Source organism: Oncorhynchus masou, chromosome 23 (genome assembly GCF_036934945.1).
Source record: "Oncorhynchus masou masou isolate Uvic2021 chromosome 23, UVic_Omas_1.1, whole genome shotgun sequence".
Lineage (NCBI taxonomy): Eukaryota > Metazoa > Chordata > Actinopteri > Salmoniformes > Salmonidae > Oncorhynchus > Oncorhynchus masou.
The window spans coordinates 53,421,174-53,485,410 of record NC_088234.1 but is presented as its reverse complement, the minus strand read 5'-3'; the positions used below and the strand labels follow the sequence as shown (position 1 = coordinate 53,485,410).

Sequence of the window (64,237 nt, the reverse complement as noted above, 5' to 3'; positions counted from 1 at the left end):
ATCTCAGAAGACCTAAGATGAAGAATTGTTGACTTGCATAAAGCTGAAAAAGGTTACAAAAGTATGTCTAAAAGCCTTGATGTTCATTAAAAAATATATATATATATTTCACCTTTATTTAATCAGGTAGACTAGTTGAGAACAAGTTCTCATTTGCAACTCCGACCTGGCCAAGATAAAGCATAGCAATTCGACACAAACAACAACACAGAGTTACACATGAAATAAACAAAACATAGTCAATAATACAGTAGAACAAAAGAAAACAAAAAGTCTATATACAGTGAGTGCAAATGAGGTAAGATAAGGGAGTTAAGGCAATAAATAGGCCATGGTGGCGAAGTAATTACAATATAGCAATTAAACACTGGAATGGTAGATGTGCAGAAGATGAATGTGCAAGTGGAGATACTGGGGTGCAAAGGAGCAAGATAAATAAATAAATACTGTATGGGGATGAGGTAGGTAGATAGATGGGCTGTTTACAGATGGGCTATGTACAGTGATCTGAGAGCTGCTCTGACAGCTGGTGCTTAAAGCTAGTGAGGGAGATATGAGTCTCCAGCATCAGAGATTTTTGCAGTTCGTTCCAGTCATTGAAGGAAAGACGACCAAATGAGGAATTGGCTTTGGGGGTGACCAATGAGATATACCTGCTGGAGCGTGTGCTACAAGTGGGTGCTGCTATGGTGACCAGTGAGCTGAGATAAGGCGGGGCTTTACCTAGCAGAGACTTGTAGATAACCTGTAGCCAGTGGGGATGGCGACGAGTATGAAGCGAGGGCCAACCAACGAGAGCGTACAGGTCGCAATGGTGGGTAGTGTATGGGGCTTTGGTGACAAAATTGATGATACCGTGATAGACTGCATCCAGTTTGCTGAGTAGAGTGTTGGAGGCTATTTTATAGATGACATCACCAAAGTCAAGGATCGGTAGGATGGTCAGTTTTACGAGGGTATGTTTGGCAGCATGAGTGAAGGATGCTTTGTTGTGATATCGGAAGCCAATTCTAGATTTCATTTTGGACTGGAGATGATTAATGTGAGTCTGGAAGGAGAGTTTACAGTCAAACCAGACACCTAGGTATTTGTAGTTGTCCACGTATTCTAAGTCAGAGCCGTCCAGAGTAGTGATGCAGGTGCGGGCAGTGATCTGTTGAATAGCATGCATTTAGTTTTACTTGCATTTAAGAGCAGTTGGAGACCACGCAAGGAGAGTTGTATGGCATTGAAGCTCGTCTGGAGGTTAGTTAACACAGTGTCCAAAGAGGGGCCAGAAGTATACAGAATGGTGTCGTATGCGTAGAGGTGTATCAGAATCACCAGCAGCAAGAGCAACATCATTGATGTATACAGAGAAGAGAGTCGGCCCGAAGATTGAACCCTGTGGCACCCCCATAGAGACTGCCAGAGGTCCGGACAACAAGCCCTCCGATTTGACACACTGAACTCTATCAGAGAAGTAGGTGGTAAACCAGGCAAGGCAATCATTTGAAAAACCAAGCCTGTCGAGTCTGCCAATAAGAATGTGGGGATTGACAAAGCCTTGGCCATGTCGATGAATACGGCTGCACAGTAATGTCTCTTATCGATGGCGGTTATGATGTCGTTTAGGACCTTGAGCGTGGCTGAGGTGCACCCATGACCAGCTCTGAAACCAGATTGCATAGCGGAGAAGGTACGGTGGGATTCGAAATGGTCGGTAATCTGTTTGTTAACTTGGCTTTCGAAGACCTTAGAAAGACAGGGTAGGACAAATATAGGTCTGTAGCAGTTTGAGTCTAGAGTGTCACCCCCTTTGAAGAGGGGGATGACCACGGCAGCTTTCCAATCTTTGGGAATCTCAGACGATACGAAAGAGAGGTTGAACAGGCTAGTAATAGGGGTTGCAACAATTTTGGCAGATCATTTTAGAAAGAGAGGGTCCAGATTGTCTAGCCCGGCTGATTTGTAGTGGTCCAGATTTTGCAGCTCTTTCACAACATCAGCTATCTGGATTTGGGTAGAGGAGAAATGGTGGGGGCTTTAGTGGGTTGCTGTAGAGTGTGCCAGGCAGTTAACCGGGGTAGGGGTAGCCAGGTGGAAAGCATGGCCAGCCATAGAGAAATGCTTATTGAAATTCTCAATTATAGTGGATTTATCGGTGGTGACAATGTTTCCTAGCCTCAGAGCAGTGGGCAGCTGGGATGAGGTGCTCTTATTCTCCATGGATTTACAGTGTCCCAGAACCTTTTTGAGTTCGTACTACAGGATATAAATTTCTGTTTGAAAAAGCTAGCCTTAGCTTTCCTAACTGCCTGTGTATATTTGTTCCTAACTTCCCTGAAAAGTTGCATATCACGGGGGCTATTCGATGGTAATGCAGAACGCCACAGGATGTTTTTGTGCTGGTCAAGGGCAGACAGGTCTGGAGTGAACCAAGGACTATATCTATTCCTAGTTCAATGATTTTGAATGGGGCATGCTTATTTAAGATGGTGAGGAAGGCACTTTTAAAGAATAGCCAGGCATCATCTACAGACGGGATGAGGTCAATGTTATTCCAGGATACCCTGGCCAGGTCGATTAGTTTTAGGGAGCGTTTGACAGTGTTGAGGGGTGGTCGTTTGGTCGAAGACCCATTACGGATGCAGGCAATGAGGCAGTGATCGCTGAGATCTTGATTGAAAACAGCAGAGGTGTATTTGGAGGGCGAGTTAGTTAGGATGACATCTATGAGAGTGCCCGTGTTTACGGATTTGGAGTTGTACCTGGTAGGTTCATTGATAATTTGTGTGAGATTGAGGGCATCAAACTTGGATTGTAGGATGGCCGGGGTGTTAACCTCTTACACCTATGGTGGCGCTATTTCATTTTTGGAAGAAAAACGTTCCCGTTTTAAACAAGATATTTTGTCACAAAAAGATGCTCGACTATGCATATAATTGCTACTGTTCGAAAGAAAACACTCTGACGTGTCCAGAAATACAAATATCTTCTCTGTGCGTGCCCTTTAACGTGAGCTTCAGGCAAAACCAAGATGACTTGGCATCCAGGAAATGACAAGGATTTTTGAGGCTCTGTCTTTCATGATCTCCTTATATGGCTGTGAACGCAAGAGGAATGAGTCTGCCCTTTCTGTCGTTTCCCCAAGGTGTCTGCAGCATTGTGACGTATTTGTAGGCAGATCATTGGAAGATTGACCATAAGAGACCACATTTACCACGTGTCCGCCCGGTGTCCTGCGCCGAAATTGGTGCGCAAAAGTCACCTGCCAGTATTTTTCCATGGGGCACAGAGAGAGAAGCAAGCTTCCACGAACTGCATGTCAATGAAGAGATATGTGAAAAAACACCTTGAGGATTGATTCCAAACAACGTTTGCCATGTTTCGGTCGATATTATGTAGTTAATCCGGAAAAAGTTTCACGTTGTAGGTGACTGCATTTTCGGTTCGTTTCGGTAGCCAGGCGCAATGTAGAAAACGGAACGATTTCTCCTACACACAGACGCTTTCAGGAAACTGCGCATCTGGTATGTGGCTGGGAGTCTCCTCATTGAAAACATCAGAAGCTCTTCAAAGGTAAATGATTTTATTTATTTGGTTATCTGGCTTTTGTGAAAATGTTGCGTGCTACATTCTACACAAAATGCTATGCTAGCTTAGCATACTCTTACACAAATTAGTCAATTTCTATGGTTCAAAAGCATATTTTGAAAATCTGAGATGACAGTGTTGTTAAGAAAAGGCTAAGCTTGAGAGCAAACGCATTATTTTAATTTTATTTGCGATTTTCAGAAATCGTTAACGTTGCGTTATGCTAATGAGCCTGAGGCTTAGTCACAATCCCGGATCCGGGATGGGGAGTTTCAAGAGGTTATTAAGCATGTCCCAGTTTAGGTCACCTCGTAGCACGAGCTCAGACGATAGATGGGTGGCAATCAATTCACATATGGTATCGAGGGCACAGCTGGGACCAGAGGGAGGTCTATAGCAAGCGGCAACAGTGAGAGACTTGCTTTTGGAAAGGTGAATTTTTCGAAGTAGAAGCTTGAATCGTTTGGGTACAGACTTGGATAGTAATACAGAACTCTGCAGGCTATATTTGCAGTAGATTGCAACACCATCCCCTTCGGCAGTTCTATCTTGGCGGAAAATGTTTTAGTTAGCGATGGAGATTTCAGGGTTTTTGGTGGTTTTCCTAAGCCAGGATTCAGACACGGCTAAGACATCCGGGTTGGCAGAGTGTGCTAAAGCAGTGAGTAAAACAAACTTAGGGAGTAGGCTTCTAATGTTAACATGCATGAAACCAAGGCTTTTACAGTTACAGAAGTCAACAAATGAGAGCACCTGGGGAGTGGGAGTGGAGCTAGGCACGACAGGACCTGGATTAACCTCTACATCACCAGAGGAACAGAGGAGAAGTAGGATAAGGGTACGGCTAAATGCTATACGAACTGGCCGTCTAGCACGTTCGGAACAGAGAGTAAAAGGAGCAGGTTTCCGGGCACGATAGCATAGATTCAAGGCATAGTGTACAGACAAAGGTATGGTAGGATGTGAGTACATTGGAGGTAAACCTAGGCATTGAGTAATGATGAGAGAGAGTCTCTAGAGACACCATGGTAGGAGGTGGGACAACATGGTCGGTTAAGGCATATTGAGCAGGGCTAGAGGCTCTACAGTGAAATAAGACAGTAATCACTAACCAGTACAGTAATGTACGAGGCATATTGATATTGGAGAGAGGCATGCGTATCCAAGTGAACATATGGGTCTAGTGAGTGGTTGGGCTGACTGGGAACACGGCGATTCAGACAGTTAGCAGGCCGATGCTAACACGCTAACAGTTAGTAGGCCGGGGCTGGCAAGCTAGCAGTTAGCAGATCGGGTTAGCAAGCAAGCAGTTAGCAGGGGCTAGCAGTTAGCAGACCGGGGAAGGCAAGCTAGCAGTTAGCAGACCGGGGTTAGCAAGTTAGCCTTTGGGGGACGCCGCGATGGGGGTAAGTCTGTTTTTGCCTCTTAGTGCGGTGACGTCGATAGACCAGTCGTGGAATTAGTGGGGTTCCAAGTAGCTCTAGGTAGCTAGCAGGTTAGCAGAATGGGCCTTCAGTGGGCGTCGCGCCTAAGGGGCCTGTTGGAATCCTTGGCCAGATTATGTCGGTATTCCAGTCATAGAGGATCGGCGGGGTTCTGTGCCCCGTACCGGCAGTAGAAGGTGTCCGGATATTGTAGCCCAGGAGTGGGCTTCGGTGGTAGCACAGGAGCCCTGTCCGGGCTAGCTTCAGGCTAATTTGTGCTTGCTCTGGGATAGCCAGGAGTAATCACCCGGGATTGAGGTTAGCTAGTTGCGAAGATCCAGATGAAAATGTTCAGAGTTTGCGGTAGGAATCCGAGGATATGGAGAGAAATAGGTCAGTTATGCTCTGGTTTGAGTCACGTTGTTCGAACTGGCGAGAGCTTTCTGAGCTAAAGGTTAGCTGATGACTGCTAGCAATGTTTTGCTAACTGATAGCTGGTAGGTAGTTAGCTGGCTAGCTTCAGTTGAGGGATTCCAGATCCGAAGTAAATAGAAATACTTTAGAAAAAAGCAGATCCACGCCACATTGGGTGAGGCGGGTTGCAGAAGAGTATTTACAAGTTGAGGTTTAGGAAAATATTTTTAAAAGATATGTGAAGAAAAAGATGTAAAAAGATGTATAAGAGACACGACCGGACAAAAGACAAAGACATCTGACTGCTACGCCATCTAAGACAAATTGTCTATAAATGGAGAAAGTTCAGCACTGTTGCTACTCTCCCTAGACTGCAAGAGCCCAATGCAGAATGCTCAATGAGGTTAAGAAGAATCCTAGAGTGTCAGCTAAAGACTTATAGAAATCTCTGGAACATGCTAACATCCAAGTCTAACATCTAAGTCTAAGTCTAAGATACATAAAACACTAAACAAGAATGGTGTTCATGGGAGGACACCATGGAAGAAGCCACTGCTGTCCAAAAAAACACTGCTGCACTTCTGAAGTTCGCAAATGAGCAACTGGATGTTCCACAGCACAGATTAAACTAAAGTTGAGTTTGGAAGGAACACACAACACTATGTATGGAGAAAAAAAGGCATAGCACACCAACATCAAAACCTCCTCCCAACTGTAAAGTATGGTGGAGGGAGCATCATGGTTTGGAGCTGCGTTGCTGCCTCAGGTCCTGGACAGCTTGCTATCATTGACGGAAAAATGAATTCCCAAGTTTATCAAGACATTTTGCACGAGAATGTCAGGCTATCTGTCCACCAATTGAAGCTCAACAGAAAATGGGTGATGCAACAGGACAACGACCCAAAACACAGAAGTAAATCAACAACAGACTGGCTAAAACGGAAGAAAATACACCTTCTGGAGTGGCCCAGTCAGAGTCCTGACCTCAACCCAATTGAGATGCTGTGGCATGACCTCCAGAGCAGTTCACACCAGACATCCCAAGAACATTGCTGAACTGAAACAGTTTTGTAAAGACGAATGGTCGAAAATTCCTCCTGACCATTGTGCAGGTCTGGTCCACAACTACAGAAAACGTTTGGTTGAGTTTATTGCTGCTAAAGGAGGGTCAACCAGTTATTAAATCCAAGGGTTCACATATATTTTCCACCCTACACTGTGAAATTTACACAGTGTGCTCAATAAAGACATGAAAATGTATAATTGCTTGTGTGTTATTGGTGTAATCAGACTGTGTTTGTCTATTTTGACAAAATTTTGATTTTGAAGATCAGGTCAAATTTTATGACCAATTTATGCAGAAATCCAGGTAATTCCAAAGGGTTTGCATGCTTTTTCTTGCCACTGTACTGTCTGCCGACTGACTGTTCTCAAAACTGGTACACAAAATGAAATATTGTGTAAGTGTTCTAAGATATTGTATTTTACGAGTAAGATATTTTAAGAGTAAGATATTTCCTATCTGACCTTATTGGAACATATTGTCTATATATGACTATGTTATTACATACCGTGGTGATCATCTGATCCGAGATGCTATTTATGTCTGTAGTGAGGCATTATGCAGTTGTGCCTATTGTCTGAACACAATGGTTGTTCTTTGCCCTGAGGTCACAGCAGACGGTCACTCCACCAGGCCAGTGTGTCACCTGTTCCTTAAAGCATACCACCACAGACTCCTCCTCCCGTTAACACTCAGACAAAGCGGGGGTTGTTGATCAGAAAAGTTTCAAAAGTTTGTCACCTACCTTTTCTGAATTACATTCTGAATGATTTAATCCTCCATGTTTGCCTGTCACTTATTGTGTGGTTCACTAGAGGATACAAATATGCGTTTTATATAAATTCCAAATTAAACTGGATTACAAAAGCTTATTTGACTACTTTAAGAATAATTTAAGCTACTGCTTAATGCAGGGAGATCTCACTCCCAATTATAGTCAATCTGTCACCTCCTGAGATGAGGGTGGTGGTATGATCCGGTCTCACACCCCTTACAGGAACACCTGTTGGATTGTAAATCACCTCTTTGTCTCCACGGCCCCTCTCCTTGGATTACCATGGCAACCTCTATTTAGGCACTACAGCAATAGACCGAATAATATAGAAAGGGCTTCACAAGCAATTATCAATCAGGAAAATGCATAGTTTTTTTGGGGTGATACCGTTTTCTAGCACACTTCTGTGTCTGCTTGAAAATGAAAGCCTTAAAACCTGTGGTATTGTATGTGTGGCTATTGCCAGGGGTATTCTACCTGGAGCCTGTTGATAGGAGGATGCAACATTATAGAATGTGTTATGTAGAACCAATATGATTGACTGTAAAGTATCTACAAATAAGAGGCAGCTTTATTCATGACATTTCCATCTGCAATATTCTGACATCTAACATCACGGAATACACCCCTGGTTGGTGTTCCCATTTGGGTTTGAAGATGGTCTCATACAGCCAGATATACACTTGAGGGGACAAAACATTAATAAGAATACGTTCCTAATATTGAGTTGCACCCCCTTCTGCCCTCAGAACAGCCTCAATTCGTCGGGGCATGGACTCTACAAGGTGTTGAAAGTGTTCCACAGGGATGCTGGCCCATGTTGACTCCAATGCTTTCCACAGTTGTGTCAAGTTCGCTGGATGTCCTTTAGTGGACCATTCTTGATACACACAGGAAACTGTTAAGCATCAAAAACCCAGCAGCATTGCAGTTCTTGACATAAACTGGTGCACCTGGCACCTACTATCATATCCTGTTCAAAGGCACTTCAAACTTTTATTTCCCATTCACCCTCTGAATGGCGCACATACACAATCATGTGTCAATTGTCTCAAGGCTTAAAAATCCTTCTTTAACTCATCTCTTCTCCTTATCTACACTGATTGAAGTGGATTTAACAAGTGACATCAATAAGGGATCATAGCTTTCACCTGGTCAGTCTGTCATGGAAAGATGTAATGTTTTCTACACTCAGTGTATGGCAATGTTTGTGGCATGATTTAATGACGTAAAAATGCAAAAATATATAAACAATGGACCATGGTTTAATAAAACAATCACGTAAACACACACTGTTTTTATTATATGTTGTGAAATGTAATTTTCTAAAGAATGTAATGAAATTCTATGAAGCTGCTATACAGAGCAAAAGTTATATTACAAAAGCTCAGTCCATACAAAAGCAATTCAAACAAAGAAACAAGGACAATATAAGCATTAGTAATGCAGGTTACAAACTGGGAATGTGAACACGATATACAGGGTTTATGCATCTAAACTTGTAATACTTCAACAGACCATAAACTGACAAGCATCAAAACATACAAAATAAAATGTCAGACCGTTGCAAATTGATCAACCTTCATTTCAGTATTGCATTTAAAAACAGCTTCACAAAACACAGTAGGAAAACCATGTTTCTCCTTTTGGATTGAAGCAAATCATTCACATTGGTTACTGGGATAAATCCAATCCTCGATTTATACCATCTCTGGATGTTTTACTTTGTCTTTAGGTTTAACTCAGGTCCAGAGAATAGCTTTTTTTATAACATATTGCTATTAAGGCCACACACATCTATTTAAATATTTGTGAAAAGTAGACTCACTCTTGTTAAAATACTATAGTGACCTTAGTTTAACACCTGGTGACCTAATCAGGAGATTTTAGCCTCTTGGGGAGACAAAAAGAGGTACAATTCAGCCATAATCAGAGAGGAAGTTGTATATCTCTACTGGAAGCTTTACAACATTGTTATTTTGCTATAATCTTGCATTTCTTCCAACAATATCAGATTTCTCAACAACAAAAATATATATATGTTAAGAGGGGCACTTGTTAAACATTTTATTACATTTGTATGGCCTAATCAACTTTCAAATGATCTATCAAGATACTGTCTCAACTAATCTTTCACATACACAGCACATACATATAACATTTCCATAGCCTTATATAGGCCTAGCTATCTCATATCATTACACTTGTAATTTTGCTTTCAGTCATATGATATCCATGTGTACATATCGGTGAATGTGGTAAAACGGATTCAGCAACATTGAGCTCATAGAGATTGTATTAATCATCATACTATCAGTCCATTTAATCACAATAACGAATAAGCAGCAACCACTAAAACAATATCACTGGCATAAATAAAAGTTGAAAAGTTTCTGCCTGGCTAAAACGGTCTTCTCTGTCTTGCATTGTTAAAAGTAGTATGTGTAACAAATGGATTATTGAGAACACAAATACGTACTGTAGTGTATATCAAAATGTTAACCGAATAATCATAAACACAACTACAACCCATACTTTATCCTACTCATAAAAATCTACTAAAACAGCATTATTATGTATAGGTGCAGATACAAACCAACCACACTTCTTATACATTCAGGGACCAGGATAAAACACTCACTTGACACTGCCTCATGACATTTACATGTCTTACCTTCAACTATGGGCTACTGTACATTCAAGGATGAGCCGACTGGAAAAAGGACCTGAACACAATAAACATAGCAGGCTAAATGTGGTATTTCAGTGAGTTTTTTTGATTTTAAAGAATGAGTTTCTGTAGCTATATACTATTATGTGTTTTGATTACACAATGGCGAATTGGCTATTGTACATACTGAGAACAATAAAGCTGATACACTACACGCTCATCACCATGCCTACTATTCATGTGTGGAGTCCTCAGAGGAAGTAATTGAGTAATAAGAAGATTGTAATAACAGGCTTATTGTCACAGTTGCTCCCTTCCAAAAGCTGGAGATCTATTAAGATCTTAGTGACTCATACATTCCCTCTCTAAGGAACACACCTCATCCTATGATCTCATCTCATACCAAACAAGCTGACCTGGCTTTCTTCAGGTTCTCTCCATCTAGGCCTCAGCCTTCTCCTTCTTCTTATTCATTTTTAGGAAGGAGGGAGTGCGAAACTTTTTCTTCTTCTTTGGGGACTTGGTTTGGCTCTCAGGGGTCTTGTCTCCCCCTGATTTCTCTGTTATGGAGATTTCAACCGTTTCTGTGGTGCTGACGCTGATCTTGGATACCTTGATATTCAGTTTCTCCTCCAGTTCTTCCATATAGTCTTTCCCATTGGGTATGATCTCTGTTAACAGGAAGAAACCAAGTCAGCGAGGAAAGGTTGGTGAACGAAGCACTTAAACACTTTAAAAAAAAGATTGCTCCTTTACAGGAAGAATGAAGATGACAATTTTGTCTGTATAGCAACCTTTCCAAAGCTCTATGTATTAGAACCAATTCAATGTTAAAGAGAAGGAATGCCCTGATTTAGGAATTCAGCATCTCACTGAAACTTTATTTCACACAATGGTCTTGTTCCTTTCTAATGAAATAGCCTATACCTTTGACTGGAGACATGAGTGGAGACAGGGACAGTGAGATGGTGGACTCGTCAAAAGTTGTCATCTCATCTGCATCTGTGACATCATCAGCATCTGCAAGTTCAAAGTTCAAGGGTTATCAATAGGGCCTGGAGTTTTATCCTGACCTTGTGACCTGGCCAGGTAAAAGGTTGGGCCCTAGTCCTCACTACTGTAGATAACAGAGGTGGGAATAAAATTATCTTCATCATGACAGAGTTGATATTTATAATGAGATAGGGGAGAATCATACCATCCTGACCCAGCTGCCTTTGCTCCAAAACACTCTTATACTCTTCTAGCATTTTCTCTGTCAGCTCACTGAAGGGGTTGGGAGGAAGAGAGCGTGTCTGCTCCTCATCCTCAATGATAAAGGCCTGAGGGGAGAGAGGTACATACAAATGGGGTTCAACTTTTAACTGCTAGACATACTGCTTAGTGACCAATGAGCTCCACAAATTCAGTTGAACCTAAAACCATTGGTAAGGCCAATACATACCTGTGATCTCCAACCCAACGAAGACCCACATTAGTCTTCTGATCATGACAACTATGAAACTCACTACCATATGGGCCGTTCCACCAATTAGGTGGAGAAGTGTAACTTGCAAATTATTAATTTTTTATTTCACCCAATTTTAACATTCTTTCATAAAGATCACATGTTCAACTTTATAAAAAACAAGTTTTCCCATCTCAACAGGTTAAATAAAAAATGGACTATAGTAAGTGCTATACACAGTGCCAAATAATGTAACAGGGTTGACGATTTCATCTTGAATCAGCCATAAAACCTTGTGACAAATCAAATGTTATTTGTCACGTACACATGTTTAGCAGATTTTTTTGCGGGTGTAGCGAAATGCTTGTGTTTCTAGCTCCAACAGTGCAGTAACATTCTGTCATAAAGAGCACATTTTCAACTTTACAAAAAAACAAGTTGGAATGGAAGCGTGTTATGTGCAACAGGGATGGGCAATTGAATGCAAGGTTTACAACAAAACAAAAACAAAAAATTCTAGCCTATGGATAACAGGGTTGACGTGTTGTGCTCGACACACTCAGTTTTCCACCACAAAACACCAGAAAATGGCCAAAAATAGTAGAAGCAGCTCATCTACTTTTACACTATGATATCACTATTAGATGTTCTATGTTCCTTTTGAAAGAAATATTTAAAAAAGGAATAGTTTCACCATTATAAAACGAGAATTGAGTTCAGGTAACTGGGTTGACTTCATAATAAGGGACAGATGTAAATGAATCACATGAAATAAATAATAATCTTCAGAAATGACTGTCAAAGCAACAAAATAACTTGGGCTTCACGGGGTTGACGGACATGTCAAAATGGACATGTTAAAATGCTTAATTTTGGCACTTTAGCAAGTCCCTTAGTCATAATATACATCTGATTTATTGAATTCTCCATGTGGTCTATATTAGAGGGCACTTCATTTAATATAACAGGCTTTTTATTAATTTTATTGGTGCCCAATTTCTACTTAAAATATCAAAGGGACGCAAAAGGAAAACATTTTGTGGAACCACATATATTATGTTAGGGTTGTGAAGTTGATTCAAGTACTTACAGGTCCTGGTATGGTGTCCACAACGATGCCAGCTAGAAGATGGGACTTTGGTCCTGAAGTCATGTGATCACCAGTGTTCTGTTGCCTTATCTAAAAAATAATAATAACAAATTTAAAATAATTGTAAGTTCTGTTTTCAAGACATTGGCATAACTCTCTGGGTAATTAGAACTATCTACTATTTATTAGTCATTTGAGTCATTTTTGTTCTGAAATGACTCAGTGACACCACATTTTGACTCCATCAAAATTAACAGAAAGGCTTTATGACTGATTGATCCTCTGGTCCACCCAGCTGTCATGCCAGAGGTAGACAGGTTGCACCCTATAGGTCAATGCGATCAATACGAATTTGCTTGGGAAGAGAGTTCAATAGTATGGTCAAGCTGTTGAACTCAACATTTATCCCAGCCCAATATGTCCGAACTTTCAATCAGGAACATGATTAGAAAACACAATGTTCTAGCTCACCAGGTTCCTCTTCTCCAGAACATCAGTGGGGTTTGTGTTAAGGGGAACAAACTGGTTGGGGTCCTCAATCTTTATGGGGGTGCCAGTGCCATTGCTGGTCTCTTCAGATTTCATCCACTGAAAGGAAAGATATTGGTTTAATAAAAATACATTTCAGACTGGAGCTCATGAACACATTTGATGCATTGGGTAAGCTAAGAAGATTTTATGTAGAAAAATGTTGGTGTTTCATACATACAGTTACAAGATTCCACAAGAGGGCAGGCTAATCCACACATTTAAAACTGCTCTGGCAACCTACAGAAAAGCCTCATATTTGAGCAAATATTTGAGCTCTGCCATAGGAACACAGACTGTCAGGTTCAAGCAATATAGATATTACTGTATGTCTACCGGTACACACGGTCGATTGAAGAACACTGGTTTAAAGCAGCTCACCATGGTCTTGGTCCTGGGGCTGCACTCTCCACTGGGTGAACGTTCAGGCACATTGACCTTCAGGTAGCTGTTGGGAGAGTTGAGCCAGCGGGTCCTCTCCCTCTTCTGTTTCTGCACCAGGACGTTAAACGGTTTTCTCTGACCCAGATCATTGTCCACCAATGGGACAGTGTAGACCGTGGCAGGAATCTCCACCTCGTTTTTTGTCCGAATCTTTTCCCTCACTATGGGGTGGTGGTATGCGTAGCCTGTCCGGTAACCCTAGCAACACAAGAGACATAGTTTCAGTCCACCTGTCAAAATGGACTCCATGAAAACTGACGCCTGTTATCCATCAACTATAAAGCCTTTATACATGAATATTAATTAGGAAATGTGATTTCCAAGGAAAAGGTTTCCGCAACATAATTACGCTCAGCACCACAAGGTACTGTTAAGTGATTTGCACCATGGCAGCATATAAAATCAATCTCCCAAAGACACGTTTTCAGTAATTGGTCCTGCAGTTTTCCATCACAAAGTTTGTAAGATCATTTCCATCTTTAACCATGTGAAACATTACACTCCATAAAAATGACTAAAGCCAGTGGTTTAAGCAGTTCGTAGAACACCCAATGTTCAGCCTCTCCAGTGAAGACATTCTTTACATTGTTGGAACACTTTGTACAGTACATATAAACAACGCTTTCAGAAGTGCCTGTTTTCAAAGGGAATAGATAAAGTCTGGCCACACAGGGGAAATGTAGTGTGGAACACATCAAAGAAAAGGGGGGTGGGGGACCGCAAACCCCAAACTCAACCATGTTGATCGGAACCCAGGGAGTGTGTTGAGTATTCCAGTCAATCGACTCTGAAGGACTGTGTGGTCTGTGCTCTTTACTCCACACAGCATGGCCTGCCATCTGGAATCCATGATGGGGGAGGCGGGCTATGATGACACAGAGCTGTACAAGCTAACACAGCTGTAGCCTACCCAGGAAGTGGCATGTCATTAGTAGTTTCAATAGAGGATTTCTCAGAGTAGGGTGTGCTGTGCCCAGAGATTGTGTCTGTCCCTTATCATTAGTAGTGATGTTGAGATAGTAGTGTTTAAAGGGGAGAAGCCCTCTGAACATCACAGTTATCTACAGGGGATGCTAGACCCAGCATTAGCAAACAGTCTGCTAGCCGCAGGCTAAGATTGGAAGTGCATCTTTGATAAACCCCCAACGGTGTGTGGCACTCTTTAATAGGTTATATTGGACAATAATCGTGCATTAGTTCAAGGAGCTACAGCTGGGATTCATGATCTCCCATGTTTGATTCATGGGAGATCTGGTTGGGATTATGATGTCAATGTATTCCCACACATCCTCAGGGTGGAAATGCTAAGCATTGTGGGAAAAGTCAGATAAAATAGTGAGGTCACTTACCAGGTTGTCCAGCATCCTCATGAGTGACTCGAACTCTGCCTCGCCCACTTTCCACTTGACCTCGCTGTCCATGGTGACCCCAGCAGCAGCCACTCCGTGGGTCAGGGGCTTGAGCCTCTCCCTGTCCAGGAGCACCAGGTCCTCCACTCCTGCAGAGCACCGCAGAGCACTGACCTGAAAGACCACATCAAAAACACATATCATAGTTAAGACCAGGAGTTTGTCTTGACCATGTGAGAAGACCAGGTCTGGTGAATAATGAGTAAAGTCTAAAACTACAGACGTAGGATCTTAATTTGAACCAGTTTGCTACAGCAAGAAAAATGATCCTGCAGCAACAGGAAATGTGAATTATTATGTGGATAATAATTAATGGACATCTTTGTAGGAGTTGATAAAAAAAAAAAAAAAAATTCAAGGTGCAAATTACAAACTTCCGAAGCCTTTTTAAGCCTCAAATACACTACACGTTTTACAATTCCTGCATTGCAAGAAAGTTCTCCTGCAAAAGGGTAATCAAATTAAGATCCGACATCTGTAGCTATTATAGTGAAAATATGAGGTAAAAATGTGTGTCACAAGGCGACAGTAGAGTCTAGTAAAAGCACAGGAATCCGAGACTGACCACATGTGGTATGACCTGCTCAATGGAAACACTATCCCAGAAACATTTGATGATAAGAGAACACTATCGGTCTGCTCCACATAGAGCTATGAGCTACAATGAGACTCAACCAAGCCCTAGAACACTAAACTCCACCTGTTGCTCTTTGAGAACAGTGGTTTCAAAAACACATAGAGTCTTTGATTTAGCTTTGTTTTAACAGATGTCTGACTTATCACAAATGTCTCTTTCATGCAGAGAATGTAACACCATTCAATTGGAAAACGACCAACACCAAGTTTGATTCCTTTCCAAAACCAGGGACCATTTTTCTTTACATGAGGGAAACCATTCTACAAGTATAACCCAGTGATTTATATATACACTAGATGCACAATGTATCAGTAAGCATATGGGAATCGGACGACATCAGCTAACAATACCAACACCGGCATCGGCCTGATGTCTCGTCTAACAGCGATGTGCAAAACCGATGTCAAAGCGGACGTGCAAACCTATATAAACGTAGGTAGATGACGTAATGATGCCACGGAGAATACAGCGCGACACAGCATTCCGAACCTCGCCCACAATGTCTGCTGTGTGGATCTATTTTGAAGTTCAGCGACTACTTAGAACAAAAGCAGAAAACAACTAAGCGCACACTTCCAACAACTAAACAAGTTCAAGTTGAGCAGTCATTTGAAAAGAGTAAGAAAATGTCAGCAAGACAACTCAAAGGCGAAATCCATTAACGGCAAGATAATGGAATTCATTGCCCTTGACAATCAATCTTTCTCTGTTGTGGATGATGTTGGCTTTCGCTGACTGGTCGAGCACCTCGAGCCCCGGTACACACTACCAAGTAGGCGCTATTTTTCAGATATAGCCCTAATGGAGTTACAAAGTATTGTTGAAACACACATTCATGAGAGTCACTGCTATTAGCTTCACGTCTGACGATGGACCAACGATGTCAGCATGCTGAGTCTGACAGCACAGTGGGTCGACAAGGATTTCGTACTGAGGAAAGCCACTCATGGTTCTCATACCATTTCAATGGCATTTGAGAGCATGTTTGAAACATGAACACACTCCTAGCTCCATTCAACTGACACACTCCTAGCTCTGACACACTCCTAGCTCCACACTCCTAGCTCCATTCAACTGACTCGAGAAATAAGCTCATCAACTGCTTCTGCAGCAGACGTAATACCCTCTGTCATGGCATTGAAATGCCTGCGCAACAAAACTTACAACAGATCGTGGGGTTAAACTTGCAAAGGTAATCTACTAGAGGCTGTGAACAAGCGATTTGGTGGCATTCTCTCTGAGCCTCTTTACTGTGTCACCACCATGCTCGATACTAGGTACAAGGACCGCTACTTCGATGCAGACAAGAGAGAGAGCTGAAACTTCTCTGCTTGACATGTATGATGAAATACTGGTTGAGAATGAAACGACTAAACAAATGAACAACGAAACAACCCAGCAAGTAAGTGAAAGAAATAGGTTTTGATGATGTTTTACTGGTAATGGGGACATACGTAAATGCCAACAAAATAACTTTTTGGTCAGTGTGTGTTTTTCAACTATTTAACTTAACTAGAAGGCTTAAAATATTTAATATCGGTATCGGGTTTTTTGGCAAGGAAAATATTGGATATTGGTACATACCTAATATACACTATATATACAAAGTATGTGGACACCCCTTTAAATGAGTGGATTCCGATATTTCAGCCACAGCCGTTGGACAGGTGTATAAAAATCGAGCCCACAGCCACGCAATCTCCATAGACAAACATTGGCAGTAGAAAGGCCTTACTGAAGAGCTCAGTGACTTTCAACATGGCACCATCATAGGATGCCACCTTTTCAAGTCAGTTTGTCAAATTTCTGCCCTGGTCAACTGTATGTCCTGTTAATGTGAAGTGGAAATGTCTAGGAGCAACAACAGCTCAGCCGCAAAGTGGTAGGCCACACAAGCTCACAGAATGGGACCACTGAGTACTGAAGCACGCAGCACATAAAAGTTGTCCATCCTTGGTTGCAACACTCACTACCGAAACACTAAATTCGAAACGGCATCTGGAAGCAACAAAGCACAATAACTGTGCGCCGGGAGCTTCATGAAATAGGTTTCCATGCCTGAGCAGCCACACACAAGCCTAAGATCACCATGCGCAATGCCAAGTGTCGGCTCGAGTGGTGTACAGCTCACCGCCATTGGACTCTGGAGCAGTGGAAATGCGTTCTCTGGAGTGATGAGTCACGCTTCACCATCTGGCAGTCCAACAGACAAATTTGGGTTTGGCGGATGCCAGGAGAACACTACCTGCACGAATGCATAGTGCCAACAGTAAAGTTTAGAGGAGGAGGAATAATGGTCTTGGGCTGTTTTTCAAGGTTCAGGCTAGGCCCCATAGTTCCAGTGAAGGTATATATTAATGCTAGAGCATACAATGACATTCTAGATGATTTTGTGCTTCCAACTTCATGGCAACAGTTTGGGAAAGGCCCTTTCCTGCTTCAGCATGTCAATGCCCCAAAGTGAGGTCCATACAGAAATGGTTTGTCGAGATCTGTGTGGAATAACTTGACTGGCCTGCAGAGCCCTGACCTCAACCCCATCGGGATGAATTGGAAGACCGATTGCGAGCCAGGCCTAATCACGCAACATCAGTGCCTGACCTTACTAATGCTCTTGTGGCTGAATGAAAGCAAGTCCCCGCAGCAATATTCCAACATCTAGTGGAAAGCCTTCCCAGAGGAGTGGAGGCTGTTATAACAGCAATGGGGGGGACCAACTCCATACTAATGCCAATGATTTTGGAATGAGATGTTCGACAAGCATGTGTCCACATACTTTTGGTCATGTAGTGTAAAAGTAGTTATTAATTTAATACATTATGATGTGTTTAGACAACACAGGTTAAGGGAAGCAAAATAACACATATTCTGTATATTGGATCGCAACACACCCTCATCGAATTTACATGATAAGAACACAGAAATAGCAGTGAACTAACTATTTCATGACCTATACAATGATGTGGTAGAACAAGTGTGGCTGATGAATTAAAGTGTTACCTGGACTTCACAAGCCTGCTGTGAGTGGTAAATGTAGTGGAAAGCCTCCTCTATGGTTTCCCCCAGAGCAACCAGGCCATGGTTCCTCAGAACAAGCACCTGCAAAAAGATGAAGTGCGGTATAACAACAAGTTCAAAAGGTGAAATGAATAAGTGAATACAAATACATTGTTTTTTAAATCGAAGTGAAAACAACTTCCAGTAACAATTACATTTAGAATGTTCTTATATCTGTGTAAAAAAAACAATTACTACAGTAACAAAACAGATTAAATGGCAGTCTAATCTCCATGGTGATGGAATTCTGTGTGTTCTGTTTCTATGTATGGCACACACTACAATACCTGTTGGTGTTGTTAAGGAAACCAATAGTTACCTTGGCAGTGGGCCCTAGGGCTTTCTGGAACTCCACCTTCTCGTCTTGATCATCCAAAAAGCCTTGGTAACTGAAGTATGCAACATCGCCCAGAACCAGAGCCTCTTGGGAAATTGGCAAGATGCCACATTTCATTGAGGACACCTGTGAATTCAGGATAAAAGCAACCGTGACAATGCTATGTCAACAACAACTACCTAAAGGCACCTTTTATTTCATTTCCGGCTGGTAAAATATCAGACATATTGCATGAACCATAAGAGACGACCTCAAAAGGCAACAGTACTAGTACATTAGGTGTATTTACAGTACAAACAATAATGAAACCAAGAGGTTTCTCTTAATTATAAACTGAGTGGTTCGAGCCCGGAATACTGATTGGCAGACAGCCGTGGAAAATCAGACCGTATAACACGGGTATGACAAAACATTTATTTTTACTGCTCTAATTACGTTGGCAACCAGTCTATAATAGCAATAAGGCACCTTGGGGGTTGTGATATATGGCCAATAAACCACGGCTAAAGGCTGTGTCCAGGTACTCCGCGTTGCGGCGTGCATAAGAACAGCTCTTAGCCCCGGTATACTGGCCATATACCACACCCCCTCGGGCCTCATTGGTTAACTCCGTCATTGAGTATCATGGCCAGGTGACATGGCCACTCACTGAGTTTTAGTTGAGTGTACTCACTGCAGCGGTGGCAGAGGTGTGGATGTGTATGATACACCTGATGTCAGGGCGCATGGAATAGATAGCAGAGTGAGGGCTGAAGCCAAAGTGGTCCACCTCCAGGTAGGTGGATCCCTGGTCGACAACATCACCAATCATGTTCACTTTCACCTGGAAACAGACCAGGAGACAATATCAGTAGGGCTACCATGGCAACCAGATACTGAGTCGGATACAAAGCTGCACAACTGTATTGGGAATTATTCCAACTCACTGTAGGTCGTCATTGTATATAAGATTGTTCTTAACTGACTTGCCTAGTTCAATAAAAACATTTTAGACTGTTCTACAATATTGCTGCACTATTAAAATAGATTCATTATTGCACTCTTGTTTTTTCTTATTGGAATTCAACTATATTCCGTTGTTATTATGACAACACTGTAAGAGGATTACATGTAATCATTCTATTGGGACTCAGCGCTCCATCAATACTGTAACTATTGGCAACTACATGCTGAAAAACATCCATTCAACAAAACTGTAATTTCTCCTTGACCCCTTGGTGAAGTAGAGTGAGGCGTGTCTCAGCATACCCAGAGGCTGTCTGGGTGGCTGGTTATTGATTATGTGGCCATGTCAATAGTCTGAACACATATTCTGCATGATTCACATCTCAATGGGGTTTTCTGGATACTGTTGATAACGATAGTGTTGTTCACCCACTGGAGAAAAGCACAAAGTGTTATTTTCTGTGGTAGTTCTAAGAAATCTGGAATATGAAAATGCATGCACCATTATACCTACCAGACTGCCAGCCGTCACTTCAGTGAAAGAGAGCCCTTGTGGGATGATAAGAACATGGTCTTGTTCTTTGCTAACCCGGACCTGTACAAGGAAAAGGTCAAAAAGCTAAATGTCAAAAGGCATTTCCAAGAACAACATTGCACCGGTTACATACAGTAAACTGGATGTAGGCTATTCTCAAGATAGAAATGGCTAGACTATTTATTTGTACTTCAACTATGCCTGAAAATGGCTAAAATAAAATGTGTATTGGGTGACTGAGGACTCTGTGTCATTTTGACATACCTACAGTAATCACAATTCCTACTGTGCTTATAATGCTACATTAAGTTCGTGTTACATGTAAGTAGAGAGGTCTAATACGGTTTTTAATGAGGGTAATACTCACAGTAATGTATGAGCTGGTGAAATGGGCCCAGCTGAAGAGGTCCACCAGTCTGTAGACACTGGCTAGCTTACAGCGACACTGTTTCTCTCCTTTAGTAAAGGATGCAGACTCTATCCCATAGAGGTCATTGACCGGGGTGACCATCCCTAGGTCCGGAGAAAACACATGCATTCATAGTGAACTGTGACAAGAGCACAGTGACGAACATCCCACAGCCTTTGTGACAACCACCACAAATTACAGCTTTCTTTGTGTCTAAACAAGCTGGTGTGTTAACCATTCATACCACTTCAGAAATATAACATTTATGAATGTTCATGAAACAAGAACATTATTCATGTTGAAGTTGCATTATGACACGGTCAATGTCATTTGCTTTCTCTTTGGTTTGAGCTTACAAGCACCACCTATGCTGACTTGTTTAACTTGAGCAGTTCTAAATGGTCCTGCCTCTCTCTTACAACATTTAGTTGAAATGATTGCTATAAATAAATGTCTCACTACATCTCAGCATCCCATGGTTAACTTTTGGATCATAAAAAAAGCTGTTCTCAGTACTCCTCATAAGAGCTCTGAGTAGTACATATTTTTCCTACTGTATAAGGGCATTGGACAAACCGGAACCCTATTCTTTTACAAGTACTTTAGGAGGGACTGTTGATTTAGAAAGAGACAGTTCTGCCTCCATTACCTCAAAGCCACAGGCGACGACAGTTCATTTTACATTTCCTAACATTCACAGTAAACATTCCTAGTGTTTTTAAAATGGAACTTTTTAGCCCTAGGGTTCATAGTGACCTCCATTGAAAGACGGAGGGCAACATCATTTATGCTCCAGACAGCTATAATTCATTATAAAGTCGGGAACATTTGGTTCACTTAGAAACATTCGGAATGTGGTTAACATGTAATTGAGCAGAATTTTGCTGCATTCGGGCTCTCAATGTCACACGTTTTTGTGAATTCCATGCCCCAAAACATTGACAATGCAGAGAGAATCAGGATGCGTCACTGAAAGACTATGCAGAATGCGCAGACCTACACGCACACAGCTACTTACTGAGAGGAGATGTGAAGGAGCCTGGCCCTCCCATAGAACTGGCCATGATCAGATCAGCTATCTGCCTCAGAGCCAGCAGCCCTGTTGGATTATTGCCCTTTGTCATCTGATCCTGGATCAGTCCTTCCAGTTCATCCTTAAACACCTGGAAACCAAACAATGACACACCTTGGAATTCATAACTCAGTGAAAATAGTACCACTGACCACTGATCAATGCTTACCACTCCAGGATAGTGGTCACAGGTCACAAAGAAAATGAGGAAAGGATGTTAGCTGGGTCATTCTTACTCTGCAGTGCCTTTTCTGTCCCTAGGAAATATAATTTCTTATTTAGTGTAAAATGTGGATTTAAATATAAAAGGTCAGGTGTCCTTTACCTTAAAAACACCAAAATATGGATCCCGAAAGGAAAATGTATGCATTTGAAACACAAAAAGTCCATGGATGAGTTTTTGCTGTCCACAGGTGTTATTTATCAACTTCCACAAGAAATAAGGCATGAAATAAATCAAATCTTTCTTCATTATTTTATAGTCCTAGTTAAAGTCTCTTTCATCAATAACTTTTTTCCCCCACGATTATTGTATTTATTATAATAATTTTATTTAAGATTTTCTATGTCCCCGATACCACTTTCCACCCTGTTAGTTTGTTGTACTTCTCCGTTTAAGAAAACAACCTCCTCCTACAATGACCCCACATACATTCAGGAAGTGTTATAATTTATTTGGTGGGAAACTATGGTGCAAATCTAAATAAACATAAACACTCAGTTTTATCTATTTGTCCATGTTTCATGTTGTTAGTCTGTATGTCCCACTCATAAATTTCCACCCTGTTAGGCTAAATTATATATATAAATATATTATTCAACTGCTGGTATGGTCTGTGTATTTACGCAATACTTTTCACCTTGACCCTGTTCCAATTCCATGTCTATTCAGCCGTTCGCATCAGGACAGGGTGCACAGTGTACTCTCAGGCCTAACGAGGCCCTCCTTATTACAAGTTTACACAAATCACATTAGAAGTTTCTAAACCCCTCTTTATGTCCATGTGAATAGAGGTGACTTTGAGGTAGCCCTCCCATTAAGTCAGCATATTAATTTATGCTCACAGTATTGTTGTGAATCTTGGGTATCCTTTCCAAAAAAGACGATTATTCTGCAAGCCTCTTTGGTGCAACGCCAGCATTCCACACCATCTCAGAGCGGTTCCCATGGTGATGAGCTAAGTTCCACTTGTTGGGGTCTGTTATGCAATCACAGATGAGCGTGGGCTCATCTCTTTTTCTTTTTTTTTACCGGCATGTGTTTGTTGCACCTCCTAGCAGCCTCTCTAACCACATTTTACTGCTTGATTATCTGCCCCTCTGATTCACAATGGCATATATGATGCATTTATCATCAGTGCATGTAGGCAACATTTTCTGCTTATACTCAAGGGTTTGAGTCAAATAGGAATACATACAGTGGATGCCAATACTTCTGTTCATGCCTATATGTTGTTCTCTCCATTTCATTTAATTAAAGGCCCAGTGCAGTCAAAAACATGATTGTCTTGTGTTATACATATATATTTCCACACTATGATGTTGAAATAATACTGTAAAATTGTAAAAAGGATGATAATGCCCTTTTAGTGTAAGAGCTGTTTGAAAAAAAAAACACCTGAAATTTCAGCATGTTTTGTTGGGATGGCATTTTGGCCTGCCTCGTGACATCACCAGGTGGTAAATTAGTAGACCAATAAGAAAAAGTTCCAAACATAGAAATAGATTGAATAGATGGGCGTCCCCATTCAAGTCATTGATGGCATAATGGGTGGACTTTGTGAGTGTACCCATACGAGCAAAGCAGGAAGTAAAAGCAAGAACTGTACCCATAAATCTGTGCTGTGATTTGTTGAATCAACTCAACTGACATTACAACAAATACATTCCATTACATAAGGCACATCAGTTAGAATGAACAATCTACATTACCACGGAAATTATTGCATAACAATACCAGGCAGCCATTATCACGATACTAAGTAATTCCCCATCGACCACACCCACAAATTGGGGGAAACCCTCCCAAAAAAATCATATTGACCCCCATTGTAAGAGATAACTTCGTCGTAGATTTTTTGCTATACAGAAAGAACAAAACATGTCGAAGAGTTGCTGTGTTGTTCAATGTACATGTAACCAGCTAACAAATCCAGACCTAAAGGTTCACAATGCTCTCACGTAGGGAAATGGAGCCTGTGAGAAGAGCCCTGTGACCTCAGGGCTATTCAGCGTGGAAGAGTGGGAAATGTGGGGATCCGTTGTCCAAGTAGGCTACACGTAACTATATGTGAGGAAAGCATTTCCCCACAGGTAGGACATTTAACTTGTTTAGTATAGACCGTTTGTAACTCCACTCACTAGTAGATGTATAGTCCGTTTGTGTTGTTGGTCTTGGCTAGCTAGCTAGCACTCACGTGGCTGCAAGCAACATCAAAGTTGTACTTTTCTTAAAATCTAGTTTTGTAATTGACTAAAACAAGCAGACAATAAAATGTAAACTTTTTTTTGCTGTGCGCCAATGGGGTAACCTAGGTAACCACAGGTTGTTTCCCCACAAATTGCCTGGGCTAGAGGTTCTAGGCCCATGATGTTTTCCAAACCTGTCTGCCAATAACAGCTAGTTTTCATTCTTCCTCTCCCCACTCAGACCACTCCCTGACAGTCCTAACAAAATTCTTGCTTGAGAAAATGGCTCTTTGCTAAGAAGCTATTTTTTTGATAATTTCTGACCATTTTAATTGAAAACAATCATGGTAAGATACTTAACTGTTACCCAGATTTTTTTTAAATGTAAATAAAAATGGCTGCATTGGGCCTTTAATAATGCTAAACTGTGAACTTGGTCAGGCAATGTATATTAAAGCTGCCATTTATTTTTGGACTGGTTAATATTTAATATTGTTTCCTCTGACAGTAGCACATTTCACTTCATTGGAACAAATATTAACACTGTACAAACATGGTGTCAATTGATTCAATGTTTTGCCACCATGGCTGGTCTGACCAATCGGAATCCACGGTTCAAGATTGTTTTGATCATGCGGATTGGGACATGTTCCGGGTAGCCTCAGAGAATAATATTGACGTATACGCTGATTCGGTGAGTGAGTTTAAACGGAAGTGCATAGATGTTGTACCTACTGTGACTATTAAAACCTACCCTGACCAGAAACCGTGGATAGATGGAGGCAATCACGCAAAACTGAAAGCACGAACCACCGCATTTAACCATGGAAAGGTGACTGAGAATATGGCCGAATACAAACAGTGTAGTTATTCCCTCTGCAAGGCAATCAAACAAGCAAAATGTCAGTATAGAGTAGTGGTCGACCGATTAATCGGCATTAATTAGAGCCAATTTCAAGTTTTCATAACAAATCGGCCTTATTGGACACCGATTATGGCAGATTAGATCACAATCCATGGGGAAACTGCATGGCAGGCTGACCACCTGTTACACGAGTGCAGCGTCAAAAGGACCGTGTGGCTGCAATAAGCCAAGGTAAGTTGCTGTCTAGCATTAAACTCATCTTATAAAAAACAATCAATCTTCACATTATCACTAGTTAACCTAGTAATATCATCAACCATGTGTAGTTAACTAGCCTGTCCTGCATTTCATATAATCAATGCCTGTTAATTTATCATTGAATCACAGCCTACTTTAACTTTGCCAAACAGGTGACAATGTAACAAAATCGCATTCGTTGCACAAATGTACCTAACCATAGACATCAATGCCCTTCTTAAAATTAATACACAGAAGTCTATTTTTTTTTTAAACCTGCATATGTAGTGAAAATAAATGCATGTTAGCAGGCAATATTAACTAGGGAAATTGTGTCACTTCTCTTGCATTCAGTGCAAGCAGAGTCTTGCTATTGCATCTTGCCTATGCCTCTGTCATTGCTCATCCATATATTTATATATTCCTATTCCATTCCTTAGATTTGTGTGTATTCAGTAGTTGTTGTGGAATTGTTAGATTACATGTTAGATATTGCTGCACTGTCGGAACTAGAAGCACAAGCATTTCACTAAACTCACAATAACATCTGCTAACCATGTGTATATGACCAATAACATTTGATTTGATGAAAACATCAATGGTGTAGTGTTTCTACAAGAGCCAACAACATAGGCCTGGATCTCAAAGAGCAAACCTTTTCAGGCCATTTGATGGTCTCCAACCAGATAATGAAAGTGACTGTACTGTGTACACACATTAACATAGACAGACAACAAGCAACATACTGGACTCTGTAGAATCTGAGTGACTCTCTTCTTCTGCTCCATCATGTTGAAGTCCTGCTGTATTTCAGGTGACATGTTCCTGGTGCGGAGGTACTCAGGGTCGCTCTCGTCCACCCGGTCAAAGTACCTCTCCTTGGAGTCTGTGCTGGATAGGGACAGGGTCATGGACCCAACAGCCTGTCTGATCTCCACCAAACTCATACTGTCCAAATCTTCAGGATCGCGTCTCACCTCTCTCTGGTCCTCACCTGCCACACTGCAGGACAGCTGGCTCTGGGAATCTGTTGGGGACAGACCAAAACTTCAGTTTCTCACCAGAGCTAGTCAAGTGGGGCCAGATGTTGAAAATGTATTTATTTCACAGGAAACTTGATTGATACTAAATCAGTTCATTTTATTACTGAGGAAATCTAACAGGAGGTTTACACCAAGTTGCCCAAATTGTGTGTGTGGGCTACTGAGTGGCACAGCGGTCTAAGGCACTGCATCTCAGTGCTAGAGGCACCACTACAGACCCTGGTTCGATTCTAGGCTGTATCACAACCAGACGTGATTGGGAGTCCCATAGGGTGGCGCACAATTGGCCCAGCGTCATTAGGGTTTGGCCAGGGTAGGCCGACATTGTAAATAAGAATTTGTTCTTAACTGGACTTACCTAGTTAAATAACGATTAAAATAAAAAATAAAAAACCTCTAACCACCATCTCTGCAGGCAGACAGAGAATCCCGTGTCAACTGTAATCTGCGAGGGAAGGAAACTACAACCACCTACGTCTACTGTCATGCCAACAGCCCATAAAGGATGTCAATAAAACATCATAGGGGTGCTTTGTGTTACCACCTCATGTAAATCAACTAGTTTTAGGGTGGTTAGCACCTCGGGTGTTAAAGTAACAGCCATTGGGGTGGTGGGCAACATACTTTTTTGTTGTTGCTCTACTATGCCTGATCAATGTCAGGGTCGTCAGCACGTTCTTATCAACACAACTAGATGTGATGAAGTCTGGACAAAAATTGTGGCAACAAATATTTTACAGTGTCAAACGTGCTCTATTCAATGTACTTTTTATGCCAAAGACAACTTAAACTGTTATCTGAAGATAATATACATTAATTACAGAAGACATCAGCAGAGCATTTCCTGTATTGTACCCATAGAATAACTAATGATGGGGGGCTTCTAATCTAAATAAATGGTACATTAATTCAACCACATGTTCAAAAAGGAGTAAAACTGCTAATTCGTACTGGCAAGCAGCATACAGAGGCACTCAATAGAGTTAACGCTTAAAATCACATCCAACAATGTGATGTGATGGAAGAGCAGACTAACAAGAGAAAATTGCATGCATGAGATCAATCAAAAGTTAACGAAGATACTCAACTCTCTGGAAATAGAGATTATGTATATTTTGGACGTAGTCGAGTATACTTAGAAAACTCGAATTCGGCTACTCCATTGAGGAGCGCATCAAGACAAAAAGTTGAAAATGCATGCCAATTTATAGTCGACATCGACTAGTGACTTTCACCCTCCATGAATATTATCAAGACGCAGAGTGCTAAAACACTTTGCACAAAACCAGTCCCCAGGAAACAGACAACATAGTATGCAGTAACTATTTGAAACATCAAACCTTTTTGGCAGTGATCGTATCCTCGTAGGCTATCTAACCGAAGAAGAAACCACAGTCCTGGACAGAATTAGAATTCAAAGATCGAGAGGGAAAAGTGTTAAATGTATTCCAGATTTCGATGCATTCTGACTGCAATGGTGTAAAAAATTCATCCGTATGTGCATTGTAGGTAGTGAATATCTAAACAGCTATGTGTGCACGATGGAGTACGTCCGCGTGTTGAGTGTGGGCATACTGTACTCTCTTTGGAGTGGGTGTGTTTGTGTAGGGAAAAAGGGAAAAGAGAGACCATGTGACTTCTCATATCCGCCTACTAATTTGCCAATTTGGCGGGACAAAAAAAAAGTAAATTCGCACCCCCCCCTCAATCCAAACGAATCCAACTCATGATCAATTGACTGACTTCGGTAACAGTAGGCTAATTACATATAAAGTGAAGTGAAACTCAGTTATGTTATCAAGACCCCCAATAGGCTACAGTAAAACAGATCATGAATAGATCGTATTGCTGGACTAATTTCCTGTCCTGAATATTTATACTTATAACAATGGGAATAGGAATGATGTCACTGTTGGGAAAAGTGTGTGTGTGTGTGTGTGTGTGTGTGTGTGTGTGTGTGTGTGTGTGTGTGTGTGTGTGTGTGTGTGTGTGTGTGTGTGTGTGTGTGTGTGTGTGTGTGTGTGTGTGTGTGTGTGTGTAAATGCGTATGTGTATGACGATCTTCGCAAATAACCATCCGCTATTTCATTCCATGAATAATTGAGAAATCTGCCTTTCCCATGGCCTTGCAGAAGAGGTTGACGTTTAAGTCTTTGGCCAAACATTACCAACAAATAAAACTTAAAAGCCTCAACGTGCTGTGTATCTCCCCTGACGAATACAGTCAAAAAGTGAATGCAGGCAGTAAGTAGTAGGCTGGTGGTTTGCTCTGTGGCCCAGTGGAAGCAATGCAACACAAATGTTCACATATGCATACCTCAATAATACACATTACAGGATTGTCCCTTCAGATCACAGTGATCAGACATCCTTTAGGAACAGGAGTATTGTGTATGTGTCACACTGAAATAATCCCATTTCCACAATGTTGGATTTGTCAGAATATGATTTTTGAAGGGCAACGCATTGCATACAATTGCATCACTTACTGAGAGAGCTCTTGAGTCTAGACATCATAGCTACATTTGATCTGTTTCTTGAATAATCTGACTATTCTATAAATACAATTGACACCAAGTCTAACTCTCAAGGGTATATTTCACAACTCTCAGAACTTTAGATTGAAAAAGGATGTATCAAATGGACAAAATTAATTTCCTGTGCCATAGAGGGCACACATAGACATCACATTTCAAACAACAACATAGTGATATGCCCCTCAAGCACTGGTGGGATTGTGCAGATATCGTGTTGATTAGCCTACAAACATAGATCAAATTATTCCAGTTCTAGTCAACGGTTGAATTAATTAGGAACATTTAAAAAATAGAAATTACAGTTCATTACCTCTTCAGATTGATGTAAACATTTTATTCCTTACTTGAATTAAATGTAATTGTATATTCTGGCATCCTTTCAAAACTATATTTTGATAAAATGTGTATCTCTAGCCCCTGTTTTGGTCCTTTGGGAATGTGGTTCACTGGCCCATTCAGGATATAATACTACTTAACTCTATTAACTCTGTTAATGAACTCCCACTCTGGGTTGTGTCCTAACCACTCGCAAAACATTTTTGTTCTGAGAAATTAAAATGGCTTTGTTGCACAAAAATAGAAATAAGATTGACACAAAAGTTGGTAGAACACAAACACAAAGACATACAAATTACAACAAATCATTGATGTGCTCTGCCAACTTGTAGGAGCAATTAATAACATTGACTTACTATACGAACACAGATGCACTCACCCACGCAAACACACAGAAAGTTTAGAGTAGAATTTGGTCTCCAAATGCACCAAACGTAAACATTTCTTGCTGCACCAAGGACCTCTAACCTATCGGTTCAAAAGGTGACACACACACACACACACACACACACACACACACACACACACACACACACACACACACACACACACACACACACACACACACACACACACACACACACACACACACACACACACACACACACACACACACACACACACACACACACACACACACACACGGGGAGAGGAAGCAGAGTGGAGCCTCCACGGCGAGGCAGATACGGGGACATATGGGTTGATTTAATGAAAAGCAGAACATTCTCATTGCAGAGTTGTGTGACCCTTCAACTCCCAAAGGCTAGCATGGTTTCAACCCTGCCTGCACACTACACTAAACATGTAGTGCACATACACACACATACTCAGCATCCTCCCACTGAACCCTTACATTCTCTGTAACTCTATTTTGACTTTTTAAACAGGGCAATCCCTCTCGTGTAGCATTGACCAGATGTCTTGTGTTATTACTAGAGATCGTATTCATAAACAGTAAGAAATATGTATCAGAAACACAAGCATACCTTTTGCTTATGATTGATTACTAAGGGCCTAAATACAATCCTCCAAAACACATAAAGGAAAATTCCACTCAAAAACAATATATTGTTATTTGTTTCATTAGCCCATTGTTGACATAGCAAACAAGTTTTCATAAAGAACTGAGGAAACTCACATTATCTTAGGAAAACAACTAGAGAGATAACAGCACAAAAGTGGTTATGAGATTCTACGTCATCCCTGACATGAACTTGACCTCACTCCTTGGCAGAGGGAACCATATAAAAGGCTGATTTATAGAATAAAATGGGTTCACAGTAACAAGTCTCACTGCTCTTCCAAAGGCTTCCAATGAACTTCCAAGATGTCCACTCTAACATTATTAACAAGTAGAAGGAGACAAAGGAGATGATTGTGGACTACAGGAAAAAGAGGACCGAGCACGCCCCCATTCTCATCGACGGGGCTGCAATGGAGCAGGTTGAGAGCGTCAAAGTTCCTTGGTGTCCACATCACCAACAAACTAACATGGTCCAAGCACACCAAGACAGTCTTGAAGAGGGCACGACAAAACCTATTCCCCTTCAGGAGACTGAAAAGATTTGGCATGGGTCCTCAGATCCTCAAAAGCTTCTACAGCTGCACCATCGAGAGCATGGTTGCATCACTGCCTGGTATGGCAACTGCTCGGCCTCTGACCGCAAGGCATTGCAGAGGGTAGTGTGAACGGTCCAGTACATCACTGGGGCCAAGCTCCCTGCCATCCAGGACTTCCATACAAGGCGGTGTCAGAGGAAGGCCATAAAAATTGTCAAAGACTCCAGCTACCCTAGTCATAGACTGTTCTTTCTGCTACCGCACAGCAAGCGGTACCGGAGCGCCAAGTCTAGGTCCAAGAGGCTTCTAAACAGCTTCTACCCCAAGCCATAAGACTGCTGAACATCTAGTCAAATGGCTACCCAGACTATTTGCAGCCCCCCCCCCCCACTCCCTCTTTACACCACTGTTACTCTATGTTGTCATCTATGCATAGTCACTTTTAATAACTCTTCCTACAAGTACAAACTACCTCAACTAGCCGGTGCCCCGCACATTGACTCTGTATCAGTACACCCCTGTATATAGTCTCACTATTGTTATTTTACTGCTGCTCTTTAATTTCTTGTTACTTTTATCTCTTATTCTTATTCAAACAATTTTAAACTGCAATGTTGGTTAGGGGCTCATAAGTAAGCATTTCACTGTAAGGTCTACAACTGTTGTATTAGGGGCATGTGACAAATACAATTAGATTTGTTTTGACTCTAGACTCATCGCAGAGTTATGCATTTACATACAGAACCACTGAATTAAACTTGTGTGTCAATCTAAGTAACATAATTGTAAAAATCCCCATCAAAATCTGTAAATTTAAGCTCGAAATATCAGGTTTTTTTGCAATCCACTGCATCCGCCAATGTCGGGTTTCCGCATCTGTGGTGGAAGGTGGAAGGTGGCCGAGCTCCAGCGGTGTTTGTCAGACCATGAGACATCCCAAAAATCGGTCTTCTCATGAAAACACATGTCGCGTCCAAACGGTTTGGCCTACAAACTATCATGACCACTCCATGGAAAGGGGAGACTCCCACAAGTGTCACGGGACTCGTTTGAAGGTAACCCATACAAACAAATGGAAGTATGTTTTGTGCCAACAAAAATAAGGGGTTAATTATGTGTCCATAAAAACACATATTTCCTTAGCTTTCTTATATCTCCTAGATATAGGACAGACACTTCAAAACCTTATACCTTATGATTTATTTTTAGACTGTCTTTTTTGCCATTTATGAATGTGTTATTCAATGCGTTTCTGTGGGCTATAGTAGTAAATGCCAAATTCAATATTTTATCAAATATTTTTTATATATTTTGGGGGGATACCTAAAGGGGTCCTAAAATTCAAAATGTAATAGCTAATTGATCCATATTATGACCATCTTAAAACAATTCCATATGTTAGCTTAGTAAACCCCATGCCCCCTCCCCCTACCACCCAAACGGCTTAGACTTTTAGATTGGTAACACGTGAATGGCACATATCCACTCTGCACGTCTTTTGGGTCAGTTATGTGGTTTTTTCTGTTCTCATTCTCAAAATGTGCATAATAACTTCCAACCAGTGTTTTTTACAACTCACAAAATAATTGTGAAAGCGAAAGTTTGGCAGGAATTCAATTAGATTTCAGCTTTAATGAATCACTGGATCAGAACTCTGGCAGGCAAGACATACAGTAGTATATCCTAATAAACTGACTGTAATGGCAACTAAAATCATTAATTTATACCTTTCTCTCCATTTGGTTCTTGTTGTCTAGCTGTTTTTCCCATCAGAGCATCTAACCCAACACAGCATTGGTCAAACAGGAATGTTTTTGTCACGTTCTGACCTTTATTTCCTTTGTTTTGTCATTATTTAGTATGGTCAGGGCGTGAGTTGGGGTGGGCAGTCTATGTTTGTTTTTCTATGATTTGGGTATTTCTATGTTTCGGCCTAGTATGGTTCTCAATCAGAGGCGGGTGTCATTAGTTGTCTCTGATTGAGAATCATACTTAGGTAGCCTGAGTTTCACTGTGTGTTTGTGGGTGGTTGTTCCTGTCTCTGTGTTTGCACTAGATAGGGCTGTTTTGGTTTTTTCACATTTCTTGTTTTGTTAGTTTATTCATGTATAGTGTCTTTATTAAAGTACCATGAATAACCACCACGCTGCGTTTTGGTCCGCCTCTCCTTCACCTCAAGAAAACCGTTACAGTTTTGGCCAGTGTTTTTTTGTTGTTGTTTGTTTTTTTAGCTTACTCCGTCAGTAATTGATTGAATCTCACAAGAACTCTTGATTCAAATATTTTTTTCTATTTCAGTGTTCACATTTTATTTTCAGCATTTTCTAACAGACTTTTATTTATCAAGCTATGTTAATAGTTATTACTGTACTAATCTGAAATGTAACACAACATTAACTATCAATGAATCTAATCATGGAATCTCCTTCACATACTCTGCCAAATGTTTCTAGCTGACAAGACTTCTGGTTCGTTGGAGGCCATTAATGTTTATAGGCATTATTATTATGTCTGTTGCTCAAACTGAGGAAATCATTTCCACATCATGGTGGCTGTCAACGTAAGTGTGGGGATAATGAGAAAAACGACATGTCTTCACAGGAAGACTCATGGTGAACTCTGGGCTTCCAGCCAGAAAATCATCTGTTTGTCATCGCAGAGAAAGAAAGACGAGAGCGAGAATCCTAATAATGTAGACCAGCCAGCCCTATCTTCCCCCAAACTTCCCTTTTCAATTAATCAATCACATTTTCTTTATAAAGCCATTTTTACATCAGCAGTTGTCACAAAGTCCTTTTCAGGGGGAGTCTAGGTGTCTTGGAGGTGGAAACATCCTTTTCTCAACAGTCAATATTACAGGTCATGTTGCCTTCTTGACTGATTATTCCTGCCGTCAGAGCAAAATGCTAAAGGTCATATCCCCTTATCAACCATTCGCATTCGCTCTACGTCATATCGGTTGATTTTCTTGTGTCTAGTTTCTTGTGTCTGAAAGGGCAACTTTTCTCTCTAGGGTCTATGAAATATTTCCAGAGACTTTTACATCCATGTCTGTCCCCTCCCATACCTCAATTTCTGGTAAATATCCTTTGGCCTCTGTGATGGGGAACACCATATTTTATTATCAACAAAAGGACCTTTGACCCTAACCCAACTAATTGATGCCAACTGTTGAGAACCAAGACACCAAAAATAAAATGTGTTGTTTATGAGTTAATTTGATACAGTAAAATATCCCACCGCATAGTTTCAGAGTTTGAGGAAATGGATACCTCATCGAATTTCACCAACAGCACCTTCAAGTCGGTTCCACTGAGAAAAAATATCCATCAACAACAGCTCTCTCAAGAGAATACCACCATGGACCAATGTTGAACAACTTCACAACTCCCTAGATACAGTATGCATAAACATGAACGTTCTTAACCTTGACACATTTGCTTTGAGAGCGTCTTAGCCACTGAATTTGTTACCCACTTCAAGCCTTTTTGTAAGTCATGAAATAGGATTAAGCCTCTGTAATGCTGATTAAATTGATACCTCACTGTAAATGGGTGGTGCACAGCTTTCTCATATAATGGAAATGTAGATAATTTCCCCCAAGAGCCTTATGTAATAACCAAGTCAGTGTCAAAGGCCTGAGAACCGTCTATTTCTGAAACCCTATTTCAGGATAATGAACACTGCATAGCTTAACTGAAGGCTACTCCTGCCTTTGGTCTGAGCTATTGTTCCCCCTTGTAGTGTTCTAAGTTTACTGGCAAATGCACAAACAAGAGAACTACTTTTACAAACATTTACATGTCTGCTGAACTCTATAATATGAAGAACATGCTATAGGGGAACCTAATCATATGGAATTTCTAAATAATAAACCCTCTGACTGCAAGTCTATCTTTTCAATACAATCACACTACTTGAATGAATATGAATATGCATTGTACTCACTAGACTCAAACATGGTTCTGCTATTCACTTTAGCAGTGTGGGTGATGAGCAGCAATATACATGCACAGGCAACTAGGGACCTGGAGCAATTTACGTTGCTGCAGTCAGAACAGTATTTTCCATAGCTTTATATAGAATTTAAAACTGACATATACAACACATACATAATGACTAGGAGAGAGGATTGAGCTGGATGGGGGAGAATGAGGAGACGGCCAAGCTTTGTTTATTTACAGTACATGGAGGACCCGTTAGAGACTGGACTGGCCTCTATTGCCTCCATCATAGGATGTGGTCTAGGGTGCGGCTGACTATTGGGCTGGAGTAAGGGTCTGGCCTAGTTTAACTCCTGGTGGGTTTATCATATAAAACTAGACCATGGGAAGATGAATCTGAAAGCTAAAACATATACACCGAGTGTACAAAACATTAAGGACACCTGCTCTTTCCCAGACATAGACTCCAGGTGAATCCAGGTGAAAGCTGTGAGTCTTTATTGGCGTCACTTGTTAAATCCACTTCAAACAGTGTAGATGAAGGGGAGGAGACAGGCTTAAGCCTTGATACAATTGAGACATAGATTGTGTAGGTGAGGCATTCAGAGGGTGAATGAGCAAGACAACAAATTGAAGGGCCTTTGTACGGGGTATGGTAGTAGGTGCCGGGAGCATCGGTTTGTGTCAAGAACTGCAACGCTGCTGAGTTTTTCATGCTCAACAGTTTCCCGTGTGTATCAAGAATGATCCACCACCCAAAGCACATCCAGCCAATTTGACACAACTGTGGGAAGCATTGGAATCAACACGGGACAGCATCCCTGTGGAACGCTTTCGACACAGTGTTAAGTCCATGCCCCGACGAATTGAGGCTGTTCTGAGGGCAGAAAGGGAGGGCGCAACTCAATATTAGGAAGGTGTTCTTAACGTTTTGTGCACTCAGTGTTTACATAAATAACTTTACTTTTAAGAACATGGCAACTATTTGAGTAAAATTCATGGCTAAAGAGACTTGTGTTGTGAAGAAAATATCCAATATGTTCCAAATTATGTCTTTCTCATTATGATATACTGCATCTGTCCCTCCCACTCCCTATTTTGCCGAAACATTGCTTAAACTTGACAAATTAATTGATAATGCTCAATTACATGGTTAAAATGGTTTGGGTCACGACCCACTGCATGTGAACTTGATGGGTGTCTGAAAACCTACATTAAAGGACACAATTAGCTATGAAATCTTGCATGTCTCAATTCAACTACACACGCCTACCCAGTGTATAATATTTCTAGAGAGAGAGACATTCATTGAAACAGCTGTTGGTAACTTAATTAACTCAGCATCTGGAACTGATGAGGTTCTGGTCACAGAAAGACCAGACAAACAATAAAAAATATATCTCGGCAAGACTGTTAAAACAGCTTTAACTGTAGAGTACATCAGCAAAAAATATATCTAGATGGTTCTTACCTAAGAAGGGGTAGCATAGCATCTCTGGCAAATCTGACCATAACTCTATCCTCCTGATTCCTGCTTACAGGTAAAAACTCAAACAAAATCTGACTGTATTGTGCTCAATACGGAACTGGTGCGATGAAGTGGATGCTAAGCTACATTGTGACACCAGCCTACCAAACAAGTTAAATGCCTTCCATGCTCACTTCGAGGCAAGCATCATTGAACAATGCATGAGAGCACCAGATGTTCCAGATGACTGAGTGATCTCGCTCTCCGTAGCCGATGTGCGCAAGACCTTTAAACAGGTTAACATTCACAAGGCCGCGGGGCCAGATGGATTACCAGGAAGAGTACTCAGAGCATGCACTGATCAGCTAGAAAGTGTCTTCACTGACATTTTCAACCTCTCCCTGACCCTGTCTGTAATACCTACATTTTCCAAGCAGACCACCATAGTCTCTGTGCCCAAGAACGCTAAGGTAACCTGTCCAAATGACTATTGCCCTGTAGCACTGACATTCCAGGCATCCTAAACCCACTCCAATTCTCATATGATGCAATCTCTATTGCACCCCACACTGCCTTTTCCCACCTGGATAAGAGGATGTTAGAATGTTGTTCATTGACTACAGCTCAGCGTTCAACACCATAGTGCACTCCAAGCTTATCACTAAGCTCAGGACCCCAGGACTGAACACCTCCCTCTACAACTGGATCCTGGATTTCCTGAATGGCCACCCCCCGGTGGTGAGAGTAGGCAACAATACATCGGCAACACTGGCCCACAACACGGGGGTCCCTCAGGGGTGCATTCTTTGTTCCCTACTGTACTCCCTGTCCACCCACGACTGTGTGGCCGTGCATGACTCCAACACCATCATTAAGTTTGCTGACGACACGACGGCGGAAGGCCTGACCACCGACGACAAAAAGAAAGCCAATAAGGATGAGGGCAGTGACCTGGTAGCCAGGACACCAACCTTTCCCTCAACGTCAGCACGACAAATGAGCTGATCTTGGACTACAGGAAACAGAGGGCCGAGCACATCCCCACATTGGCTGTAGTGGAGTGGGTTGAGAGCTTCAAGTCCATATTACTAATGAATTAAGATGGTCCACAGAGACATCAACACAGTCATGACAAATTTATTTTAATTTGATTTTATTTCACCTTTATTTAACCAGGTAGGCTAGTTGATAACAAGTTGTCATTTGCAACTGCGACCTGGCCAAGATAAAGCATAGCAATTCGACACATACAACAACACAGAGTTACACATGGAATAAACAAAACATACAGTCAATAATACAGTAGAACAAAAGAAAACAAAAAGTCTATATACAGTGAGTGCAAATGAGGTAAGATAAGGTAGTTAAGGCAATAAATAGGCCATGGTTGTGAAGTAATTATAATATAGCAATTAAACACTGGAATGGTAGATGTGCAGAAGATGAATGTGCAAGTAGAGATACTGGGGTGCAAAGGAGCAGGTGGCGATGCCATTACAATATAGCAATTAAACACTGGAATGGTAGATGTGCAGAAGATGAATGTGCAAGTAGAGATACTGGGGTGTTAAGGAGCAATATAAATAAATAAATACTGTATGGGGATGAGGTAGGTAGATATATGGGCTATGTACAGGTGCAGTGATCTGTGAGCTGCTCTGACAGCTGGTGCTTGAAGCTAGTGAGGGAGATATGAGTCTCCAGCTTCAGAGATTTTTGCAGTTCATTCCAGTCATTGGCAGCAGAGAACTGGAAGGAAAGACGACCAAAGGAGGAATTGGCTTTGGGGGTGACCAGTGAGATATACCTGCTGTAGCGCGTGCTACGAGTGGGTGCTGCTATGGTGACCAGTGAGCTGAGATAAGGCGGGGCTTTACCTAGCAGAGACTTGTAGATAACCTGTAGCCAGTGGGTTTGGCGACGCGTATGAAGCGAGGGTCGCAATGGTGGGTAGTGTATGGGGCTTTGGTGACAAAACGAATGGCACTGTGATAGCCTGCATCCAGTTTGTTGGGTAGAGTGTTGGAGGCTATTTTATAGATGACATCACTGAAGTCGAGGATCGGTAGGATGGTCAGTTTTACGAGGGTATGTTTGGCAGCATGAGTGAAGGATGCTTTGTTGCGATATAGGAAGCCAATTCTAGATTTAATTTTGGATTGGAGATGCTAAATGTGAGTCTGGAAGGAGAGTTTACAGTCTAACCATACACCTAGGTATTTGTAGTTGTCCACGTATTCTAAGTCAGAGCCGTCCAGAGTAGTGATGCTGGACAGCGAGCAGGTGCGGGCAGTGATCGGTTGAATTGCGTGCATTTAGTTTCCCCTGCGTTTAAGAGCAATTGGAGGCCACGGAAGGAGTTGTGTGGCATTGAAGCTTGTCTGGGGGTTAGTTAATGTCCCCAGGCACCCTCATTTGTTGACTTCTGTGATCGAAAAAGCCTTGGTTTCATGCATGTCAACATCAGAAGCCTCCTCCCTAAGTTTGTTTTACTCACTGCTTTAGCACACTCTGCTAACCCTGATGTCCTTGCCATGTCTGAATCCTGGCTCAGGAAGGCCACCAAAAATTCTGAGATTTCCATACCCAACTATAACATCTTCCGTCAAGATAGAACTGCCAAAGGGGGAGGAGTTGCAGTCTACTGCAGAGATAGCCTGCAAAGTAATGTCATACTTTCCAGGTCCATACCCAAACAGTTCGAACTACTAATTTTGAAAATTACTCTCTCCAGAAATCTTTCTCACTTTTGCCGCCTGCTACCGACCCCCCTCAGCTCCCAGCTGTGCCCTGGACACCATTTGTGAATTGATCGCCCCCCATCTAGCTTCAGAGTTTGTTCTGTTAGGTGACCTAAACTGGGATATGCTTAACACCCCGGCAGTCCTACAATCTAAGCTAGATGCCCTCAATCTCACACAAATCATCAAGGAACCCACCAGGTACAACCCTAACTCTGTAAACAAGGGCACCCTCATAGACGTCATCCTGACCAACTGGCCCTCCAAATACACCTCCGCTGTCTTCAACCAGGATCTCAGCGATCACTGCCTCATTGCCTGTATCCGCTACGGAGCCGCAGTCAAACGACCACCCCTCATCACTGTCAAATGCTCCCTAAAACACTTCTGTGAGCAGGCCTTTCTAATCGACCTGGCCCGGGTATCCTGGAAGGACATTGACCTCATCCCATCAGTTGAGGATGCCTGGTCATTCTTTAAAAGTAACTTCCTCACCATTTTAGATAAGCATGCTCCGTTCAAAAAATGCAGAACTAAGAACAGATACAGCCCTTGGTTCACTCCAGACCTGACTGCCCTCGACCAGCACAAAAACATCCTGTGGCAGACTGCAATAGCATCGAATAGTCCCCGCGATATGCAACTGTTCAGGGAAGTCAGGAACCAATACATGCAGTCAGTCAGGAAAGCTAAGCCCAGCTTCTTCAGGCAGAAGTTTGCATCCTGTAGCTCCAACTCCCAAAAATTCTGGGACACTGTGAAGTCCATGGAGAACAAGAGCACCTCCTCCCAGCTGCCCACTGCACTGAGGCTAGGTAACACGGTCACCACCGATAAATCCGTGATTATCGAAAACTTCAACAAGCATTTCTCAACGGCTGGCTATGCCTTCCGCCTGGCTACTTCAACCTCGGCCAACTGCTCCGCCCCCCCCCCGCAGCTCCTCGCCCAAGCCTCTCCAGGTTCTCCTTTACCCAAATCCAGATAGCAGATGTTCTGAAAGAGCTGCAAAACCTGGACCCGTACAAATCAGCTGGGCTTGACAATCTGGACCCTCTATTTCTGAAACTATCCGCCGCCATTCTCGCAACCCCTATTACCAACCTGTTCAACCTCTCTTTCATATCGTCTGAGATCCCCAAGGATTGAAAAGCTGCCGCAGACATCCCCCTCTTCAAAGGGGGAGACACCCTGGACCCAAACTGTTACAGACCTATATCCATCCTGCCCTGCGTATCTAAGGTCTTCGAAAGCCAAGTCAACGAACAGGTCACTGACCATCTCGAATCCCACCGTACCTTCTCCGCTGTGCAATCTGGTTTCCGAGCCGGTCACGGGTGCACCTCAGCCACACTCAAGGTACTAAACGATATCATAACCGCCATCGATAAAAGACAGTACTGTGCAGCCGTCTTCATCGACCTTGCCAAGGCTTTCTACTCTGTCAATCACCATATTCTTATCGGCAGACTCAGTAGCCTCGGTTTTTCAGATGACTGCCTTGCCTGGTTCACCAATTACTTTGCAGACAGAGTTCAGTGTGTCAAATCGGAGGGCATGCTGTCCGGTCCTCTGGCAGTCTCTATGGGGGTGCCACAGGGTTCAATTCTCGGGCTGACTCTTTTCTCTGTATATATCAATGATGTTGCTCTTGCTGAGGGCGATTCCCTGATCCACCTCTACGCAGACGACACCATTCTATATACTTCCGGCCCGTCCATGGACACTGTGCTATCTAACCTCCAAACGAGCTTCAATGCCATACAACACTCCTTCCGTGGCCTCCAACTGCTCTTAAACGGTAGTAAAACCAAATGCATGCTTTTCAAACGATCGCTGCCTGCACCCGCATGCCCGACTAGCATCACCACCCTGGATGGTTCCGACCTTGAATATGTGGACATCTATAAGTACCTAGGTGTCTGGCTAGACTGTAAACTCTCCTTCCAGACTCATATCAAACATCTCCAATCGAAAATCAAATCAAGAGTCGGCTTTCTATTCCGCAACAAAGCCTCCTTCACTCACGCCGCCAAACTTACCCTAGTAAAACTGACTATCCTACCGATCCTCGACTTCGGCGATGTCATCTACAAAATTGCTTCCAACACTCTACTCATCAAACTGGATGCAGTTTATCACAGTGCCATCCGTTTTGTCACTAAAGCACCTTATACCACCCACCACTGCGACTTGTATGCTCTAGTCGGCTGGCCCTTGCTACATATTCGTCGCCAGACCCACTGGCTCCAGGTCATCTACAAGTCCATGCTAGGTAAAGCTCCGCCTTATCTCAGTTCACCGGTCACGATGGCAACACCCATCCGTAGCACGCGCTCCAGCAGGTGTATCTCACTGATCATCCCTAAAGCCAACACCTCATTTGGCCGCCTTTCGTTCCAGTACTCTGCTGCCTGTGACTGGAACGAATTGCAAAAATCCCTGAAGTTGGAGACTTTTATCTCCCTCACCAACTTCAAACATGTGCTATCTGAGCAGCTAACCAATCGCTGCAGTCTATTGGTAAATAGCCCACCCATTTTCACCTACCTCATCCCCATACTGTTTTTATTTATTTACTTTTCTGCTCTTTTGCACACCAATATCTCTACCTGTACATGACCATCTGATCATTTATCACTCCAGTGTTAATCTGCAAAATTGTAATTATTCGCCTACCTCCTCATGCCTTTTGCACACAATGTATATAGACTGTGTTATTGACTTGTTAATTGTTTACTCCATGTGTAACTCTGTGTTGTCTGTTCACACTGCTATGCTTTATCTTGGCCAGGTCGCAGTTGCAAATGAGAACTTGTTCTCAACTAGCCTAGCTGGTTAAATAAAGGTGAAATAAAAAAATAAAAAAACAGAGTGTCCAAAGAGGGGCCAGAAGTATAAAGAATGGTGTCGTTTGCGTCGAGGTGTATCAGAGAATCACCAGCAGCAAGAGCAACATTATTGATGTATACAGAGAAGAGTCGGCCCGAGGATTGAGCCCTGTGCACCCCCATAGAGACTGCCAGAGGTCCAGACAACAGGCCCTCCGATTTGACACACTGGACTCTATCAGAGAATTTGTTGGTGAACTAGGCGAGGCAATCATTTGAGAAACCAAGGCTGTCGAGTCTGCCAATAAGAATGTAGGGATTGACAGAGTCGAAAGCCTTGGCCAGGTCGATGAATACGGCTGCACAGTAATGTCTCTTATCGATGGTGGTTATGATGTCGTTGAGGACCTTGACCATGGCTGAGGTGCACCCATGACCAGCTCTGAAAACAGATTGCATAGCAGAGAAGGTACGGTGGGATTCGAAATGGTCTGTAATCTGTTTGTTAACTTGGCTTTCGAAGACCTTAGAAAGACAGGGTAGGATAAATATAGGTCTGTAGCAGTTTGGGTCTAGAGTGTCACCCGCTTTGAAGAGGGGGATGACTGTGGCAGCTTTCCAATCTTTGGGAATCTCAGACGATACGAAAGAGTGGTTGAACAGGCTTGTAATAGGAGATCATTTTAGAAAGAGAGGGTCCAGATTGTCTAGCCCGGCTTATTTGTTGGGATCCAGATTTTGTAGCTCTTTCAGAACATCAGCTATCTGGATTTGGGTTAAGGAGAAATGTTGGGGGCTTTGGCGGGTTGCTGTGGAGGGTGCCGGGCAGAGTACTGGGGTAGGGGTAGCCAGGATGGAAAGCTTGGCCAGCTGCAGAGAAATGCTTATTGAAATTCTCAGTTATAATAGTTTTATCGGTGGTGACAGTGTTTCCTAGCCTCAGAGCAGTGGGCAGCTGGGATGAGGTGCTCTTATTCTCCATGGTCTTTGCAGTGTCCCAGAATCTTTTTGAGTTAGTACTACATGATGCAAATTTCTGTTTGAAAAAGCTAGCCTTAGCTTTCCTACCTGCCTGTGTATATTTGTTCATAACTTCCCTGAAAAGTTGCATATCACGGGGGCTATTCGATGGTAATGCAGAATGCCACAGGATGTTTTGTGCTGGTCAAGGGCAGACAGGTCTGGAGTGAACCAAGGAATATATCTATTCCTAGTTCTACATTTTTTGAATGGGGCATGCTTATTTAAGATGGTGAGGAAGGCACTTTTAAAGAATAGCCAGGCATCATCTACTGACGGGATGGTCAATGTCATTCCAGGATACCCCAGCCAGGTCAATTAGAAAGGCCTGCTCGCAGAAGTGTTTTAAGGAGTGTTTGACAATGATGAGTGGAGGCCGTTTGACCGCTGACCCATTACGGATGCAGGCAATGAGGCAGTGATAGCTGAGATCTTGATTGAAAACAGTAGAGGTGTATTTGGAGGGTGAGTTAGTCAGGATGACATCTATGAGGGTGCCCGTGTTTACGGATTTGGAGTTGTACCTGGTAGGTTCATTGATAATTTGTGTGAGATTGAGGGCATCAAGCTTGGATTGTAGGATGGCCGGGGTGTTAAGCATGTCCCAGTTTAGGTCACCTAGTAGCACGAGCTCAGGAGATCAATGGGGGGCAATCAATTCACATATGGAATCGAGGGCACAACTTGGGGCAGAGGGAGGTCTATAGCAAACGGCAACAGTGAGTGACTTGTTTCTGGAAAGGTGAATTTTAGAAGTAGAAGCTTGAATTGTTTGGGTACAGACTTGGATAGTAATACAGAACTCTGCAGGCTATCTTTGCAGTAGATTGCAACACTGCCCCCTTTGGCAGTTCTAACTTGACGGAAAATGCTATAGTTAGCAATGGAGATTTCAAGGTTTTTGGCTGTTTTCCTAAGCCAGGATTCAGACACGACTAAGACATCCGGGTTAGCAGAGTGTGCTAAAGCAGTGAGCAAAACAAACTTAGGGAGTAGGCTTCTGATGTTAACATGCATGAAACCAAGGCTTTTACGGTTACAGAAGTCAACAAATGAGAGCACCTGGGGAGTGGGAGTGGAGCTAGGCACTGCAGGACCTGGATTAACCTCTACATCTCCAGAGGAGAATTCGGATAAGGGTACGGCTAAATGCTATACGAACTGGCCGTCTAGCACGTTCGGAACAGAGAGTAAAAGGATCAGGTTTCCGGGCACGATAGCATAGATTCAAGGCATAGTGTACAGACAAAGGTAAGGTAGGGTGTGAGTACATTGGAGGTATACCTGGGCATTGAGAAATGATGAGAGAGATATAGTCTCTAGAGACGTTTAAACCAGGTGATGTCATCGCGTATGTAGGAGGTGGAACAACATGGTTGGTTAAGGCATATTGAGCATGGCTAGAGGCTCTACAGTGAAATAACACAGCAATCACTAACCAGGACAGTAATGGACAAGGCATATTGATATTAGAGAGAGGCATGCATAGCCAAGTGAACATATGGGTCCAGTGAGTGGTTGGGCTGACTGGGAACACGGCGATTCAGACAGTTAGCAGGCCGATGCTAACACGCTAACAGTTAGTAGGCCGGGGCTAAACAAGCTAGCAGTTAGCAGACCGGGGCTGGCAAGCTAGCAGTTAGCAGACCGGGGTTGGCAAGATAGCAGTTAGCAGATCGGGTTAGCAAGCAAGCAGTTAGCAGGGCATATCAGTTAGCAGACCGGGGAAGGCAAGCTAGCAGTTAGCAGACCCGGCTTAGCAAGTTAGCCTTTGGGGGACTTCGCATTGGGGGCTAGTCTGTTTTTGCCTCTTCGTGCGGTGATGTCGATAGACCAGTCGTGGAATTAGTAGGGTTCCAAGTAGCTCTAGGTAGCTAGTAGGTTAGCAGAATGGGCCTTCAGCGGGCGTCGTGCCTGAGGGGCCTGTTGGAATCCTCGGACAGATTATGTCGGTATTCCAGTCGTAGAGGATCGGCGGGGTTCCGTGCCCTGTAGCGGCAGTAGAAGGGGTCCGGATATTGTAGCCCAGGAGTGAGCCAGGAGATGGTTCTAGCATGGGCTAGCCCCAGGCTAGTTGGTGCTAGCTCCGGGCTGGTAACGATAGCCAGGAGTAGTCAACCCTTGCTGCAGTTAGCTCGCTGTGATGATCTAGATGAAAAGGTTCAGAGTTTGCGGTACGAATTCGGGGATATGGAGGGAAAAATAGGTCCGGTATGCTCTGGTTTGAAACGCGTTGTACGAACTGGCGAGAGCTTTCCGAGCTAAAGGTTAGCTGATGACCGCTAGCAGTGATTTGCTGACTGATAGCTGGTAGCTAGTTAGCTAGCTAGCTTCATTTGAGATATTCCAGTTTGGAGGTAAATAGAAAAACTTTAGGGGGAAAAAACAAACAAATCCACACCACATTAGGTGAGGCGGGTTGCAGGAGAGTATTTTGAAGTTGAGGTTTAGGAAAAATATTAAAATGATCGTGAAGAAAAAGATATATACACATGGGACGAGAAAAGACAAAGACAAAGTGTCACGTCCTGACCTTAGTTCCTTTTGTATGTTTCTATTTTAGGTTGGTCAGGGCGTAAGTTGGGGTGGGCATCCGATGTTTTTGTTCTATATTTGGTGTTTTGATGTGTTTGGCCTGGTATGGTTCTGTTACAGTTTTGTTACAGAACCACCCACCACAACCGGACCAAGCAGCGTGGTAACCAGGAGCAAAGGGTTCTGGATTTTGGACTGGAGGGGACCCTGGGCACAGGCTGGGGAATATCGCCGCCCCCGGAAAGAGCTGGAGGAAGCCAAAGCCGAGCAGCGGAATTATGAGGAGCTAGCACGGCAGCGCAACAGGGACGAGAGGCAGCCCCAATTTCTTGGAGAGGGGCACACGGGGAGTGTGGCTAAGTCAGGCAGGAGACCAGAGCCAACTCCCTGTGCTTACCGTGGAGAGAGGTGGACCGGGCAGGTACCGTGTTATGCCGTGAGGCGCACGGTGTCCCCAGTGCGCAGGCATAGCCCGGTGCGCTACATCGCAGCACCTTGTATCGGCCGGACTAGAGTGGACATCGAGACAGGAGAAATGAGGCCGGCTCAGCGCACCTGGTCTCCAGTGCGTCTCCTCGGCCAGGGGTATATGGCACCAGCCCTACGCACGGTGTCCCCGGTTCGCCAGCACAGCCCAGTGCGGTCTGTTCCACCCCGCCGCACTTGCCGGGCTACGGGGAGTATCCAGCCAGGACAGGTTGTACAGGCTCGGTCCTCGAGACCTCCAGTGCGCCTCCTCGGTCCAGTCCATCCGGTGCCTCCTCCACGCACCAGGCCTCCGGTGGCAGCCCCACTCACCAGGCTGTCTCGCCGTCTCCTCCCTCCAGATGCTCCCGCCTGTCCAGCGCTTCCAGAGTCTCCCTCCTGTCCAGCGCTGCCAGAGTCTCCCTCCTGTCCAGGGCTGCCAGAGTCTCCCTCCTGTCCAGGGCTGCCAGAGTCTCCCTCCTGTCCAGCCCTGCCAGAGTCACCCGTCAGTCAGGAGCTGCCAGAGCCACCCGTCAGTCAGGAGCTGCCAGAGCTGCCCGTCAGTCAGGAGCTGCCAGATCTGCCCATCAGTCAGGAGCTGCCAGAGCCGCCCGTCAGTCAGGAGCTGCCAAAGGCGCCCGTCAGTCAGGAGCTGCCGGAGTCTCCCGCCTGTCCGGTGCTGCCGGAATCTCCCATCTATTCGTGGCCCGTAGTAAGGGTCCCCAGTCCGAGGTCGGCGGCGAGGGTCGCCGCACCAAAGGCGCCACCTAAGATGGCCAAGGCTATGGTGGAGCGGGGTCCACGTCCCGCGCCAGAGCCGCCACCGCGGACAGATGCCCACCCAGACCCTCCCCCATGGGGTTAGGTTTTGCTGCCGGAGTCCGCACCTTTGGGGGGGGGGGGTACTGTCACGTCCTGACCTTAGTTCCTTTTGTGTGTTTCTATTATAGGTTGGTCAGGGCGTGAGTTGGGGTGGGCATTCAATGTTTTTGTTCTATGTTTTGTATTTCGATGTGTTTGGCCTGATATGGTTCCCAATCAGAGGCAGCTGTCAATCGTTGTCGCTGATTGAGAACCATACTTGGGTTGCCTGTTGCACCATACTTATTTATTATTATACTTATTTTCCACCATAATTTGCAAATAAATTCATTACAAATCCTACAATGTGATTTTCTGGATTTTTGTCTCATTTTGTCTGTCATAGTTGAAGTGTACCCATGATGAAAATTACAGGCCTCTCTCATATTTTTAAGTGGGAGAACTTGCACAATTGGTGGCTGACTAAATACTTTTTTGTCCCACTGTATGTACAGTACATATGTACACTACCGTTCAAATGTTTGGGGTCACTTAGAAATGTCCTTGTTTTTTAAAGAAAGGCCATTTTTTTGTCCATTTAAATAACATCAAATTGATCAGAAATACAGTGTAGACATTGTTAATGTTGTAAATTACTATTGTAGCTGGAAACGGCAGATTTTTAATGGAATATCTACATAGGTGTACAGAGGCCCATTATCAACAACCATCACTCTTACGTTCCAATGGCACATTGTGTTAGCTGATCGGAGTTTATCATTTTAAAAGGCTAATTAAAAGGCTACGAGAAAACACTTTTGCAATTATGTTAGCTGAAAACCTTTGTACTGATTAAAGAAGCAATAAAACTGTCCTTAGAATTGTTGAGTATCTGGAGCATCAGCATTTGTGGATTCGATTAAAGGCTCAAAATGGCCAGAAACAAAGAAACTTGTCAGTCTATTCTTGTTCTGAGAAATGAAGGCTATTCCATGTGAGAAATTGCCAATAAACTGAAGAACTCGTACAACGCTGTGCACTACTCCCTTCACATAACAGCGCAAACAGGCTCTAACCAGAATAGAAAGAGGAGTGGGAGGCACCGGTGCACAACTGAGCAAGAGGACAAGGACATTAGACTGTCTAGTTTGAGAAACAGACGCCTCACAAGTCCTCAACGGGCAGCTTCATTAAATAGTGCCTGCAAAACACCAGTTTCAACGTCAACAGTGAGAGGTGAGTCCAGGATGCTGGCCTTCTAGGCAGAGTTGCAAATAAAAAGTCATATCTCAGACTGGCCAATAAAAAGAGAAGATTAAGATGGGCAAAAGAACAAAGACACTGAACAGAGGAACTCTGCCTGGAAGTCCAGCACCTCGGAGTTGCCTCTTCATTGTTGACGTTGAGACTGGTGTCAAAAATATATAAATATATATTTTTGTCCTCGGAAGAGGGCGGAGGGCTTGTTGGGTTAATAAAAAAGACTACTGAACAGGATAACACATCTGGTAAGGGAAAGCCTTATCAGTCCAACGTTTCCTTCTAAACAGACTCACAGGTGATTCATTCCATTCATCCATGATATGGATTGTCATTCTGATCAGTCATTGAGCAAGTCTTTATGGAGTCTATATAAAGTAATCGTCTTAAAACGAGGAGCTACTTTCAAAACATTTCCTGATTTACACATATGACATAAAATATCAAAAAACTTGCCCTGTTTGCAGTTACAAACTACTATTATAGTTCAATTCACTTGTCTCAACAACCACCATTGCAAAAACTTGAACGCTGTTCCACTTACCTCTCTGTGGGGGAATTTGTCACGTCAAACTCCCACAGTTCTGCCAGTTGTCAGTCTGCAGTTTACATTATCACAATGGGAAGGGTAAAAATCTAGCTCCAACTAGGATGAAGGACTGCTGCTTTGCCTCTCATCTCCCTCAGTTCCTCACTGACATGCACTGTACATTCTCACAGCTTGCTCGGAAAAACCTCCAAACATGTCAGACGAGGTTGTGGAGATACCAATCTGTTGTATGGGACTGTATTGTGCAAAAGTGGGTGGAGCAATACAGTCACACATCCACCAGATATGTTCTGGCAAAGATGACTAGAACAGGAATATTCAACGTTTTGAGAGTGGGCTTTAAATAACTAAATAGTTATTATCAAATTAAAGAAATGGTAGTATTGGAGTGTTACACAAAGATCTGTGACATTACAATGATGAATCAGGGATTACCAATGAAATAAAACATTTTATCAATTCATACTTTTTTCACTTTCAGTTGTCTGGATGAGATATTTTCAACCTGTTTTCTGTGTGCAGCTAGGCTACATGTTGTAAATTGTGCAGCTCGGAGGACAATGCAGATAATTCTTGCCCACTATCACCTCATCCTCCCACACAGGAGTGGATGAGTAAAAGAGCACTGCTTCCCTTCTCCACTGTGCTGCCTGCCTGAATACATGACATATAGTACATTTTATTCAGTACATTGTGGCCTAGAGCCAAGCATTTGCATAAAGAATCAGTAAAGCAATACAAAGACACTAACAAAAATAAATACCACATGAGAGAGAAAGAGAGAGAGAAAGTGTGTGTGTGTGTGAGGGAGAGAGAGATAGAGAGAGAGAAGGGGAGAGAGAGGGAGAGAGAGTGTCAAAGAGTGTTTGTGTGGGAGGAAACAGAGAGATGGAGAAGAGGAATATTATTTTTGATATAGGAGATATGAGCATCTATCATAGGGGGTACTGGGTATTCTCACGATGTTATAGGGGAGCCCAGTACTGTATACAGTGTGTGGGACCAACTAAAACGTTGTTCCTTTATGTATCTATTACACATTTGATTAGACGACAATATAATACACACATATAATACAGAGGTATAGACAATATAACTTTAACACAAAGAATCAACATTGACAATGAATCATAAACTTTAAGGAAAGAAAAATGGAAGAGCCTCAGTAGTGATTTTAGGGCCTCTTTACACTACACTGCTTCCACAACATAAAGTAGGTTCAGGAGAGATACTTGTATAATTTATTAATGAGCCGGATGTAGATTCAAATCTCTCTTTGAAGACATCAACCGGAACTTTGCCGACTACTAAAGATTTTTGAAACCTGCATAATACATGCATAATCTATGAGCAGAATTACAGATTTACCTCAATTAGCCATGAAATCCCTAGTTTGAAAGTGACTGTTTTTCCACTATGTGGGCCAGCCCCTAGCAATTCGAGCAGGTTGACATAAAGTGTAGTGAACTTTGCTCTAAGGGCAGAAATATTCTGATTGGTTTAGGGCAGAACAAGTCCAATTGGTTTCAAAAAGATCAACGGGCGGAGTTTAACAGATGCATAACTTTTTAAAACAAGGGTGGAGGTTTCAACTGAGAATATTGTAAAGAAAACTTTGAGTTACAAGTTGTAATAAATCATTATTGTGTTACAGTAGTCAGACAAAAAGTGACAAAATCTCTAAAAGACAACTGGTAAAATACAGCAAGCTAGCAGCAACATGCTAAACTACTCAGAGCAAGCAAGTGAGCTAAGTATTTAGCAACTTCTTACCTACCAATGTTGAATTAATAAATAGAGCTAGCTAGCTAGGTGTCAAATATACAAGAAAGTCAGCTGACATCTGATTTATTAAAATGTTATGTTGAATAATATATATGAACATAAAAATGAGAGATGGACAGTTATGCTGCCCAAGGGGCAGCAACGTAAAATGCTAAGCTTAGCAGAGCTAGTTGGCTAGCAGATAGCTATCTCTTACTAATGCTGAGTCGTAGAATATAACTAGCTCAGTCTCAAATATACCAGTAAGTCATCTCCCACTTACTTTATCAAACTATTTAGTTGAATACGTTATATAAACTTAAAAATTGGAACGGATTGTTATGCTTCCCTGGGGTTAGAAATGTAAAATGCTACACTAAGCTGAACTAGCTATCAAAGCAGTTAGCTACCTATTACTAATGTTGAATAAAAAAGCAGAGATAGCTAGCTAGCTTTCAAATATGCCGGGTAATGAGAAAATGATTACCAAAACGAATTGGTAAGATTAAGCTTAATAAACTATAAATTGGAATATTTAGTTTAAATGCTGCTCACCCAAATGTTAGTTTGGGTGATTTTTTAACTGAACCTTTATTTAACTAGGCAAGTCAGTTAAGAACAAATTCTTATTGACAATGACGGCCTAGGAACAGCGGGTTAACTACCTTGTTCAGGGGCAGAACGACAGATTTTTACCTTGGCAGCTTGTCTATTTGATCTAGCAACCTTTCTTTTACTGGCCCAATGCTCTAACCACTGAAGTCCATGGGCACCAAGTTATCTTAACCCAAACTAACATTACTGATCCTGGGGAAGTATTTAAACAGTGCATTCAAAAGGCTGCCCGGAAGGCAGTTGACTTTCTTAAATTACCGTTTGTACTTGATGTCTGCCCTTATGGCTTCAAGTGATCTTGACCCAAATAAACATTTCTGCCCCCAGGGCATCGTAAACAGTCTGTTCCAATTTGTTTTGTTTATATCGCTTATTCAACTAAACTTTAAATAAAACAAATGTTAACTGACAAACTGTCAGATTTGAGACCTTGCTTGTTAGCTATTTTATTTTAGAATTCAACATTAGTAGGAGGTCGCTCTCTGCGCAGCTAAACTACATTTTGCTTAGTATGTTACATTTCTGCCCCCATAGAAGTATACCAGTCTATTCCAATTTTTAAGTTTCTAAAGCTTATTCAAAATATTTTTTATATAATAAGTGGGAGCTAGCTACCTATATTCTATGACTCAACATTAGTAAGAGATAGCTATCTGCTAGCCAACTCATTCTGTTCAGTTTAACATTTACAATGCTGTCCCTGGGGCTGTCCATTCCTGTTTTTTAAGTTCATATAGCTATTGAACTTAACATTTCAATAAAGCAAATGTTAGCTGACTTACTTGTATATCTGACATCTACTTGCTCTATTATACATATATATATATATATATATATATATATATATATATATATATATACACACACACACACATACATATATATATATATATTTTTTATCCCCCCTCTCTGGAGGACACTTTTTTTACAGCTTTTCTGCTGCATATACATACATTTTACATATATATTTTACATACACATTTTGTACACATGATACTTTTACATAAAGCAATCACATAACAATAATACATTACCAAACATAAAGTATTAATCCCACCCCTCAGCCACTCTCAGCCCATCCAACCTATCACCATAGACTACCCATGTTTATTTTCCCATGTGCCATATATTTCTAAATTGTGCTGTGATGTTTTACAATAATTTTGAACCTTTCTAATCGTATAGTATGCACAGATTGTGAGGTAAAGATGAAAACCTTTCCTACGAGTATTATTATATTATTTATTGACTGGCTTTCCAAATCGCCCAACACTGCTATTTCTAAGGTAACCATTCCTGAACCTGTGACCAGAAACAAGCTACATAGGGGCAATACCAGAATAAATGATCTAGTGATTCTGTCTCTTCACAGCTAAATCTACAGAGCTGAGATTGTTGTATGCCCCATGTATATAGCATTCTACTCGAGGCAATAATTTTGTGCAATAATTTAAATTTAAAACTCAAAGTGTTGAATCAAGTGTTGTTTTTGGTACCAGTTCATAAACCATGTGCCATGGAATCAGTACATTGTAAATCTCTTCCCATTTATTTTGCAACCTGTATGGCGCAGCTGTTAAAACTGTTGTCTTCAAATGAAACTGGTATATTTTTCTATTCATGCCAATTCCTTTCAGCCAATTTGTATCTTTAGTATACGGCAGGCAAACAAGTTCCCTACCTTCCCTTTTCCACTTGCTTCCTCCATTTTTGTGGTAATGCTGCAATCAGTTGGTTGTAAGTTTGGATTGAGCAGACATTCCCATATATTTTCGATAGCTGCATATGTGACATAACTCCACCGTTTATATTCATAATACATTAATAAATAATAAACATTTTTATTTTTTCTTCTCCATAAATAGTTTTTATTATTAATCAGCATATTTGAATTTAACCATAACATTTGTTGTAATATTTGTTCTATCTTCTCGTTTGCTCTGCCATCCTGCCCTTGAGCAAGGCAGTAACCACCCAACAACAACTGCTCCCCAGGCGATGATGACATGGACGTCGATTAAAGCAGCCCCTGCACCTCTCTAAATCAGAGGGGTTGGGTTAAATGCGGAAGACACATTTAAGTTAAATGCATTTAGTTGTGCAACTGACTAGGTACACCCTTTTCCTTCACTGACTCACATACGTCTGACTACTTTAACACAATGATTTCAAAATGTTAGCTACAACTTTTAACTCAAAGTTTTATTTACAAGATTCTCAGTTCAAACCAATGGTGTATAAAAACCCTGGATTGCAGATGATGCTATGTATCGGCAATTGCGAGGCTTTGAAGCCACCAGTCGGCCATATTGCCACTCCCCATTTGGAGTAGTCTTTCATAGGAAAGAATGTAATTCAAGTCAAATCAATTTTATTTGTCACATGTGCCGAATACAACCTTACAGTGAAATACTTACTAACAAGCCCTTAACCAACAATGCAGTTCTAAGAAAAATAAGTGAAATAGATGAGTAAAAAATAAAAATAACACCAAATAGTGCATATACAAATAATTGGTTCAAACCTCCACCATGTTGTCATATATTGTGAATCTCGTAAACTCCGCCCATTGACCTTTTAGAAAACAATCAGATTTGTTCTGCACTAAACCAATCAGATGATTTATGAATTTAAACAAAGTTGACTACACTTTATGTCAATCTGCACAATTAGAGTTTTAGCCAATGAGTTTCATTCAGCCCCTTGCCATTTGAGTGAAGGCTAGTAAGATGCACACATAGCAGAAGGAGAGAGAGCAATGATGTGGTGCACATATCTGCACCTACAATGCCTGAAGAAAGCATTCGCACCCCTTGACTGTTTCCATATTTTGTTGTGTAACAGCCTGAATTTAAAACTGATTAAATAGAGATTTTGTTTTACTGGCCTACACACAATAACCCATAATGTCAAAGTGGAATCATGATTTAGAGATAAAAAAATAAAACATCATTAAAAATTAAAAGCTGAAATGTCTTGAGTCAATAAATATTCAACCCCTTTGTTATGACAAGCCTAAATAAATGAAGGATAACACATTTGCTTAACAAGTCACATAATAAGTTGCATGGACTCACTCTGTGCAATAATAGTGTTTAACATGATGTTTAAATGACTACCTCATCTCTGTACCCCACACATAAAATGAGCAAGCAGTGAATTTTAAACACAGGATCAACCACAAAGACCAGAGAGGTTTTCCAATGCACTGCAAATAATTGCACCTATTGGTAGATGGGTAAGAATAAATAAAAGCAGAATATCCTTTTGGGCATCCCTTAATTAGACTTTGAATGCTTTATCAATACACCCAGTTACTACAAAGATACAAGCATCATTCCTAACTCAGTTGCCAGAGAGGAAGAAAACTGCTCAGGGATTTCACCATGAGGCCAATGAGGACTTTAAAACAGTTACAGAGTTTAATGGCTGTAACAGGTGAAAACTGAGGATGGATCAACAACATTCGAGTTACTCTACAATACTCCACAATAATGATGGAGTGAAAAGAAGGAAGCCTGTACAGAATACATTCAAAAACACGCATAAAGTAAAACTGAAGAAAATGTGGCATACAAATTAACTTTATGTCTTGAACACAAAGTGCTATATTTGGTGCAAATCCAACACAACACATCACTGAGTACCACTCTTCATATTTGTGGCTGCATCATGTTATGGGTATGCTTGCCATCGACAAGGACTAGGGAGCTTTTTAGAAAAAATAAATAGAATAGAGCTAAGCACAGGAAAAATCCTAGCGGAAAACCTGGTTCTTCTTTCCAACAGACACTGGGAGATAAATGTGCCTTTCAGCAGGACAATATCCTAAAACACAAGGCCAAATATACTAGAGTTGCTTGCCAAGATGACAGTAAATATTCCTGAGTGGCCTAGTTAGAGTTTTGACTGAAATCGTCTTGAAAATGTCTGTCTAGCAATGACCAAAAATGAACTTCACAGAGCTTGACATTTATTTAAAATAATCATGTGCAAATGTTGTACAATCCAAGTGTGCAAAGATTTCAGAGACTTATTTCTGTATTTTATGTTCAATAAATTTGCAAACATCATGAGTCATTATGGGGCATTGTGTGTAGATGGGAGAACACAATTAATATTTAATTCATTTTGAATGTAGGCTATAACACAACAAAATGTGCAATAAGTCAACGGGTAGGAATATTTTCTGAAGGCATTATATGTGACATCAAATCAAATCAAATTTTATTTGTCACATACACATGGTTAGCAGATGTTAATGCGAGTGTAGCGAAATGCTTGTGCTTCTAGTTCCGACAATGCAGTAATAACCAACAAGTATTCTAACTAACAATTCCAAAACTACTGTCTTATACACAAGTGAAAGGGGATAAAGAATATGTACATAAAGATATATGAATGAGTGATGGTACAGAGCAGCATAGGCAAGATACAGTAGATGGTATCGAGTACAGTATATACATATGAGATGAGTATGTAAACAAAGTGGCATAGTTAAAGTGGCTCGTGATACATGTATTACATAAAGATGCAGTAGATGATATAGAGTACAGTATATACGTATACATATGAGATGAATAATGTAGGGTATGTAAATATTATATTAGGTAGCATTGTTTAAAGTGGCTAGTGATATATTTTACATAATTTCCCATCAATTCCCATTATTAAAGTGGCTGGAGTTGAGTCAGTGTGTTGGCAGCAGCCACTCAATGTTAGTGGTTGCTGTTTAACAGTCTGATGGCCTTGAGATAGAAGCTGTTTTTCAGTCTCTCAGTCCCAGCTTTGATGCACCTGTACTGACCTCGCCTTCTGGATGATAGCGGGTTGAACAGGCAGTGGCTCGGGTGGTTGTTGTCCTTGATTATCTTTATGGCCTTCCTGTGACATCGGGTGGTGTAGGTGTCCTGGAGGGCAGGTAGTTTGCCCCCGGTGATGCGTTGTGCAGACCTCACTACCCTCTGGAGAGCCTTATGGTTGTGGGCGGAGCAGTTGCCGTACCAGGCGGTGATACAGCCCGACAGGATGCTCTCGATTGTGCATCTGTAGAAGTTTGTGAGTGCTTTTGGTGACAAGCCGAATTTCTTCAGCCTCCTGAGGTTGAAGAGGCGCTGCTGCGCCTTCTTCACGATGCTGTCTGTGTGGGTGGACCAATTCAGTTTGTCTGTGATGTGTATGCCAAGGAACTTAAAACTTACTACCTCTCCACTACTGTTCCATCGATGTGGATAGGGGGGTGTTCCCTCTGCTGTTTCCTGAAGTCCACAATCATCTCCTTAGTTTTGTTGACGTTGAGTGTGAGGTTATTTTCCTGACACCACACTCCGAGGGCCCTCACCTCCTCCCTGTAGGCCGTCTCGTCGTTGTTGGTAATCAAGCCTACCACTGTTGTGTCGTCCGCAAACTTGATGATTGAGTTGGAGGCGTGCGTGGCCATGCAGTCGTGGGTGAACGGGGAGTACAGGAGAGAGCTCGGAACGCACCCTTGTGGGGCCCCAGTGTTGAGGATCAGCGGGGTGGAGATGTTGTTGCCTACCCTCACCACCTGGGGGCGGCCCGTCAGGAAGTCCAGTACCCAGTTGCACAGGGCGGGGTCAAGACCCAGGGTCTCGAGCTTGATGACGAGCTTGGAGGGTACTATGGTGTTAAATGCCGAGCTGTAGTCGATGAACAGCATTCTCACATAGGTATTCCTCTTGTCCAGATGGGTTAGGGCAGTGTGCAGTGTGGTTGAGATTGCATCGTCTGTGGACCTATTTGGACGGTAAGCAAATTGGAGTGGGTCTAGGGTGTCAGGTAGGGTGGAGGTGATATGGTCCTTGACTAGTCTCTCAAAGCACTTCATGATGACGGAAGTGAGTGCTACGGGGCGGTAGTCGTTTAGCTCAGTTACCTTAGCTTTCTTGGGAACAGGAACAATGGTGGCCCTCTTGAAGCATGTGAGAACAGCAGACTGGTATAGGGATTGATTGAATATGTCCGTAAACACACCAGCCAGTTGGTCTGCGCATGCTCTGAGGGCGCGGCTGTGGATGCCGTTTGGGCCTGCAGCCTTGCGAGGGTTAACCCGTTTAAATGTTTTACTCACCTTGGCTGCAGTGGAGAGTCCGCATGTTTTGGTTGCAGGCCGTGTCAGTGGCACTGTATTGTCCTCAAAGCGGGCAAAAAAGTTATTTAGTCTGTCTGGGAGCAAGACATCCTGGTCCGTGACTGGGCTGGTTTTCTTTTTGTAGTCCGTGATTGACTGTAGACCCTGCCACATACCTGTTGTGTCTGAGCCATTGAATTGAGATTCTACTTTTTCTCTGTACTGAAGCTTAGCTTGTTTGATAGCCTTGCGGAGGGAATAGCTGCACTGTTTGTATTCGGTCATGTTTCCAGTCACCTTGCCCTGATTAAAAGCAGTGGTTCGCGCTTTCAGTTTCATGCGAATGCTGCCATCAATCCACGGTTTCTGGTTTGGGAATGTTTTAATTGTTGCTATGGGAACGACATCTTCAACGCACGTTCTAATGAACTCGCACACCGAATCAGCGTATTCGTCAATGTTGTTGTCTGACGCAATACGAAACATATCCCAGTCCACGTGACAGACCTCAGCGTGGGAGCTTCTTGTTTTAGTTTCTGTCTGTAGGCAGGGATCAGCAAAATGGAGTCGTGGTCAGCTTTTCCGAAAGGAGGGTGGGGCAGGGCCTTATATGCGTCGCGGAAGTTAGAAAAACAATGATCCAAGGTTTTGCCAGCCCTGGTTGCGCAATCGATATGCTGATACAATTTAGGGAGTCTTGTTTTCAGATTAGCCTTGTTAAAATCCCCAGCTACAATGAATGCAGCATCAGGATGTATGGATTCCAGTTTGCAAAGAGTCAAATAAAGTTTGTTCAGAGCCATCGATGTGGCTGCTTGGGGGGGAATGTATACGGCTGTGATTATACATGTATACGGCTGTGATTATACATAGTATGCATATTTGGGGAAACGCTTTTTCTCCCACATCACGTCCCTGCAATAATTACCTTCATTACTTTAACAGTAGACAGCATGGTTGCTCTGTTAGCCGAACAAAAAATGAAATGTTTTTGTGAATCATTGCATTAATCAAGTGTGCAACACCATGTGTAATATGGTTTAGATGAGAAGCTCCTGTATAGTATAGTAATAGCTGTACTCACACAAGAAGCAGGAATGTGGCTTGGGCCACAACACATCCAAGGCTAGTGTAAACAGAAAAGTTGCAAATCGGATGTTGAAGAGAGATAGATCTCACTAGACACATTTTACTAATGTAAATCCACCCTTATTTAGATTGGCTGCAGCTTCTCCCACCCACCATGTTGTTGTTGTTTTTAATAGGCTGAAAAAAACGTTCATTTCCTGAACGTTCTCCAATCAGTAAACCACACCCGCAGGTTAACACCCCATCCCAGGAGCACACTCAAAAAGGCCAGTGTCATAAAGTTAGGAGGTGTCATGTTGATTTAAAACTAGGGGTTAAGCATTTGTAAACAAGCCCACGTCAATGGCTAAGATCTCTGCAATACATGCATAAAAATGTAAGCAACACTTTCTCGTAGGAGGAGTCTAAAAACGAAGTAATACAATACTTGGTCTCGTAACGTTTTGGATTTTGTGTAGGCCTATTAGCATATCTGGAAATATCTGTAACTCCAGTGCTTGCTTACACTGCCATCTAGTGAAACAAATATACAATAATAAAAGGGCTATAGACCTAATAATATTCTCTTTTCAGTTTTACCTCTCTACTTTTGTTCTACATTTATTACAAAAAAGAAAGACATATACGATGAATGTAAATAAAACCCATCATATATTTATCATTTAAATGTTTTGTTATATTTATCATTTAAATGTTCCAAAAGATGAACACATTAGTAGATGGGCCAGAGTAAAATTGTCTACGTGAGACTGGTTAATGCCAAGACCATTTCTATTCAGTCTGGAAAAGACCTATAGAAGTCAAATGAAATCAATCAAAGAACTCTGTGTACTTCAAAATCAATAGGCCTATAAGATTATTCAATATACGCTCAAATCAGGGAGTGTGTGACAATGAAAGATTCAAAGTCAATATCATTCAGGGCAAGATAAGGCAAACACAGCTATTGAAATAGATATTTTTAGAGCTTAAAAATCTCTCTCTAACTATCTCTCTCCGTCCATCTCTTTCTCTCTCTCTCTGCAAAAGCTTTTACTGCACCCCATGTTAATCTAATGGGACTATGGGTCAGGCACTCAGTAAAGGGGACAAGATACAGCCAGGAGACTTCCTCCATGTCCCTATAGGAACCTGCACACAGATATTACCTGATTGCTGCCTTTAATAGGCTGAGCTTAAACTCCTGAAATTTGAGACACAATTGATTCCCACAGTGCGTTAAAGTTTTTTTTTCATACTCCTGCAGCAATAAGATTTCAAAATCCTCAAATACTGCATATTGGTGGTCGGTTTATGGTGTGTTTCAATATGGATAAGGAAGTTGATAACTCATTCAATCATGGTGATAAAACCTTTACATTTAAATTGTGTCTGAATACCACACTGATATGTTGATATGCCTGAAATAACTAGATTCAATTGAATCCTGAGATGACCTATCCATATAACCACTGGGAATCTGGTGTATTTGTTCCACAGCACTACAACCTAGACAGAAATAGGTTGCCATTTTCAGACACTTAGGAAGACGTCCCTCCAAACAATATGAATTAGCCCAGACATGCTCACTCAAGAAGACACTTCTGTACACTACAGCCTAGCCAGTCTTTGAACTCTGTAAAAGGTCCTCATTTCATCATTCACCACCTCAAGAGCTCTTTACTAGAACCTCTCATGTCGACAGAAGAGCCTGAAATGTAGTTCCTTCCCCGTTTCACAGATTGCCAAAGCTAGTTCAGACCAACCAATTTCTCCTGAGGAGACTCGATACCTTAATTACCCTTTGAACAGATGAGAACTTTGTGAACATCACAGGCAGTCTCACTGCATTCACTCAGACTTTCCAAAGGAGGCAATTACAACTTCTGCCAAATGTTCGGCTTGGCTTTGAAACTAATAGATAAGAAACAACCATATTCATGGTTTCATAATTTTGACGCTCTTTTAAACCTTTGCTAAAACAGTAATGGTTTAGCAGGGGTGTCAAACTAATTTTGCCTCGGAGGCAGCATTCGGTCTTCAAAGAGGTCCTGAAAATTAACACTCAGTGGTGTACAAAAACCCCAGCGTTGGTGTATTAATAACCAGAGTTGAGTGTGATTGTGTCATTTTGACTCTGTGTAGAGTGAAATACTGGAAACTCATTATCATATTTCCCAGCATGCTCTAGTGCAGCTTGATTTTCAGAAATGTTTACTTCAATATCTTGTTTTTTGCATATTCATTGATTGGTTGACTAACCTCATGCTGTACGAAGATAAATAACATACATTTTTCTAAACTAATCGATGTGTTAGCAGTTGGACTATAGCACCCGTTAATGAGATGGTTGTTCCAGTTTAGAAAATGTAGGTCATCTGGGTACCCAGTCTTCCCTACCCTGTTAGTCATTCTGAATGCAGGTTGCAGGTGGTTCAAATTGTTGGATAACCTCACTCTTTGTTGGATAACCTCACTCTGTCTGGATTCCCATAAGAATCATGCATCACTTTACAAACCAGCATAATGTATAAATAAGGCTGGTAGAACGGTTTTTGGAGGGTTCTAGGAAGAACGTTCAAAGGGTTGTTGGTAGAATCGGTTTATGGTGTGATGCAGAACGAATAAGGAAGATAATAACTCATTCAATGATCGTGTTAAAAGCTTTTAAGGCCAGAATTGGACTTGTCCGGAGTAGATTGTGGATAAATACTAAAGATATGTATGTAAAATGAGTTTTTGGTGAATGTTTTCCACAAAACAAGGACCTAGACAGAAATAGACTGACATTTTCAGACACTTACAAAGAAGTCACTCAAAACAATATGAATTAGCCCAGACATGCTCACTTATGTAGACATAAGACACTTCTACACACTCCAGCCTAGCCAGTCTTTGAACTCTGCAAAAGCTTCTCGTTTCATCATTCACCACCTCAAAAGCTCTTTACTAGAACCTCTCATGTCGACAGAAGAGCCTAGAGTTACCTCCCTGTTTCACAGATTGCCAAAGCTAGTTCAGACAAACGGATTTCTCCTGAGGTGACCTGATGCCTTAATTACCCTATGAACAGATGAGAACATTGTGGATATCACAGGCAGTCAACCCTCAAACTTTCCACATGAGGCAATTGCAACTTCTGCCAAGTGTTTAGAGTGAAGTTTAGAGTAAGACTGGATACAGGCCAAAATTCAGCAACCTATTCATAATAAATAACTTCAGATGTGAGAGCCACCTGCATGGGCACCTTAGAGACATAACCCAGTAAACAAAGGTCTAGAATATGTATTTTACAGACGTTGAAGTTAGGTTCATTTTGGGTTCTGAATGAATGGTGAAAATATGCATTCTTTGGGACTCTGAAAATATGTATTTTATGGACGTTGAAAACGCTTATTATTATTTACTTTTTCTGATATTTGTCTTCCCCTTTTATTTTAGATGTTTACTACATATACAAAGGTATATGGGGTGGCAGGTAGCCTATTGGTTAGAGTGTTGGACTAGTAACTGAATGGTTGCGAGATCAAATCCCCGAGCTAATAAGGCAAAAATCTTTTGAGAAAATTGTTTTTCTCGGTCACCCATGCTATTTCAATATTTCAATAATAAATAATTATATTTTTCCATTAGATTACGGATTGGTTGATTTCCAAGTTTTTAGTATACGTTTTTTCAAGATGATTGTTAAGAGAATTTCAACTGCACATGCTGTACATTCTCAATTAAGTAAGTATTATATTACAATAATTATATTTTTATACCACTGAATAAGAAAGAGGAGCCAACTGAAGAACACAACATAGAATATTTAGTATTGCTGTCACACTTTTATATTAGCTTTTTCAAAAGCTTTAAAACTGACAGACGTCCAGACCGGCCAAATCAAGGCCAATCTGGACTGGTCCAAATCTGAACCAATTATAGACATCTATGTTTGGGCCAAATATAGGCCGTTCTGGATGTCTGTGGATGTTGAAATTGAGGCCGGTCCGGACAGGACCAAATCTGAACTAAATATAGACGTCTATGTTTGGGCCAAATCAAGGCCAATCCGGACTAGACCGAATCTGAACAAAACATAAACGTCTCTAATTGGTTCAGGTTTGGTTCGGACCAGATCAAAAAAAATAAAATAAATAAAAGACGTCAGTGTCAGTCCATGCTTAGTGGTATGAGTTTACGACAGATTATAGCAACGAGTTCACTAGAGAAGTTCACATTTTTATATGGCTATGAGTATGTCTGTTGAGGGGGACTGAGGCGACCTCTGCTCTGAGACATATAAGCATGTTTGAGCTACAGTCAGTGTAGGCCTGCACCTGTGTGTATTGAGTGCCAATGTGTATAGCATTCTCTCAGATTGGTGCATCAAGAAGAGTGCCACTGAGTGAGTCACCGAGTTTGTACAAAGAGAATGCGCTGCTGCCTTTGTTTATTATGCTGAACCCAGCAGCAATAGCAGCAGCAAAAGCAATAGTGATGGGAGTGCCTAACTGAGATGGGTGTAACGTCAACCTCAGAAATGGCAACCCATTAACGACCAACCACTGGTGCCCCCTCCTCCCCGAAAATGTTTTTTGATGGAAATGCAAGGTTGCCAGGACATTCAAAACTTTCAGAACAACCACATACCAAACTATCCAAAAAAACACATGCCATTGTTGGGCAGCCTAATTGTGATGCACAAACACCAAGCACTCGCCTTGACCACATGAGCTATTTATTTGATGAAATAGCTATTTAAGAGCTACTTATTTTAATAAATAGAAAAGGTATTCATTATATTGGTCGTTAGGGTTCATGGTTTAAATTGTTAGCATTTTCACTTGGCTAAACAGTTGTCCGTTTGGGAATGCATTACTTATAAAGCAGCAGACCTACTAAACAATCTTCAATGATTTTCTATAGGACACAGCCACAACGGACAATTCACTGAAGCTGTATTTGCCATTGAGGAATGAAATCCATAGCTATTCTACAGCTCTCCAGCTTTTCTTCCACATAAGGTTTTGCTATTCTTCTACTAATCCCTCTCTATATTGAAAGCGGTCAGCTCAAGAGGTTTAAACATGTATCCAACGCTAAGATACATGTTATCTTGCGTTTATGGTAACCCAAGGATATGCACATGCACTGAAACATGCATGCACACTCATGCACACCAACACTGTGTTACAGTATCTGCAGATATCTGCTTTACTTTACAAATAATCTTGAAGTAAACCTTGATGCAGTCTTCAGTGTCCAGTTTATGAGGCTATTCGTGGCACAGTACAAAGAGGCATAAACTCAGTGTGACAGAAGTGTTCAGCTCTGTACAGCATTTAGTGACAGGGTCACAGAGAAGAGAGGTTTGTGTACCCTCCATTTGATGTTATCTGTAATGTGCCATTGTTCATCACACAGACAATCGCACATTCACACATCGATGCCGACACTGATGGAAGCTCTGCCACCGTGCCACTGATAGGGTATGCTGTTCAAGGGTGTCATGTAGAATGAATCCCATAATGCATTTCATTTTGAAGCACAACACCTGTTGAATTCAACGAGAATAGAAACCCTTTAGGAAGTAAAGCTAACCAAAAAGATGTATTCCATCCACGAATACTAAACATGCCCATTTAATATATAGAAACATCTGGATTTTGATATTGAACAAGGTTTATTAGAGGTATGGGTAGCTCCAACTTGAATTGCCATAGTAACGACTGACGCCAATGTTTTGCCAGGGGACTGAAAGTGAATGCTGCCACTGGGAGGTGCCTTGCCTCCACTGGACCTTAATGCTTCAATCACACCGACAGCGTCATCGCATTTTGGTACACCAGAATTACATTCATTTCCAATGAAACGCTGCATTTGCATTGCATTGCAGAGGCGGTTGCAGTGCGTTCGGTGTGGTGTATATGTTGGATTTATCAAACATATGCTTCAAACTGTATGCGTAGGTGAATGTTAAACTTTTGTTGCATACATATCCAGATGATGCTGTGTACTATTTTGCACAAATATATTATTGGTGTGATCAAGGCATAAAGGGTTCTCACAACTTTGACAGCTTTGTCATGAGATCAGGACAACGATATTAAAGTAAAAAACTATATACAGTTCAGTTTTATGTTGGTAATTAGAGTATCTGTTCAGATTTATAAGATGAGTCTGTGAAATTAACTTCTCATAACAAGCCGAGTAGACAGTCTGCAAAAACAAGGCAAGGCAGCTGTTTAGTTAGATATCTACGTGATTTACAGTACATTC

At 41.9% G+C, this 64,237-nt stretch overlaps 1 protein-coding gene across 2 annotated transcripts; it reads right to left on the bottom strand.

Moving 5' to 3' along the window:
* Positions 1–8,534: 8,534 nt before the first annotated feature.
* add3b (adducin 3 (gamma) b) lies at positions 8,535–48,645 on the bottom strand. Of its 2 annotated transcripts, none has more exons than XM_064932517.1 (15): positions 48,430–48,645; positions 26,091–26,371; positions 21,780–21,924; positions 20,720–20,865; positions 20,332–20,412; positions 19,546–19,695; positions 18,855–18,998; positions 18,479–18,577; positions 14,782–14,955; positions 13,370–13,630; positions 12,932–13,048; positions 12,461–12,550; positions 11,122–11,245; positions 10,851–10,943; positions 8,535–10,594 (listed from the first exon to the last, which is right to left on the bottom strand). In XM_064932517.1, exons 2-15 carry the CDS (start codon positions 26,289–26,291, stop codon positions 10,365–10,367), a joined length of 2,055 nt encoding a protein of 684 aa, XP_064788589.1. In that variant the 5' UTR covers positions 26,292–26,371; positions 48,430–48,645; the 3' UTR covers positions 8,535–10,364. The 2 variants fall into 2 exon arrangements, with proteins under 2 accessions (XP_064788589.1, XP_064788588.1); XM_064932516.1 differs by lacking the exon at positions 48,430–48,645 and adding an exon at positions 27,728–27,973.
* Positions 48,646–64,237: the final 15,592 nt, after the last annotated feature.

Excerpts from the sequence above, each read along its gene's own strand:
- add3b (XM_064932517.1), bottom strand. The coding sequence starts at position 26,291 with ATGAGTTTGGTGGAGATCAGACAGGCTGTTGGGTCCATGACCCTGTCC. Across the intron at positions 18,578-18,854 it reads CCCTAGGGCCCACTGCCAAG|GTGCTTGTTCTGAGGAACCA; the intron begins GTAACTATTGGT and ends ATCTTTTTGCAG. Across the intron at positions 10,595-10,850 it reads ACTCATGTCTCCAGTCAAAG|AGATCATACCCAATGGGAAA; the intron begins GTATAGGCTATT and ends TCCTGTTAACAG.